Source organism: Juglans microcarpa x Juglans regia, chromosome 7S (genome assembly GCF_004785595.1).
Source record: "Juglans microcarpa x Juglans regia isolate MS1-56 chromosome 7S, Jm3101_v1.0, whole genome shotgun sequence".
NCBI classification, from domain to species: Eukaryota; Viridiplantae; Streptophyta; class Magnoliopsida; order Fagales; family Juglandaceae; genus Juglans; species Juglans microcarpa x Juglans regia.
Window position 1 is genome coordinate 19,707,152 of NC_054607.1, and position 64,198 is coordinate 19,771,349.

General features: G+C 36.4%; 3 protein-coding genes and 1 long non-coding RNA gene across 4 annotated transcripts; 3 read left to right on the forward strand and 1 right to left on the reverse strand.

Moving 5' to 3' along the window:
• Positions 1–954: 954 nt before the first annotated feature.
• Positions 955–16,218, forward strand: LOC121240259 (DDT domain-containing protein PTM-like). Its single transcript, XM_041137653.1, has 11 exons — positions 955–3,046; positions 3,141–3,755; positions 4,602–5,766; positions 6,850–7,138; positions 7,236–7,360; positions 8,150–8,610; positions 11,588–11,616; positions 12,453–13,061; positions 13,282–13,493; positions 14,140–14,468; positions 15,882–16,218. The coding sequence occupies exons 1-10, from the start codon at positions 1,347–1,349 to the stop codon at positions 14,152–14,154; spliced, it is 5,220 nt and encodes a 1,739-aa protein (XP_040993587.1). The 5' UTR covers positions 955–1,346; the 3' UTR covers positions 14,155–14,468; positions 15,882–16,218.
• Positions 16,219–27,163: 10,945 nt separating this feature from the next.
• LOC121240260 lies at positions 27,164–37,809 on the reverse strand. Its single transcript, XR_005935501.1, has 2 exons — positions 37,765–37,809; positions 27,164–27,203 (listed from the first exon to the last, which is right to left on the reverse strand). It is a non-coding gene; the product is annotated as an uncharacterized LOC121240260 (long non-coding RNA).
• A 1,811-nt stretch (positions 37,810–39,620) lies between these two features.
• Positions 39,621–43,323, forward strand: LOC121241013 (putative disease resistance RPP13-like protein 1). The gene has a single exon (XM_041138582.1). It carries the CDS (start codon positions 40,181–40,183, stop codon positions 42,194–42,196), a length of 2,016 nt encoding a protein of 671 aa, XP_040994516.1. The 5' UTR covers positions 39,621–40,180; the 3' UTR covers positions 42,197–43,323.
• Positions 43,324–45,003: 1,680 nt separating this feature from the next.
• LOC121240908 (DDT domain-containing protein PTM-like) lies at positions 45,004–47,879 on the forward strand. The gene is made up of 3 exons (XM_041138430.1): positions 45,004–46,059; positions 47,384–47,675; positions 47,794–47,879. The coding sequence occupies exons 1-3, from the start codon at positions 45,004–45,006 to the stop codon at positions 47,877–47,879; spliced, it is 1,434 nt and encodes a 477-aa protein (XP_040994364.1).
• Positions 47,880–64,198: the final 16,319 nt, after the last annotated feature.

Genomic DNA, 64,198 nt, shown 5'->3' on the forward strand with positions numbered 1-64,198 from the left:
TTAAGTAAATAAGTAAACATTCTAAAATCTAGGGTTAACCTAATGGGGTAAAGAAGTGGGGTGTAACAACTAATATGTTATCGATTCTTGAAAATGCAAAACCGGTGTATATAGGTTCGGTTCCAAAATTTGTCCAAAACCGGACCAAACCAGACCGGTTATACCCCTAATAGCAAGTCAGCTACATATGGCAAGCCATTTGGCAATCACTTCGACATATATTGTGTCGGAATTGGCATGGCACTTACGGCAAGGTCAGTACATCAAGAGACAATAAAGACATCATCCCTTGATCTTCGAATCATCAAGACATAGAAGGAAGTTAAACCGTTGATAATTAAGAAAAGATACTGCAAACGGTTAATCAGGAAAAGATATTGCAAGCGGTTAATCAGAAAAAGATATTCTTAGCTATGTGCATTCCCTTACAAGTTTATAGTCCAAAACTTTTACACAACCTCTTTTCTTTCATTACAAAGTATATCTGAGAAATTAAGGGAAAGGATACACCTTAAATGGGCAAGTCCCAAGCATAATCTGAAAGAAAATAATTTGATTTTCATAATAATTCAAGCCATTATATCCCATAATCTACCCTCACTTCATAAGGGCTTAAAGAATGTTTATGAGAGGGAGAGTATGATATGTAAGGGTTGGTCTTAAATCTATAACAAAAGGAGTACTCCAACTTCTCACTTTTAATAACGAATTCAAACCAATAGTTTGTACTTTGGAAAATGGAATTAACGTAAGGTGGTTGAGATCACTCAGAAAGTGCCACAGATTGGTCCATACAGAGGGCTTTTTGTTTTTGTTTATTTTCATGTTCCGGGGTGGATGAGAGTTGCCACGGATTGGTCCATACAGGGAAATGGTGGTAAATTAAAATGTATATATATGTAATAAAGATTAAAAATAAATAAATTTAAATAAATAAGGATCGTGATCTTCCGTTTCCCGAATTCCCACCCACCTACCGAAACACTTTTTACAGTTTGATACTTTGATTCCTTTCTCCCTGATTTCCCTTCCAAATGACAATCTAATTGCGTCCCGCCGTCCTGATATTTCTCCGACCTCTCTCTCTCTCTCTCTCCCCCCTGGTATTAGATCATTTTACCAACTTGTACTTGTACAGAAGAGAAAGTCGCATTCATCCTGTATTGCCCAAGGCCGTTGCCACCCACCTTTTCTCTCTCTCTCTCTGCACGTCAAAAGCGTTTCTAGAGAGAGAGAGAGACACGCTCTGTGCCTAAAAGGCAATTCTTGAGAGAGGGAAGCGAGAAACATCTTTAATTGGGTTGTTGCTTTCCCACAGATAAAAAAAAAAGCGACAAACATCTTCAATGGAGTTCGTGGGTAGGGCCGTGAAGAAAGAGTTCGAGGGCTTCGGAGTATTCTCCGGGACCGTGAGATCCTACGACGCTTCCTCTGGGTTCTTCGAGATCCTCTACGAGGACGGAGATTTCGAGGAGCTGGAGTTCTCCGAACTGGCTTCGCTCTTCGAGGGCGGAGAAGAAGCCGCTACCGCCGCCGGTCAATTGGCTCACGAGAAGCCGCTGCTTGGCCGGAAGCCCAAAAAGCGGCTACGTATGGAGCTGAAGCACGAGGTTCGAAACGAGTCAGGTAATTTAGATACTGTTTATTTAAATAATGGGCTTGAAGGGAATTTGAATGAAACTTTGGGGACGAGTGGGAATTTGCACGGAAATGGTAATTCAAATGACGGGTTTGAAGGGATTTTGGAAATGGGACGTAGTTTTGGAGGGAATTTGAGAGAAAGTGTGGAGGTCAACCGGAATTCGATTGTTAACGTCGAAGAAACCCAAGAAAACGAAAGCAGGTTTGGGCAGGATTTGGAAGCGAGTGTTTCTGTTTGTGGAAAAGCAGATAAAAATGATAATTTGAACGACGGGTTTGATTTGAATTCTGGGTTTAATTTAAACGAGGAGGATTTGAATGATGGGTGTGATGCACATGTTAAGTCTCAGGAAAATCTTAGGAAAAGGGATTGTATTGATTTGAATTTAGACGTGAATGGTGATTTTGACGAGAATTTGACTCAGAGTTCTTTGGGTTGTTCGGCTTTGGGAACCCAGAAGAGGAAACGTGATTTCGATTTGAATTTGGACATTTATGAGGAAATTAAGGATACGGATGGTGATGGTGACGGTGTAGTAGGATTTAGGGCTAGTAATACTTCTAAGTTGGTCGAAGAAACCCCAAAGAAAGAGGGTACTGCAGATGTTGAAGAAAAATTCGACGTAGATGGTAGTGTAAATGGGGACTATTTGGATAAACTTAATTTAGATATTAATAATGGTAATTTGTCGCAAGATATCGGTGGGTCCCTTGAGCCTGCAGCCAGAGATGCATCTTTAGTGTTTGCTGAAGGAGTTAAGCAGGAAATTAGTGTTTATAGTGGATATCTGGAAGTCCATCGATCTCTCAGTGGTTTGGGTGATAGCGGCATTAAGGATTGTAGTTCTATGGAAGTCCAGTTGGAGGATGGTCTTTCTGAGGCTGGTGCCACAGTTTGTCATCAGGGCCCTCCATGCATAAAAGGAAGTAGCCGTAGAAAAAGAAGAAGACTATCAGATAATTTGAGATCAACCACAGATCCAGTTTTGAGAAGGAGTACTCGCAGGGGGTCTTCTCAGAATCCTGTTGCATGTACTGTCCATGACCCATTGTTGTCCCCTGCAATTAGTGCCGTAACAGAGGAAATTACAGCAATTTCAAGTTTTGAAGCATCTGAAAAGTCCAGTGTTCTTCCTCCAAAGCCGCAGCTGCCCCCTTCTTCGCAAAATTTGAATTTAGATGACATTCCCATTATTGACTTTTTTTCTGTCTATGCGTGTTTAAGATCGTTTAGTACTTTGCTATTCCTGAGTCCCTTTGAGTTGGAGGATTTTGTAGAGGCACTGAAGTGCGATTCTCCTAGTACATTGTTTGATTGCATTCATGTTTCTATTTTGCAAACTCTGAGGAAGCATTTGGAGTACCTTTCAAATGAAGGTTCCGAGTCTGCTTCTAATTGCTTAAGGTATCCTTTTCTCTCTCCTTTATGCTATTTCCTTCTAAATTAATTTTTTTAATTATGTTAGTGCTTAAAATTTTCTATGCAAATTCTGGTGTAGGAGTCTTGACTGGGATTTGCTAGACTTAATTACATGGCCCATTTTTATGGCCGAGTATCTACTGATTCATGGTTCAGAATTGAAACCTGGTTTTGATATTAGTCGCGTAAAGCTATTCAGATGTGACTACTACAAACAACCTGTTTCTTTAAAGGTTGAGGTACTTCGGTGTCTGTCTGATGATATGATTGAAGTGGAAGCTATAAGGTCCGAGCTTAATAGGAGATCTTTGGCAGCTGAGCCTGATATGGTTTTCGATCGGAGTATGAACCTTGATGTTTGCAAGAAAAGGAAGGTTACCATAGATGTTTCTGGTGGCTCTTGCTTGACAGAGGATATTGTGGAGGACACCACTGACTGGAATAGTGATGATTGCTGCCTTTGTAAGATGGATGGAAGCTTAATATGCTGTGATGGTTGTCCTGCTGCATACCATTCCAGGTGTGTAGGAATTCAAAGTGATATTTTGCCAGAGGGTGACTGGTACTGCCCTGAATGTGCAATCGAAAGACATAAGCCTTGGATGAAACCACGGAAGTCACTGCGGGGAGCAGAGTTAATAGGAATTGATCCTCATGGTCGGCTATATTTTAGCAGCTGTGGCTACTTGTTGGTGTAAGTTGGTTATTATGTGAATATGATTGCAACGTGTGTACTGCTATTACTAATAATCATTCTAATTCATATGATGAGTCACTTACCTTGATATTGAATTCTGTAATCATCTGCTATTAAATCCTTCTCATAAAAAGCTAACACCTATAGGGGTTACAGAAATTATTAAGGATAGTTTATGCCAATGGCAAAAGGAATGGTGTTTGTAGTGAGACTGGAAATGTAAACATGTGGTGATATTATACATGTGAATCTTGCAATTATGAGACGTATGCAAAGAAAATAATCCATGTATCTGCAATTACTTAGGATTAGGGCTACAAGAAATTGGTTAGTTATCAAGAACTAGTTGATTCCAAGGAACAAAACTAAAAGAATTTCTACAAGGTTATCAGTTTACATTTTTCAGCTGTAAGGTTTCCATTGATCTTCAGAGGCCACGATAATGTGGGCCACTAGTTTTTTATTTTTTGCCCTTTTTCGTTGTTTGGATTTAAACACACAGAGTGGCTGCCTAATTTAGTTTTAGATTTCAATTGAACTGATTGCTTTGGTCCTTAGGTCGGTGGTGTTGACCATGCTATTTTTAGAAGAAAAAGAAAATTAAATGAAGAATGGTACTTTTTGTCTGAAAATCAAAATATAATAATTATGTTGGACAAGGAATTTTATTTTATTTTTCTTTAAGCAAGTATACTTCATTTTCTTCTTTGTCAAGCATTACTCTAATGCAGTGCATCTTCTTCTCCTCCTGATCATTAATATATGTTTCATGATGAAGAATTTCTTACCCTTGTTTGAATCGGAATATGTTCCTCTGTTAAAGTATGGATTTTAAACTTGCAGGTCAGAGTCATGTGACACTGAGTCCACTTTCAGTTACTACCACAGGAATGATCTGAACGTTGTTATTGAGGTTTTAAAGGCTTCAGATGTTTTCTATAGTGATATTTTAATGGCTATCTACAAGCACTGGGAAATCCCTTTGAACTTGAATGAAGCTAGTAATTTCGACTCGCTGAACCATTCTGTATGCTCAAACATTCTTACTAAGAAGCAAAACCTGGCTTTTTTAATGCCCTCGGCACCACTGACATCTTCAGAAACAAATACAGTTAATAATAAGACTGATGATGTAAGAAAAGTGGATGAAACCTCTATTAATGGATGCTCTGGTCATCTTGGCAGTGAGCTTTCAAAGCCTGTGAGCTTCGTAGGTTCTGTGATTGCCACAGAAAGTCCATATATAACTTCAGAAGGATCAGCTGGAGCCACACAATCGAATGCAGACATTCCGAATTTTCAAAATTTTGGGCCCCATGACTCAAATAGATCTGCTGAATTCTTAGCTCTGTCCCAAGTACCGATAAAGCGCCCACTTTTGGGGGACAGTTCTCTGACGTCTGCCAGCATGGATGTCAGACTAGAAAATGCTATGGAATCTGCAGATCCTCGGCATTACACGTTTTCTATAATCACTAGAAAAGGGGACCCATCACAAGCAAATTGTGGGATTGGCTATATGAACTACTACAGCTTTGCACAAACTGCCTCATTAGTTGCAGAGGACTTGATGCATAAATCATCAGAGAAAGTCAATGAAAACTCAATATTGTCTGAGGATGATATAATTTCAGCACAAATGAAGGCCATTTTGAAAAAGTATAACAAGTTTTGTTGGCCAAATATGCAGAGACTAAGTGTAGATGCAAGGAAAGAGAAGTGTGGATGGTGTTTTTCGTGTAAAAATCCAACTGATGAAAGAGATTGCTTGTTTAAAATGTATTTGGGGCCTGTTCAGGAAGGTGTTAAAAATGATGTCTTTGGTCTTCAATCAAAAAAGAACAGGAGAGGCCATCTTGTAGATGTCATGTGTCATATTCTCTCCATTGAAGGTCGTCTGCAAGGGCTTTTGTTGGGTCCATGGCTGAACCAACATCATATCAAGTACTGGCATAAAAGTATTCTGAAGGCTTCTGATCTAGTGTCCACTAAAAACTTATTGCTCACAGTGAGTATCTTTTTCATTTTCTCTCTGTATTAGACAATCAAACATGGGTTGTCAATCTGAATATTTGCCATGCAACTCATACTTGGGCTGTGCCTTGCCAGTTTTGAATGAAATATTCAATTAATTATGAAACAAATATCTGTGGTGCAACTTCATTATAAATTTGCTTGGCCTGACGTTCTCTTTACTGAATATATGCATCTTCAAATTTCAAATGTAGTCTTAGACTTTTGAACCCTATTTTCAAAATTTCTTCTAGCTTCTGTCCCTTTAGGCTGAAGCTATCTCATTTGCGTGTATCTTTTTCACGTGGGCCATATTTTCCTTTGGGGATTGGAGAGGTGTATTTGCCTTCCTTTTATTGGGTCCTTGGTTCTTGCCCTAGGTCTCAGGTGGGCCGGTGGCAATGGAAAAGGGTGGAATCTAGAATGTTCAGTTTTGAACGTTCTAGATTCCACTAAGCAACTAAGCAAGTTTAATTCGGGTTTTCATTGTCTGTTACTGTAATGTTCCAATGAAAGGCCTAAACCACATGGCCTATGCTCCAAAAGGACTAGTCGATGATACAATTAGAGTCCCATTGGAATCTTATAAAGAGCAAGAACTTTTTCTTCCCAAGCAGTGTGGGATCCCATATACCCTTATCATATGGGGTATCACAATCTCCCCTCCTTAAATTCCCGACGTCCTTGTTGGGTCAATCCATCATAGGTGGCATGGCTCAAGTTCCACATTTCTGGTTGAGATAGGCTTTGATACCATTTGTAATGCCCCAATGGAAGTCCCAAACAACATGGGCTATACTTCAAAAGGACTAGTCAATGATACAATTGGAGCCCCATTGGAACCTTATAAGGAGCAAGAACTTCTCCTTCCAAAGTAATGTAGGATCTTATACACCACTTACCCTTATCTTTATCACATGAGGTATCACAGTTACTTGGTTGGGTTAATCTGTCCTTGGTTTGAATTTGGCCCAAATTGTAACCTAAAAGTATCTTCTGACTCTGATAATTCAAAAGCTATTTGGTTTCATTGTATGATACTGTTGGGGTAATTTATGTTGTCATGGAATGTCTGCAGTTGGAATCAAATTTGCGTCCTCTTGCACTCTCAACTGAGTGGTCAAGACAGGTGGATTCTGCTGTTACCATGGGTTCAGCTTCTCATGTTGTAATAAGTTCAATGCGTGCATCCTCAAAACAAGGGATTAGCCGAAAGAGGGTTAGGCCTTCAGAACCTGAGTCCCATCCTTCTTCGAATGCTGCTAGTGGATTGGGTATATTCTGGTGGAGGGGTGGTAGGCTTTCTCGTCAGGTGTTTAATTGGAAGGTTCTGCCTTGCTCCTTGGCTTCCAAGGCTGCCAGACAAGGTCTGCATATTGTCTTCTCTTTCTAGTATGTAATTGGAGTTAGATTGTTTAAACTGAATGATTATTCTGAATTTGTTTGAAGTTTAATATTCTGCAGCTGGGTGCACAAAGATACCAGGCATATTATATCCTGAGAATTCAGAATATGCAAAGAGAAGCAGATTTGTTGCTTGGCGAGCTGCTGTTGAGACGGCATCTAGTGTAGAGCAGCTTGCTTACCAGGTATATTTCCCAGTAGTTCAATTTTATTTAGTATCAGATGTTTATGAGTTGCAATGGCCTTTGTTTTTTGATTTGATGTACCTGCATTTCTACACTTCTATTATCTTTAGAGGCGAAATCAGAGTGGGATTTACATACTTAGTTCGATTGAAGAATATATCAGTCTAATCTAGCGATACCCTTTCTGGACCATTATTACCTAAATCTTCTCTTTATGCAACTAAGTTGTATGACTTGACATGTGAAAGACATTTGTTTTAGATCTCTCAATTTGGCTACTTTTGAAATTTTGTTTGTATTTTTTGTACTGATCTATTTTGCAAGAAATATTAAATGTATCAAAATGAAAGTAATAGTCATGTAGTTTTGGATTTGGATGGAATGGGCACCGGCCATATGACATAAGAGTATAGATTCGACCCAAGGAAAAACCAAGCTACATCTGGGTTTATACTCTAAAATGTATGATCAATGTTACGGCTGGAGCACTTCAAAATCATTATAAACCGCAAGAACTTTTCCCTCTCAGGCAATGTTGTATCCCATTTATTACCATTTCATACTGAATCTGGGGTTTTGGGCCATTCAATACCATCATACTGAATTTGGGATATTACAGTATATCTGCAGTGTTACATGATATCTGGTATGCTCTTAGAAATAAGAGCATGAGTGCAAATAATATTAAATGCCAAGCCTAATTTTTTTGGATCTAGCTTATATCTGATCATGAATCTGCTACCTTATGAAATGGAAATTTTCAGTCCACTAATTATGTCATGTTTACAGGTTAGAGAGCTTGATTTGAACATTAAGTGGGATGACATTGAAAACACACATCCTCTCCTTGCATTGGACAAGGAATCTAGAAAATCAATCAGGCTTTTTAAGAAAGTTATTGTTAGAAGGAAATGCACTGAAGGGGAAGTGGTGAAGTACCTTCTTGATTTTGGCAAGAGAAGAGCTATCCCTGACATTGTTAAAAGACATGGGTCTGTGGTGGAAGAATCCTCTAGTGAAAAGAAGAAATATTGGTTGGCCGAATGTTTTATTCCATTGCATCTTTTGAAAAATTTCGAGGAGAAAAGAATTGCCCGCAAATCTAATGAGATGAAATCTGCAAAGCTTCTTGAGATTAGTAGAGTAAAAAAGATATCCCCCCAGAAAAGGGGATTTTCATATTTGTTTTCAAAAGCGCAAAGATCTGAGTATTATCAGTGTCGGCACTGCAATAAAGATGTGCCGATCAGGTATTAAATATTCATTGTATTGCACACACACACATACATATATATATATATATATATGTTTTGCTGCTTATGAATTTCTTTCTCTTTTTTTGATAAGTATTATGAATTTCTTTCTCTGCACTCGATTCTGCTGCTTTGGAACCTTGATGTTAGGATATTATTTTAAAGTCTTTAGTGGAAATCACATATTGCGGCAGTGTGGAAGATGGTCCCTAGTACCTCATACTGTGTATTTGGAGGGAGAAAAATGATAGAAATTTTGAGGATTGAGAACAAACATTAGAGGAGCTCAGGACTTTTTTTTCGATACTTTCTTCCTTTTGATAGCTACAATTGATATCAATGGGCTTAGCCTTCATGATTTTCTTTTATCCTTTTCTACTTCTAGATAGGTGTTCCTCTTGTATACATCTTGTGTACCTTAGTTGCGCCTTTTGGACTTTTTAGTCAATGCACATATTGATGCATATAGGAAGATAAGAAATAAGAAATAAGAAATAATGCCGAAAGAAATTGATTACTAAGGCCTCGTTTGTTTTCACAATCCATCTCAACTCATCTCATCTAATCATTACAACTTTGCCAAATTTGCATACAAAATAAAATAAACAATTCAACTTTTTCAAATCTCAAAACAAAAATAATATTAAAAAAATATATTCTAACAATATTTTATTTAATTTTTAACTTTTATCTCATCTCATCTCATCTTATCTGTGAAAACAAACGAGGAAAAATTAGAAGAAAGCGCACACACAGATTTGTAGCATGTGACACTTGCCATGCTTGTAAGGGTGGGTATGGGATTTGTGGGACAAAGGGTTCTTTCATATGTTAAGAAAGAAAAAAAATGAAGAACATCCATAAAATTAGTCATCCTTATAACCAGTGGCAAGTTTAGTAGTAGAAAAGTTGCAATAAGTTAAAATGCTAAGGTGCTACGCTGATGGAATGATAATAAGTTAGGAGAATTCTGGTTGGGTGTTCCACTTAGGGGTGTAAGTTATTCGGTCTGGAATGGGAAACCCGACTAGACTGGACCGATAAGTATATTGGTCTGGTCTGGTCTATATTTAGAATTTCGGTTTTCAGTCCGGTCCAGGGGTGTGGTTTTTTGGACTGGACTAGACCGACCGAAGTAGATATATAGTTTTTTAAAATATTTCATATGTACTTTTTTTTATAGGTAAATACTTCCTATGTACTTGGGCTATGCCTTTTTGTAATTTAAAAAAAAAATTATTACTTATCAAAAGACTAATTTAGTTGAAGTATTTCAGTTAAAACAATTTTAAAAAGTGAATAGATTTCACTATTGCTCGAAAACACTTCCAGTGAAAAAGCAAATATATCCAGAGGTTTCTTTGCAGAAACATAATATTTAAAATTTATTACATATTTTGTGGAGAGAAATGCTTTGGATCCAGATAATGGGTCCCGAGCATTTCTCCTGATAGTTTTTTTTTTCAATTTTTTTTTTTACTTAGTGATTAAGTATGTGTTTTTTTTATTGATGTTATGATTTTTTTAAAAAAAGTTTTAAAATTGTAAAAAAAATGTATGAAAGAAAAAGGCACTTTGCCTTGTCGGGAGAATCCCTCGGTGGGGATTCTCGGTGGCTGTAGTGCCACCCTTTTGTGAATGTCCCCCACCCTCTTGCCCTGCACCCTTGGCACTAAGTATGATTAGGTTTTTAGTTAGAAACTTATCTCTTCGAAGGTTTTAAATGTGAAAATTCCTTGATGGCCTGTGTTTTTGTTTTGTAGTACATGTGGTCACTTCAGGGTTTTATGTTGGTTGTTCAATCCACCTCATCGCTATGTTGGGGTAAAACAAGTAGAAATAAGTGAAAAGGATGATTTCTTAGGAAAAAACACATAGCAAAAGCAGTGGGATTGAACAACTTTGGCCAGGTTTTAGTTGCTGCCGAGTCTTTCTGAAGGATGCCTTGACATGGCTAATCACTCATTCCCATGCTTGGAATCTTTGAAACCTTTGTAGGGCTACATATAATGGTTTGACTATGTGACCTCTTGGGTGAGATCTGGGGCCAAATCCCCACTTCCCATTAAGACTGACCTCAATAACTTGTTCTACTTGTGTTTGTGAGCTTGAGGACCTTGTGTCGGTATATTTTTATCCACTGCTATTATCCTCGAAATCTTCTTTCCTGGTAAAATCTTTTCTTCATTTCCTATGGTGTGAAAGCTATGATTTTTAAAATCAATTTCCATCTCAGTAGGCTGTTCTGAGTAGTTACTGAACTTTAGTTTCTCTGATCCCCAGATGTCAATCACACTTTTGACCTTCATTTTAAATGTCCATGTGTCCTGCAATTCTGAATGTCTCATGCAGGTTTGTTGGTTGGCATTAGGTAATATGGGATAGTGAGATAAAAAGAACAAAGTAGGTTATAGGTTGTGCTGTCAGTCAAGATTTTGAGGTTCCTATTGAACAAAAATTGGGTGACTAATAATTTTGAATTGAGTTATTTTATTAGAGTAGCCACTCAAGTGTTGCAATGGCAAGTATCATTTTTAAGGGCTAATGATGAGCTTGAGCTCAGCTCAGCTCATGTTCGAATAGAAATTGAACGAATAAAGCTTGAACGTTCAATATTTTCCTAGACTCGGCTCGACTATAGCTCCACCTGTGCTAAATTGGCTTACAATGTTCATTGATTATTTCTTTTCTGATAAGGTAAATTATTTTAATGATATAAGGGTGCTGTATACAAGAGATTCATCTAAATATTTGTTCATGCATACTGTCATCTTATTAAACATTTTATCACTTCCAGGCTTCAAGCATAATTTGTCATTTTTTTTTTTTTTTCGTTATTGACTTCATTTTTTCTTGTTTTGTTTTATTCATCCATTTTTTGTTTTTAATATTGTTTTTTTTTTTTTTTCCGTTATTGACTTCATTTTTTCTTGTTTCATTTTATTCATCCATTTTTTGTTTTTAATATTGGCAGGGAGGCTGTGAGCTGCCAGTACTGCAAAGGTGAGTTTGCGACTTCTCATAAGCCCTTTTCTTTTTGTACTTAATTCATTTGTCATGCAGTTTATAAACAATTTATTGTAAATATTAGTTTTTTTTTTTTCATTTTATTTTTTGGCAGTTGCTGCTTATATATGTTTGAATTTGTAGTTATTGATGTGTTTGTGCATACTGTCTTTCTTATCAAACTATATGTTGCTCTGATATTCTTTGTTCTGTATTGTATACTTTTATTTCTTCCAATTTTATACTTGTCTCGTGTAATGTACTAACAGAAATCACCCTTTTCCATCCTTTTTTCTGTAGTTGTTGATGTATATGTGACCATGCTTAGCAATGTGCTACTTCGTATACCACTTGATTGTTATAGTTCTGGAGTTGGCCTAGGAGGACATTGGCTATCTCAAACTGTAAACAAGAATTCATGGGGATATTTATTTTGTAGCTCCCTAGTAAACATTCAATGTTAACAACACAGTCTGTGTTAGTTCTTCTGTGCCCTGAGATTCTTTGAATAATTATGCTGAGTTTTGGAGAAAATTACTGTTGATACTGGAGTTTTGTGGAATTCTTGCTATTGAAACCCCATCCTCCCCAGGCACCAAAAAAAAAATTATTTGCAAGCTTTTTTTACACACTCAGCACACCATTGAAGTCGGCCCCACAATGATGAAAAAATACTGGTATTAAAACTCTAGAAAAAATGAGGAAAAAGGAAGGGAGATATATTCTGAGGTTATATGGTGATTGATTGTTAATTAGTTGCTTGAAGGTTGGTGTTTGTCACGTAGTTCCTTTATACATTTTGAGTTTGGTACCTGATTATCATCCTATTTCAGAATACTTTCATAAAAGGCATGCCAGGAAGTCTGCTGGGGCCATCACTGCTGAGTGTACATTTACATGCCACCGATGCCAGGATGGGATGCGTGCCAAGATTGATGCAAAAAGAGGGAAAACTGGCACAGGAGGGAAACTAATGTCACAGAAAAATAAAAAAGCCTCAAAAGATCGCAGGTCAGTGAGACTGAAATGCAGTAAAAAAGCCTCAACGGTTGGACACAAACACTCACAAAACAGTAAAAAAACTCCAGCTGTCGTGCCTCTACGTCGTTCACCTAGGAAAGCTAAATGCTTGTCACTGCCAAATAAAAAGCGTGGACGCAGGAAAGTGAAGCAGATCAAATCCAAGAAAACAGCATATAAGAAACCAAAGAGAGTTACTTCTTGGCAGAAGAAGAGAACAGATGTTTACCACAGTTACTGGCTCAATGGTCTTCTGTTGTCTAGGAAGCCAAATGATGAACGAGTAATGCGTTTTAGGGAGAAAAATATTCTTGCCTCTTCTGAAAGACTGTCGGTAATTCTTGATCAGCCCAAATGCCGTCTTTGTTGTGAACCAGTTTGTGCATCTACATTAAATTATATTGGTTGCGAAATATGTGGAGGTACTTCTTTTTTAGTTTTCTTCCCCATCTTTCTTGGTTAACTCTGTGATATTTTGATTTTTATATTTAATAATTTGAATGCTGATGAGGAACAGAATGCATGTTAATAATGATATTGTTTTTAGCTTTTTACTAATATCATTTTGACTGACTTGTCTAATTCCTTTTTTCATACATTTTGCTACCTGATATATTTTTTCATCTCCTGTTTATCATGCAGAGTGGTTTCATGGAGATGCTTTTGGACTCGATCCAGAGAACATCGATAAGCTTATTGGATTTAGGTGCCATGTATGTCGCAAAAGGGACCCTCCTTTCTGCCCCGGTGTGCAGGCTGTGAAGAGTGATGTGTCACTGTTGGTTGAGGCACAAAGTAATGCTGTGGTTGATTGTAATGAAGAAGTTTCTAATGCTGTTCCACCATTGAGTGAGGTATACTTTTGGAATAATTTGGCTCCAATGCCTGCACCTTGTATATAATATATATATATATATATATATATATTGTTTTCGTGGAGGACCAGCTATTAATTCATGGATTTTTTATTTTTCTGGAGCATCTGTACTACTTTTTTGTTGTTTTTTTTTTGGCCTTTGCACAAACAGTTATATCCAAAACCTAAGGTATTTATCGTCCTGGCACCCACGTCCACAACTATGCGCCCCCATATATGCACCACCATTATGTTTCTGTATACTCTGCATGCATTAAAAATCGCTTGAAGTAGTCTACCAGTTCTTCCCATGCCATTTTGTTGATAACTTTGAATTAAATGATATTTTGTTTAACTGGCTTCGGGTAGTAGAAATTATCTCTTTAGTATGTTCTTTAGATGGTATGCCTTTATATTATCTATTCATTTGGTTTTATGTATTTGGTGATTTGGAATTAAAAAAAAGAAATATGTATTCAATGATTTATAGATTCTACTAAACACTGACAAGACAACCTCTCTTGGAAGTGCCTTTTGATCTATTATCTTGGAAAAATATGTTTGGAAGCAACGAGGTTTATTTTTTACTTTATGGGAAATTAGTGTTGCTATTTTCTTACGTGTGATTTGATTACTTGTTGCAGATTGCATGTAATTGACTCTCTTGGCATTTGAGGGTGAATACTTCAGCATATGTGGATTCTTATCTTTTCTGATAAAGAGGGATGCCTGTTATTTGTTAAGAAACACATCGGGTAAAAAAGTGAAGGAATGGATAATTACGAGTGGGTTTGGAAAGTTACAACTACTAGATAACTGGAGATCTTCGACTAAGAACTCTTTGGTTCAGAAAAGAAATATCGAATATGCTAGTGGGCAAAGCCAGAATGACCAAGTAGAAGGTTGCGGCAGCAAAGCAGTGTATTGAGACATTCCTAGGAAGAACTGGATCTGCATTAGGAAGGAAGGACAGGTATGGCTCATACCTTGAAAAAGTTATTAGTCTTCACAAAAAGCATTGAAATATATTTTGTTTTTAACTCTCTCATTTGAGGCTCAAGCATTTGTCTCCATCCATCTCACCAAAAGCGGGGAAGAGAAAGAGAAAGAAAGTTTGAGAACCATTTATGTTTGATCCTATGACAAATAGTGATGCCTCGTGTTCTCTCCACATTTACTTGTTAAAGAAACCCATTCTCTCCATAGTTTTTAACTGAATAAATGGTGACAGAAAAAACCTCTGTGAATTTTTTTCATCTCCACCCCAATGGAATAGGGTGGCAGATAAGATCATAGGATCAAGTACTGTGCACTGTTGAGTTGCGTTTTATAGATACAAACCCAGAAACACCTAGGTCATTTGTCGATATCTTCCCTAAGCTCTGGTGTCATTTGCAGTGTCTATTCCAACACCCAAATCAGTGTCAAAATTTAGTAAAGCAGTGTATAATTGGGGCTCTTTAATATATCAAAATTTACATATTAGGGCATATTAATTTGCATTGTCCATCCCATTCCATTAATTTGCTAATTTTTTTCATTGATTATGAGTTGAGTGGACAATTTAAATTAATATTCGCATCAGGGTGTCGATTGCAAAATTTTTTAGCTGAGGGAGGACATGGCAAATGATCCCATGCAGCTGTATGAAGGGAAAAAAAAGTCAGTTTTAGCTCATTTATGTAATACTTGAAGAGGTAGTTCGCCACTTCACTAATTCATTTCAGAAAATAATAATACTTTGGACTAGACAAAAAAGTAGAATTAATTCATTTCAGGGGATGTTATGGACAGTGTAGATCTGTGAATTATATCATCATGCGAGGTTCAAAATCTACACAAACCAATCATCCCTGGAGTATCGTGCCATCATAAGCTCTCCATACTTGTATATATAGTTAGGATGTTTTCATTTTGCTCCACAGGAGTTGTAGTTTTGTAATCTTCTATGTTTATCGACTATTGACTTGTTATGTCATATTCAGCCACATAATTCTCCCAGAATTCCTTGTGGCTCTGGAAATATATATAAATGTTATATTTATACATATAGGAAGATTACATTCCTTGGTTTTATCCTTTTCGTTTGGTCTCAAGGTGTCCATTGTTCAGTTTGGGGGCCTTTTCTTTTCTTTATCGATTGAGGTAGGGCTATGGTGGTTTTCGGGATCATTTAATATTGGATTATTATCTTTGTGCTAGTGTTTCTAAATTTTTTTTCGATGTCATATTGTAGAGGATCAAGAATGAGATCTGTTAAAGCATTTTCTTTTTTATCATTTGGATGCAAGCTATTTTTCCTTGGATTTGAAAATATATTGATTTTCTTATTTTCTGGTCACCGAGACCATCTATAATGTATTCTGATATCTTCGACTTGTTGCAGGTTTTCATTGATCTTCAGAAAAGGATAATTTATGCTCATTCAGGCGAAAATGCCAGGGTGTCCTCTTGGGTTCTAAGTTCTTCCTGATGGAGATTGCCCATCAGTGCTATGTTTAATCGTGGAACCTTTTTAATATTCTTTTTCAGGTGGGACGGGTTGTGGTAACATACTGGCTTGGTCTGGGTTTTGTTCCACAATTGGGACTGACAATTGATGCAATTGAAAGGCAAAGGACTTGACAAAAAAGTAGAATTAATTCATTTCAGGGGATGTTAGAAAGTGTAGATCAAATACTCGATATTCTTGCAACATCAATCATAAAGGTATATTTAGATCATTCTCTCCTCTTTTTAACTGATTCTTCTTAAATAGAATGAGACTCGTCTTCCAACTTGTAGGCAGGACTGCCTTGTTCTTGTGAAACCTTATCCTCAAAGAGGGTGGGGGAATAGGATCCTTTTCTTTTAGATAAATGTAGATGCTCAAAAAAGAAATCAATGAAGAGGTTGAGTTGAACGGCCGTGGAATTTTTTGTTTAGATTCAAATGCTGAGGTTCAATTGAGCAGCTGTGGCTGTTAAATCGAAGTCAAGGAATGATTTATCAGGAAAGGAAAAAAAAAAAAAAAAATCCCACAATATTTATTGTTCTTATGGTGAATCTTTATTTCAGTGTTAAATGCTTCAGTAAGTATTGTGAGATTCACTGTATGTCTATTTTTCTCTTGCTCTGAATCTTTAAGAGTTTGCTATGAATCTTGCTCTAGGAGGTCTTGGTCTCAATTATAAAGTAAATATTATAGATTTTTCTCACTTTTTTATGATTTTTTCCTTGTAGAAAAATGTTTTGTTGCCTTGTGAAATGATGTTTTCATAAATTTGTTTGAGTAATACTCGATACAGTCTTGAGTTATGCTAGAATCATGTATTCTTTTTTAAAAAAGAGGGGTCAACTGTTAAAACGTTAATTTTTTTAATAATTTTTTCATGAGTTTTTTATGTAGTCACATTTTTAAAAAAGAGTGCAGTATTTGCGTATTCTATGACAATAAATATCATTTATCTGTTATTTTATGGTGAACTTTTTCTACTCGTTTTTCTACTCACGTCTAGTGCTGCTCCATTCAACACTGGTCGTGGATTCAATCTGATCCACCCCCATCTTTCTTGCTACTCTGGCCTTGATCCATGCTTGTTGAGACAACCTCACGGCACAGGCCAATATTGTTGACCACTTGTAACTTGGAATCGTGTCTCTTGATTAATCAATCCAGAGCAAAATATGACGACATTTCTTAGGCCAGTTTGGTTGCAAGTCTTAGTTGATATCAATTCAGTATAATTTAATTTTAAGTTGAGTCTAACATCTAAATATTTAATTATCAAATTATTAAATTCATCTTAACTCAACCTTCTTATACGTGGGAATCATAATTTTTTCAACTCAACACATCTTTATACGTGAGATTAATAATTTTTTTCAATTTTTCATAAATAGTACTAAACTCATCCTAACATCTAAATACATCTAAACTCATTTTAGATGGGTTTCACATAACTCTCTCCACCTACTTAACTCACTACTATTCCTAAAGAATTCAGTTCAGCTCAGTTTAATATCCAAACTCAGCCTTAATATATCGTGATGTCACGGTCCACAAATCGAACTAGAAAATATTGTAGAAAATGTTATTACAAATGAAAGAGAAAAGCTTGGGACTAGATGGATTTAAAACAACTTTTCGCACCAATTAATGGTAATGTGCCACGTAGGCATTCCAGGAAAACACCACAAGAAGCTGCATTCACCCGATCGCCTCTTTTCCTTTGAATTGCTCTCCCTCATCAGAAAAATAGAACACAGAACAACAGAAAAAAGGAGAAGACCACACGGCACCAAAAAATGAAACTCCATTCCCATTGCCATTGCCCTCATCATTAGCCAATATCATCCCCACGGCACCTGCGGCAAGAGCATGATACCCCTTTTCAACTCTTCCAATTTCGCCACGGAGACATACCAAAATCTTGTCTTTCACTTTCTTGGGATCAAGAGTTCCAGCCTAACAGAGAAGACTACATGGGAATTTTGATTTTAAAATAAAATAATTTAACAGTTGATGATAGAAAAATGGAATAAATTCATTCGTATTATTTGAGCGATAGGAGCATTTGTGCTTACGCTTCTGGAGATGTTGCTACTAATGCATCAGCATCTCCAGCACTGGTCAGTGGATATCATTGCGCTATTTCTTTTGTTTTGTTCGTCGTCGTGGGAGAGGATTTTTTCTCTGAGAAAAGCTTGAGTGCATGATGGAGGGATATAGATTCAGAGGGAGGAAGAGAGATTCGGAAGAAAAGAGGGGATCAGGTAGACGCAGGTTCTTGCGGTGTTTTCTTAGAGTGCCTACGTGGCAATTACTGTTGGCTGGTGTGAAAAGTTGTTTTAAACCCATTCGGCATCAAGCTTTTCTCAAAAGGAAAGAGATATATGTGGCCAGCTTTGCCCTTCATTTTGACCGTTCATATATTTAATTTTTTTTTTTACTTAATGGTTAAGGAAGTGGCTTTTGGTAGATTGATATATTTTTTTATTTTTTAAAAATATTTAAAAATGTGAAAAGGAATGGAACAAAAAAATAAAATATAGAATTTTTACTAGCGAGAATGCCCATCTGTCAAAACTGGGCGACATACTAGCATCACTTTATTAAAAACAGTTCTCTCTTTTTTCCTAGAATTATGAAATGCATAATGGCTTTTACATTTTTGTGGAAGTGTTACGGTTATATAGAGATTTTATAAAAATAAATTTATAAATTTATATGATTTCATATGATAGGTTCAATTTAATTTATAATAAAAATAGTTTAACAATCTAACATACCACATCGTCACTAATTTATAAATTTATTTTTATAAAATATTTTCGTGACTAAAGCATCTTATAGAGAATGTATTTTGGTAAGCATACACTCCCTTATTCGAGAATGAGGCCGCTTCTAAAACATTCCCTCAACCTTGCACCACAACAAGTACTCTTCACCATCTCCGGTAAATGTAAAGCGAAAAAATGGGATAAGAGTTTAGTACGTGGCATTTTTCTGTATTATAGAGTTATGCTATATTCTACATACATGTATCTAAATGTAATTTCAATTGATCTGAAAAAAACAGAAAGCCTTTTATCACATTTCTTATGTATTGTTGTCACAGGGATTAGGCTTAGCAATGCAAATTAATGTTTTGGAGTCTTTATTAATATACTAGCAAACCTGAAAACTTGAACAGGTATACCTCATAAAAGCTGTTTGACAGTGTCTAACCAAGCCTCTAAAATAATGACAACAATAGTACAATAATAATAATTAGAAAAGGAGAATTATTAAATATATAAACATTTTCACAATTTATTACACAATTATGTTTTAATTGAAAAATATTCTTGTAAAATAACTTATAAAAGTAATACAATTGTATAGAAATAGGGTCAATATTTTCAAAATATTGTTGTAAATGTGGTTATATGTGTATTATTCATTTGTCAAAAAAATATAATATATATTCTTCATACATGCTACAATCTATGTCTTCAATTGATATCACATTTCTTTTAATATATAGATGAGTATCTACAAGAAATAACAGTTTTTGTCAACAAACTATTACTGACCAAATAATAGTCTTTCTCAATAATAATAATAATAAAAAATACATAGTAAAAAAGTAGAGAAAAATAGTAGCCTATGATGCATATTACTTTTTTTACAATTATTTTCCCAATTATATTTTAAATGAAGTCTTTTTATCAAACAACTTATAAAAATAGAAAAAAATCTATTCATAATTTATTTTCTCATATGAACCTATCATCTAATGCCACATCATGGAATGATAAGAGAATGATGAAAATTGAGATGATGAGTAGAATTACTCATAAAAATATCACTATTTTACAAAAATACTCTCAACTTGAAATATTCTTATAAAAAAGAATTATATACATATATATTTATTTTTCTCATTACAAATTTGTAAATTTATTTTTATACAGAAGAAAATCCATTGCAAACAAACATTTTTTCAGTGATCAGAGTAATTTATACGATCAAATTTCTAAAATTTCGTTTAAATGTTAAAACTTGGGAAACCATTTAATAGATCCCGTTAAATCAAACTTTTTCTGTGTCTAGAGTTAGGAAAAAAAATTGTGAACTAGCCGTTGCCAACAGAAAAAAGGATATTCTTAACGTATTCTCGTCGTCGTTGTAATGTTCGAAAAAACTTTCGAATTCTCCAACCCAATGTCGTCGGTCTCCTTTCTCCCACACACCTTTTTAAACCCAAATCTTCAAGCCGCTACACTCCCCCATCTTTGTAACTGGAGAGGACATTCTGATCGGTTAAGTCCCACAAGGGCCTGAGCCCTTACTCAAGCCCAAAAGCCTACCTCACTACTTAAAGCCCAACTCAGTATCAAGAGGATTCAGCCCACAGTCAACACCAACTGGATAACTATCCAACGGTGGCATGGGATCCAAACGGTTATCATTCAAATTTACTAAGAGATGAACCCGCATCTCCAGGTTTAAATTTGAATAACAGATATGTCTGTTATCATTCAACAACATAACGATTCAAAGGCTCTATATAAGAGAAGAACCCAGGTATGTAATATTTATATGATTCATTGGTATTAAAGAGTTATCTCAATCACTGACTTAGGCATTAGATGTGTTCCCTCAAACCCCTAAACTGTCTTACTCTTTGTTTGCAGGTGATCGTGAGGCGGTGGAGGTGAAACATGTCCAAAATAGTTGGCGCCATCTGTGGGATCCCTTCTCACAATCAACGTGCTTTTCACATGCTCACCACCACTCAATCTTAGGCAACTAGAGATCAGGAAGAAACTCCGCAAAACATGGAGGGAAGACTTAAAGAAATGGAAGAGATAATAAAGAAGCTCACAACGGAGGTGGACTTGCTGAGAAAGGAGAACGAGGTCCTCAAGGCAAAAACGGATCATCAGGAGAGGATGCAACACCCAATCAGGTTGATAGGGTGGAGATGGAAGCGAATAGTGCGGGCGTCAATAAAGGTCACTAGAAGGATGAGGAAAAGAAGAAGCTGTGCCACGACCTGCGCAGCTTGATGGACAAATACGAGGAGATGACCAAGAAGATAGGGACATCTTCTTTGGTCGACCAACTACTATCCAGCACAAATTTGCCATTCTCTGCCGAAATCATGGCAATGCCTTTACCTCCAAAGTTTAAGGTTCCTTCAGTAGATCTATATGACGGCTCCAAAGTTCCTGTAGAGCATCTTGAGAATTTCAAAACCCATATGATGCTTCACCGATTCTCAAGAGAAATTATTTGTAGGGCTTTCCCTTTGACTTTAAAGGGGTTGGCAAGAGGTTGGTTTGGAGCATTACAATCGGGTTCCATAGATAGTTTCGATGAACTGGGCCGGCAATTCTTGACCCAGTTCATGGAGAGTAGAAGGCGCAAGAGGCCAGCCGCATATTTGTTAGCTGTCAAACAAAGAGAGGATGAAAGTTTGAAAGCATATTTGACACGTTTCAATAAAGAGAAGATGACAACCAATGATCAAGACGAAAAGATTATGCTGGCAGCATTGCTCGGAGGTATTTGGCTGAGCCCTTTCATGGCATAACTGGCCAGGAAAACCCCTTCCACGTTACTGGACAGAGCTGACGACTTTGTTAACGCTAAGGACACACTTATCGCCCTAACTGCCCGATCTGAAGGAAGGAGCGAACGAGAACCAAGAGGAAGTCAAAGGAAAGACCAAGATGGGAGTCAGAAGGCAAGGAGAGACCAACAGAACCTAAGGTGCAATGATAATCTAAGGAGACATAATGGCAGTTATGTGCACTACTCTAGTGCGCACAATCGGGACAAAGCAAAAGAGGAAGCACAAGATAACGATAGTAGGCGAGATAAATATTGTACTTATCATAAAACAATGGGGCATAGAATCGAGGATTGCCACAACTTGAAGCGAAAAATAGAAGAAATGAGAGGCAGTGGCGAGTTGGAACGCCTGGTCGCCCAGAACGCTACCCCTCCACGGCGTGCAAATGACCAAAAGCCCGAGCACAAAAAAGGGAGAAGTGAGAGCCCCAGGCAACAGGAATCACCAAAAAGAGGAAGGAGGTCACAGGAACCTCGTGATTAGAGGCCGAGAGTGGACATGGATCGTGATTAGGTGTGAAGATCATCGAACAAAAATTAAGCATAGACCCGAAGGCGCGTCCAGTAAAACAAAAGAAAACAAACTTCAGCACTGAGAAGTACGAAGCAATCACAGAGGAGGTGGACAGGTTGTTGGCAGCTAGGTTCATCAAAGAAGCGCAATATCTGGAATGGCTGTCAAATGTAGTGTTGGTGAAGAAATCCAATGAGAAATGGTGAATGTGCGTGGATTTCAAGGATCTCAACAAGGCTTGCCCAAAAGACAGTTTTCCAATCCTACAGATAGATCTGATAGTAGATGCAACAGCAGGGCATAAAATGCTAAGTTTTATGGACGCTTATTCAGGGTACAACCAAATCAGAATGAGTAAGGCTGACCAAGAGAAGACCGCTTTCATAACTAACCAAGGCTTATATTGCTATAAGGTGATGCGCATTGGCTTGAAGAATGCGGGGGCAACGTATCAATAGTTAGTAAACAAAATGTTTAAAAGCCAGATCGGGAGAAACATGGAAGTATATGTCGATAACCTGTTGGTAAAAAGCACGGAGCTTGCCAAGCATGTAGAAGACCTCAGGGAAACCTTCTAAGTTTTGCGGCAACATCAGATGAAGCTTAATCCAACCAAATATGCCTTTGGAGTACAATCGGGGAAATTCCTCTGATTTATGGTGTTAGAAAGAGGAATCGAAGCCAACCCAGAAAAACTCAAAACAATTATAGAGATGAAGTCGCCCGTGAATTTAAACGAAGTACAGAAACTGGCAAGAAAGATAGCAGCCCCTAACAAGTTCGTATCCTGATAAACAGATAAGTGTCTCCCTTTTGTTCAGGTGCTTAAGGAAGCTCAGCATTGGGATGCCAAATGCAAAGAGGCATTTACACAACTGAAGGAGTATTTGGCTAACCCACCACTGGTCAGCGGTGGTAAGCAGGGATGGTGGTATAGTCTTACCTGTGATTCCCGCCTACGGTGCACGCGGTAGGGATGATGGTATAGTCCCGCCTGTGATTCCCGCCTTTGGTGCATGTGGTAGGGATGGTGGTAGAGTCCCGCCTGTGATTTCTGCCTACAGTGTCCAATAAATGATTATGTTGTCGGTTATGATTTAATAGTTACGAGTACCATTTTCTGGAAAAATGGTTGGTTTATGTTTGGGTCATTTTCTAGGAAAATGACGGATATTATTCATGGCGTGTTTTTGGCGTGTGTTGAAAAATAATCATTTTCGGAGAAAATGAGGTTTTTGGGTCTGTTTGTTGGTTGCATTAATGTATTTTTATCTCATAGGTTGTTTGGATTATTACTTACATACGGTACCGTTTTATGGTATCGCAGATTTTGATGCAGATGAGGACGACGAGCCTTAGGCTTTGGCTCCGCTAGAGGAGTGATCTGGGGTTGCTCTTGTGTATCGAGATTTATTTTCCCACTTGTTATGTATTTTCCCTTTGTAATATATTTTGGGATAACTGTATAATTCTTTTTTGTACTACTTTTATTTTGGTAAGTCTGTATTTAAAATTATGGTACTCAGTTGACTAGCTTTTAATTTAACCGCTGCGACTTTTGTTATGCACTTTTTGCATGTTGCACACACTTGAGCACTTTTCGTTGGGATACGTGACCCGTGTTGTTATCATCCCGACGTCACGATTCTTGAGTTTCTATATGTGGGAGTCGGGGCGTCTCACCCTAGCTTGTCTGCTCGCCAGTTACTTTTCTGAGGAATTCGTTGAATTTTGAAGTATTGGAAGCAGCCTCACCATCCCTATGCCCACTATAAGTACGATCTCAATTTCTCCCCTTTGGTTTCATATCGCCCCGATACTTGGTTCACAATTACCTGTGAGTCCTCATGTACTTCTACTTCCTTTGATCCCATCCTCTCCACCACAGCCTGTCCTGTCAACAACACCTCATATTCTGGCTCATTGTTGGTAACTTTGAATACTAGTTTCACGACGTAATAGATCTCCTCCCCTTTGTCCATGTTTATGTAGAGGCCAATTACCCCACCACTGAGACAGGACGAACAATCTACATATACTTGCCAAGGACTTCCTTTTAGGGTTTCTTGCGCCTTTTATGGAAAGATGATAAATTCAGCAACGAACACCATTAATACTTGCCCCTTTGTTGTGTTTCTGGGAACGTAGTCAGTGTCGAATTCATTGCGCTCAATCGATGAATTTACTAGTTGACTGAAAGTATTGGGTTTGTGTAAGACTTCTTTCAAGGGGGCCTCAGTCAAGCGAGCTGCCACCACCAATGCTAGTGCAAGCAACTCTACATGAGGGTAACGCGTCTCGGCCCCCTTCAAGGCGTGGCTCATGTATAGGTACTGGCCTCTGTTTTCTACCTTCCTCTTGGATCAACACAGTGGAAGTTGTGTCAGGTATGATTGACAGGTATAGGTAGAGGGTCTCACCTGGCTTAGTCTGGCTTGAGATGGGGTTAGGTAGGTACGCCTCTAGTTGTTTGCTTCGTCGCACTTGTTCCAATTGTGCGCTTTTCACTGCACCTTGAAGAACTATAGGCATTTGTCTGTCAATTTGACACTAATCAACTTAGCACTCGTTCTAAACCTCGTCTAGATTCTCCAGATGTTTCATTTCCAATATTGCCTTAATCTTTTCTTGATTGGATTTGTCAGTGCACACTTGGCTTGATTGAGCTTCATCTTATGTCGGTGCAGGTTCTCTTGAGCCATACTCTATTGGAGCAGGGTCACGTTGCCCCGTAGAGTCTTCACTGATGGGCTGCTCGTGGTTTATGAATGGGCCTTTGGGTTTGTTAGGTGTTACATATTTTCCCTAACATTCGTCATCATTTTTGGGTCCTCCAGTGAAACCGAATATTGGTTTGGGTACTTTAGGGGCTCTCTGTCCCCAACCAAAACTACTCCATTATCGAAGGAGGCATCCACATCGTTGGGTTACCTATAGTCAGTTCTTCTATATACAACTGCCGGTGCGGAATCGGCGCGAAACCAGCTAATATTTTATTATTAAAAAAAAAAGCGGCAAATGAAATATGCAAAGGAGAGAAATTGAAATGGGTCTGTCTTTCTCATTGTGGCCGTCGTTCCTTAAGCAAAACCAAAGAGTTCCTGTGAAGCTGAAGGAAGTGGTGCTAGAGATCACTGGGCGGTGGATGCTTGATCTCCGGTGTCGTCTGTTGCTGCTGACGGTGGAGTCGGTGCCCAACTGTGGCAAGGAATGACTCTCGGTTTGGACGACAATACTCTGCCTTCAAGGCCTCAAAATAGAGCAGCTCTGGTTTTTGCTCTCGATGGACATTGGTGATGGTGTCATTTCTCTGCTGAACGGCTGAGGAGTATGGGTCAACGGGCAGGGTTGGGGGCTTGTGGTGGCGTTGCCCGTGTGAGTAGGGCTGATTCCCGTTTGATGACACGGAGAGGCTAGGCCGAGGGGGCAACTAGGAGCGGCTAGTTGCTTCCGTCGTGTGTCCTGCATGTTTGGAGGTGGAAGGTGGTTCGCGGAGGAGTAGACGTGCAGCGGCTTGCTCTTAAGTTTGGGGTGATGTTGCTCTGTTTCGGTGTAGAAAAACAGAGGAGGATGAGGCTTGCATGCGGCGGTATGTGCGCTGGAAGATTGTCTGTAGGAGGTGTGAGGTGGTGGTCCTCCGCTTGGATGTTGGTGGCAAAGATACGGCTTGACAGCGGCGTGCGGTTGCGAAAATGGGCCGTTAGTTGTCATCGTGTGCATGGTGCAGTAATGCCGTGGGTGTGGAAGTCGTGTAACGGTGGAGGTTTTCTCTTGTGGTTTTATGTGGGTCCTGATGCTGGCTATGGAAGAGCACGCAGCGGTTCTTACGTACGATGGTGTGTCCGTTATGGATGTTTGAAGTAGGCTGTATATCGTGGTGTTACAAGGTGGCTACTTGCAACCGGCTGGGTGCACGTTCGAAACGTTTGGTTTGGCTCGAAAGGTGGTGGTGTTTGGGTCCGTTACGGATGCCTGGTGCAGCGGTGGAAGGGGACTAGAAGCAGAGATGCCCGCAAGGGTTGGAGTGACGCCGCGAAGCTATTGGGTGCTACAGAACCGTGGGTTGTGAGCCTCGTTTGCCGTGAGAAGGGCTTTCGTGGGTTGGCCGAGAGAAGGGCTTTCTTGGGTTGTGGTTTTTGGATTGTTTACGGCGAGATGAGTCCTGAGAGAGAGAGGTTAAACAGCGAAGGTGATTTCCAAGTGAGCTCGAGAGAGAAATCGACTAAGGAAGAGAGAAAGAGAGAACGAAATGAGAAGGTGAAAAATAAATAAATTTTTTATGCAACCAGTTACGTAAGGATTTCCCAACCGATTGTAAGTAGAGTTTTTCTTTTTCTTATTAGGCCGATAATGAAAAAATATCATCATTGAAGGTCTTATCATCTTACTAATTTGTTATCAATAAAGCACTTGATGTCGGACCTTGATTCTCATCTTTCATCTTTTCCAAGACAACGTCCATGAAATTAGTCCTACTGCGCGCTTTCCTTGGCATGCATTTCTTTTATGGTAGGCCCTATCATGCCATGTGAACTTAGATTCTCATATCTCTAGTTTTACTATATAACCTCTATTATACTCTATATTTTTTTAATTTTTTTAATTTTTTAATATTTTTTTTTAAATTTTTTTGAGTTTATTTTTTTATATAATTTTAAATTTTCTATTCATTATTCATATAATAAATATTTAATAAAAAAAATAATAAAAATTAAAAAAAAAATATAGAGTGTAGAGTATTAAGAGATTGTGAAGATTATTTGCTTTTCCAAAGGCAACGTCCATTAAATTAGCGAGTTTTGTTACACAATTTTCACCACACTTCACATTTTACACTTTTTTAATTTTTTAATTTTTTTTTTAAATTCTTTTTTTGAGTTTATTTTTTTAAAATTATTTTAAATTTTCTATTCATTATTTATATAATAAATATTTAATAAAGAAATAATAAAAATTAAAAATATGTGAAGTATAAAGTATTAAGATGTTGTAAAGATTTATTGTAAATTAGCAGCAGTGGCAGCTTTAATTTCTTGTCATTTTCTTTCTGGGTAGGCCCTATTGTACCATGTGAACATAGATTTCCATGTCTCTTTTCCGAAGACAACGTCCATTAAATTAGCAGCAGTGGCAGCTTTAATATCTTGTCCTTTTCTCTTTTAGCAGGCCTATTGTACATGTGAACTCGAATTTAGTACCACTGCTTTTTCCTTGTCATTTCTTTTTCCACCAAACCCACTACTATGATTCATTTCTCCGAACTGAAAAATAATTGCAGTCATAAAGAGACACTGTTTTTCAAAACAAAAATAAAAGGTATTTTATAAAATAACAATATTGTTTTATAATCTTATTTTCTTAAAAGAGGAATATAAAAATTTTATATAATAAATTTTATAAATTGACATCAATTCATGTAATTATCAGATATAGTTTATAATAAAAAAATAATTACAATTTACCATATCATAAATTATCAGATATAGTTTATAATAAAAAAATAATTACAATTTACCATATCATATTAAATTACGTTAAATATATAAATTTATATTTATATATAAGAGCTCGCAGTTCTCTTAAGTAAATTTGGTAAGAAAAATGAGTGTTTTTTTATATTTATTTATATATGATTAATAAAATGATCCTTCGATGATTAGTAAACTATATATGATTTAAACTAAGTCGGAAAAAACAAAATGGTAGACTTCATGAATCCTTGATAAGTCATATTAATATATATATATATAGTTAGATTTTTTTAATTAAATAAAATAAATTATTCTGAGTATTTTAAATAATAATGTGATGCGAACACTCACTTAAATAGAACTATGAAAAATATTATTCATCTTCCTAATTCTTATTATCTCATGATGTGATATTAGATAATTTAATATTATTTATTATATTTCATTTGTGAACCTAGGAATGTTACCCGCCCCTACATGGCGGGGTGGGATGGGCAGGGGGCCCAAATTTCTGGGCCATTTTAGGCCCATAAAAATAGAAATTTTATTTTTTCAAAAAAAAAAAAAGAAAGAGTTTAAAAAAGAAAAAAAATTACATGAATAAAAATAATATATACATACACAATTTTATATAATTAAGACTCTAATGAAGTATTACTATTACTATAGAATACAAGTCTACTACCTAATAAACTAATAAATAATAATAATAACTAAGTTATTACAAAAATAAAATGTAAAGTCTAAACAATTACAAAATTACAAAGAAAAAAGTGTCCAAGGGACATTATATCAACATTACAAAATTACAAAGCAAATACATAATACATACATCTGATTCAAATTTTAATATTCTAATAAATTAATAATCTAAAAAAAGAGGCGAGCTGTTTGGATATTTGACTGTGACATTTGGGGCAGCCGGATGGGTAGTTTTTTACTCTTTTGAGACTTGAGCACATATTCATATTGCAGTGGAGGTAGACATCATCTGAATCGTCTCATGTGTTGCTACAACAATTAATACTAAGATTAATACTGATAAAATTGAAATGAATATAAATAAATCAAAATAATAAAATAAAAACAATAATTACAAGATGGTCCAGATCTAGACTGATCACCACCCTCTTCATTGGTCTCTTTAAAATCTAAAACATCCGGAACATAAATATAATTTCCCATCGTCCAACTATGGAGGCATTGAACTCTGATCAATGCCTCCACAGTTGTAGGAGACAATGAACTACGGAAAGAATCTAATATGCGCCCTTCGGTACTAAAGGCAGACTCCGAGGCAACAGTGCTAATAGGGATGACCAACATACAACGGGCAATCTCAGAAATGATAGGATATTTCTTTGATGCTGCTTTCCACCATCCTAATATGTCAAAATCATCATCTTCTTGAATAAGATCCGTTGACAAATAATTGTCTAACTCTGAAACCACCTCCGTAGATTGATGAACTAGTGTGGGATTATGTGTGAGGGTCTTAGTCTATGCCAATCTACGCTTCTTTATTGCCTTGGTGTCTAGAGGAGGTGTTAGGGTAGGTGTAGGTGTAGTAGATGCAGTACCACCCTTAATTGCATTAAACTCATCATAAAATCTATAAAGGGTATCTCAGGCCATCTCACCAATAAGATCAGTCCATGCCTGATCATACGCAAGTCTCAAACCATATAACATGCCTAAAATTTTTAGACGGGAATCAAGAATAGTAACCACATATAACAAAATATTTAGTCTAGTCAAATCTCCCCAATACTTGTCATATTTGACCCTCATGATCAATGTCATCCCCCTCATCCTTAGATTGGACCCCTACACATGTCGTCTAATTCTTCTTTCATCCTACATATTTATTGACAAAATTCATAAGATGTAGGGAGCAAAGAAGCAGATAACTTCAACGTGACATCGTAAAAAAGCCCAAGAAAATCAACAAATATAGCAACTACCTCTCAATCATCATCATTAGGTATTCCTAAACCCCCATGCTCATCAAAGTATTTGACATATTGAATGTCTTCATCACCCAATAATTGAAAGGCTGTCTTATATTCTTGGGCCGCCTGCAACATCAAGAAGGTTGAGTTCCATCTTATAGGAACATCAGTACAAAGACCCTTCTTTGATGTTATGTCCACAATCTTCGAGGTAATCTTGAATTTCTCCAATCTAGAAGGAGAATACCTCACAAATTTCACAGCCAGTCTAACTCGTGCAACTGAGTTATCAACATTTTTTAACCCCTCAGTCACAATTAGATTCAAGATATGTGCAGAATATCTAACATGCAAATATTCACCACTCAAGAATATCTTATTTGCCTCTCTAAGACAAGCCTTCAGATACCCCAAGGCAACATTATTAGACGAGGCATTGTCAACCGAAACTGTCAAAACCCGTGTCAACCGCCACTCTTTTATTGAGGCCTCTAAGGCCTTCCCAATCGTCTCATCCTTGTGATCAGTTATTTGACAAAACTTAATAATCTTTTTATGAAGAATCCAATTAGAATCAATGAAATGGAGAGTCAAATACATAGAATTAAAATTTTGGATAGAAGTTCAAGTATCGGTAGTGAGGCAAACTACCAAACATGCCAATTGGCCCCTCAAAACATCTTTATCTTTCCAATATATCTTTTTAATATCCTTTGCCACAGTGTGGCGAGAAGGAAGCGTAAATCTAAGTTCGAATTTTTGGACAAATTCTTGGAACCCTCTCCCATCCACAAACTGAAAAGGTAGCTCGTCCATGATAACCATACGAGCTAACTTCCTTCTACACTCATCAGTATTATACTTTGTAAACCCCTTCATCGTTGGACTCCCACTACTCCCATCCGCCATTTTTTTCAGTCCAATTTCTAGTCTAGATTGACTCTTTTCCAGTAAGGATCTTAATATTGGACTCTTCTAGCATTATTCTTCTAAATAGACATTTAACTGGGACGTACCATGTTTCCTATAGTGACATCCATATATTTTCCCACAATAATTACATTTAGCTTGAGGGTTATTGAGGTCACCACCCTCTAGTTTGGTAAAGTGAGACCAAACTACGGAAACAGTTTTCTTGTTTTATGTGGGTTTGGAGGGGGGTAAGGTGTATTCCCACTCCCAGGGGTTGGAGTAGGGTTAGGTTCTGGGGCAGGGGTACTAGTAGGGGCAGGGGTACTGGTAGGGGTAGGAGAGCTATCAGTGAAATCCCTTTGAGAAGACATTCCTAATTCCACAACATAATAAAAAATTATAAAATCATTCAACACACGACATAAGAAAATCATAATAATACACTACATGAAAAAACAAGGCAAAGTGCAAAGCCAACACAATTTAGGGGTTTCAATTGAAACCTCTAACTCAACATTTATTAATATAACATTAAAATATTAAATGATAGGCTTATAAGTGAAACATTATAAATAGTTTCTAATCATTTAATACAACATGAGAGGATGATGAGAGGATGATATTAAAATGGATGATGAGTAGTATTACTTTATTATTAAATAAATAATCCCACTTATCATTCATTTATCCTCACACACTACACCTATTTTTTTTTTCATTTTTCGTATAACAAGTAATCAAGTATGAAAACAACTCAATTAGTTTAAAAATAATAAAACTAAAAAAACCTACAACTAGTTTACAACTATTTTGTAATTCTATTTAAAATAAAGAGTAATTATGTAAGATTGAATAAATTGAAAATTGAGGGGTTTCAACTGAAACCCCTAACTCAATTTAGGGTTTAAGGGGTTTCAATTGAAACCCCTAACTCAATTTAGGGTTTCAGATTGAACCCCTGAATTGATTTAGGGGTTCAATCCGAAACCCTAAAATTTAAGGGGTTTCAATTATTCAATTTGAAACCCCTAAATTGAAAGAATGGGTTTTGGATTATACAAAAAAAATAAAAACAAAAACAAGCAAACAAACAAACACACGAATCAAACACATGCACAAATTTCTCCACAGCACACAAATTCACAATTATTCCCATCCTCCATCTCCGATTCAACCCAACATTCCTCTAATCTCCAATCCAAAACTAAAAAAAAAAAAAAAAATCTAGGGTTTCGGATTTCTTACCTTTGAGTAGCGGCGAATTTGAAGTGAAAAATAACTTTAAGTTTGCATGAGTAAACGACGGACTGACGGTGGAGTGACTGGAAAGTGGAAATTAGAAATCTCGTACTTGTGCTGCTCGTGCAGTCGTGAGGGACAGAGAGAGAGAATAGTTCGAATGAGAGAGACTGAGAGAGCGCGAGAGACACAGAGAGATTGAGATTCGAGATAGAGAGAGTGAGAGAGGAGAGTGCAGAGTGAGAGAAGAGAGTTCGAGAATGGCTAAGGGAGAAAGTCGCGGGGAGGGGGGGAACCTTAACTAAAAGTGAAACGGCGCCATTTCACTTTTAGTGCAGCCTACCTAAATTCTAAAAGTGAAACGGCATCGTTTTGTCCATGACAAAACTGTGTCGTTTCACTTTATTTATGGAGTTTTTATATATATATATATAATTTTAATTATATATATATAGCGGGGCGGGGGAAAAGCGGAGCGGGGCTTCGCCCCCTCCGTCCCCCGCCTCCGCAACTGTCCTGGGGTGCGGGCGGGGGGCCCCGCACCCAGCTTGAGCGGGCCAAAACCCCCGCCCCGCATGGGGGGGCGAATGGGGAGGGTCAGCAGAGTACGGGACCCTGCTGCCTACCCCCATGTGAACCTATCATCTAATGTCATATCATGAGATGATAAATATAATTTTTTTGTATAAAATATTAAAAATTCTGTTGATTATTTACGCAAAAAGCTCTCATTTTGACACTCATTTGGTTAGTTTTTGTTTTTTATGATTTTGTTGTGAATTAATCTGTAATAATTATATTTGTTTATAAATGAAAACCAAGCTTTCAAAAGATTAAATGAAGGATTCCAGTAGGAGAGAGACAGAGCTGGGACAAAACACACTACTTTGATTCCTTTCTCGGTACTGAAAAATTATAGCAGCCATAGAGAGACAATGTCTTTTACAACATAAATAAAAGGTATTTTGTAAAATAACAATATTGTTATAATCTTATTTTATTAAAAGAGGAATCTTTAGTCTACTTAAAAATTTTATACAATAAATTTTATAAATTGACATCAATTTATTATGTGATCTGTTATATATATTTTATAATAAAAATATATTTATAATCTAACGGATCAGATTAAAATATATATTTTGAATCACATTAATTTACAATAAAAATTATTATTTTTTATATAATTACTATCTATGATTAGCTAGTGATGCCATAAGATATTTTGTAGTTAATGTTTAAAGGAGCTAAACTTATTAATTATTTTAAATTTTATTAAATAATATATCATTGATTTATGCTGAGATGACGAGGTCGGTCCAATAGCTCATAAAAATGCCAAGGAAAAGAGAGATTAGATTACACCATGTGAACTTTGATTCTCATATCTCTTTTCCTTGGCATTTTTATTGTAAGGCCGATGATGAAAAAATATAATCCTTGAAGGTTTTATCATCTTACTAATTTATTATCAATAAAGCACATGATGTCGGAACTTGATTCTCATCTCTCATCGTTTCCTTGGCATGCATTTCTTTTATGGTAGGCCCTATTGTATATATACCATGTGAAGTTGATTAATTCTCATCTTTTCCAATGGCACGCAATTAGTACAGGTACTATTGCTTTGCTTTCCTTGGCAATAAATTCTTTTTTGGTAGGCCCTATTATTATATATAAAGCTAATTTTAAAGGAATTAGGGACACATAAATCAATCATGCATATCTATTCATTCGAGTATATATCAATCCTTTTCCTCAAAAAAAAAAAAAAAAAAAAAAAGTATATAATCAATCTTATATATATTTGTAGGTATATTTTCAAAGAGTGCGGCTATACATCAGCCGCACTTTTCGCACACTACACATATGATTTTTTTTTTTAATTTAACAGATAGATGTGCTGCAACTTTCAGGCTGATGTGAATAATTTTTCATTTCCAAAACTATTCACATTCCATTTTCTAAGGCCTGTTTGTATGTTTCAGTTTTTTGCAAAGACACGGGAGGAAATATATAACACCATGTTTTGTTAGCGAGGTTTTGTTAATTTTTTTGAACAAATTTGAAATGCTCTTTTATTTTTTTTATGAAAAATAGACTTTATTTATTTATAAAAATAAAATTACAACTGTGACCTGATTAATACAGGTATGAAAATATTCTTTTATTGAGTTTTGTAAAGGTGTATATGAAAATTTGATTTTTTTTAATATATAAATTTTTTAAAATTGTTTAAAAATAATATTTAAAAAAAAAAATTAGAAATGCTAGAGACCAGATGTCGCGCCAAGAGAAAATTTACACCATTCAGTGATATTATGCCACATGCTTTCTCGCAGTCAAAAAATAGAACCGACTGCAACTAACCTCTCCCATACATCTCCTCCAGTCCTCTGTCTCTCTCTTTCTTCCCTCTCTCTCTCATAATAATATAAAATTAAAAAAAATAGTAATTGTTTAGTTCCTTAAATAATATGTTCAGTAAATTCGGATAACGAACCTATGAAAGAACTTTTGTGCTTATGGAACTTCTGTCTGATTGGTCATTGTGGTTAATTACTTTTGTTGTTAAACTACCTTAATATATAATTTTACATATATAAGATTTCCATATAAGTGCTCCCAGTTCTCTTCGTACAGAAGTAAACTTAAGTCCTATTTAGATGTAGAAATAATTTCATTTCAGCTCATCTCATTTTATTATTATAATTTTTATAAATTCTCATATAAAATATAATAAATAGTTCAATTTTTTTAAATATCAAAATAATAATAATATTAAAAAAATAATATTCTAATAATATTTTATTCAATTTTCATATAAAATCATCTCATCTCATTTTAATATTTAAACGGTTACTTAGTAAGAAAAATGAGTGCTTTTTATATTTCTTATTTGTTTGGTGATCAAGGCTCAAAAATTAGTGGTCATTGAATTAACCGGGTGTAATCGGGTGGTGTTGGACCGTTGGTACAGGAAAGGTTTTAATTTAATTTTATATAGATAAATATTTTTTTCTTGAAAAAGGTATTATTAGAGAGAATACCTTCAAATCGATCGGACTGCCTAATCCCAAATAACAACTCCCAAATAATAGCCCTCCACGTAAGTAGTCCAATTTATATATCCTACACCCATCCTACAGAAGATCAAAAACCCTACAAAAAGCTTCCAAGTCCTCATCACGTCTCCCAAGTCCTCATCGTGTTCCAAATTGACCAGACCCAGAGACAAACCCCTTCGTCTTCCACCCTTCGTCATGTCGCCCTTCGTCTTCCACTCTAACCAAACCCAGCGAATACCTTGTCGCGACAGACTAATTTCCTGCCGAGCCACGACGGGCTAAAAACCAAGGGTCATGAAGTCTTGAATGACGGACTGATTTCGAAAATACCTTGCCGAGCTACAACGGGCTGTTTCTTGGCAAGCCACGACGGATGGAGATCGACCCACTCAGCCACGATGGACTAATTTTGCAGCCCCCAATCACCCATCCCAAACCTAGGGTCTTGAACGACGAACTAATTTTGCGGGCCCTTATCGTCGTTCACCCTCACACTGCATGATTTTTGGTTATGACTTTTAAGAGTTTTACGATTTTTGGGGTTTTTTTGCCATTAACTTCATCCTGATTATGGCACCAAGTGTCGTTCTTTATGGTCTTGTCAGTGCCTTGTTTTTTTGCCATTAACTTCATCCTGATTTTCTCCCCTTGTTCACCCTTGACATAGAGACCCCATAACCCTTCTCTCTGTTCATCCATCGTTGCTCGACGCCGCAAAGCTATAGAAATCCACCCATCATTGTTATGTTGGTGCTCATCTGGGGTCTTGTGCTCAAACCATGGATGCAGGTCTCCTCGAACCACAACTAGGATGTTAAAGGGACCCCACGTACTAAGCAATATTAGACTGTGGAGAAGAAAAAGTATTAGTTCCGACTCGTGATTCAAATTCGTAATTTCTGTAAAATAGCCTACCTGAGAAACTAAAATATTATGTTTTTTAATTTTAAGAGTTTTGTTTCAAGTTTATAGCAATTGGTGATTTCTGTAAAATAGAATACACGGACTGACTGGGTAGGACGACGAACTGGCTATGTCGAACTGCTAGTGATGGTCTAGTAGTGGTGGCAACGGCTGGTGGAAGCAACAAGCCCAACTCGTCTAGTAGAAAATGGAAGGGGAAACAATTCATTCGTAGGGCTTTTAATTCTAGCTAGCAATCTCATGCAGTGCTCCTCATGGCTTTAACTTATGCAATGCTGAGATGGAACCTTATTATTGGAGTTTGTTAAAGGGCTAAAAACAGTCTGACCGTTCCAAAGCATTTCTCATTATTAGATCATGAATAATGATAGTTGTCTATCTCTATCGACAATAGATTCCAATACAATTTTTTTTTTTTATTTGATAATTAAGGAAGTATTTTTTTATGATTTTTTTAAATGTTTAAGGGTATAAAGAAATAAATGACAAAAAAAACCAATGACCTTATCGAGAGAAACCCTAATTCTTAGGGTGTAGCCTGACTCTTAGATCATATATATATATATATATATATATGTATGACAATGCAAAGGTGCCTACCAAATGTTTCCACTAAATCTGCAGACTAGTACAAATAATTTTTTTATTTTTATTTTTGTTAATGTAAAAATGAGTGTATTGACATATTCTTGTGAAAATCAAAATTGTATTGTAACAAGTGTTGACAAAGTGAAAAAGGGGGGTCAACTAAATCAGAGAGTTCGCTCGACTTCGCTGGACAATTCGCTCGAGCGAACTTCAAGTTAGAGAGTTCGTTCGACATGGTTGACACTTCGCTTGAGCTACATTCAAGCTAGAGAGTTCGCTTCACAATTCGCTCGAGCCACATTCAAGTCAGAGAGTTCGCTTGACTCGGCTTGACACTTCGCTCGAGCAAACTTTAAGTCAGAGAGTTCGCTCGACTACGCTCAACACTTCGCTCGAGCTACATTCAAGTCAGAGAGTTTGCTTGACTCGACTCGACACTTCGCTCGAGCGAAATTCAAGTCAGAGAGTCTGCTTGACTACGCTCGACACTTCGCTCTAGCCAATGTTCTAAAAACCTAATTTCCTTAGGTTTGAGTGCCTCTTTCTTGGGAAGTATAAAAGGAAACTTTTTGTTCATTCTTGGTGTGGCAAATTAGAGCTAAAATAGAGCCCCATTTCCAAGAGCATTTGGGAGAAACTTTTCCCCTATTAAAAGTTGAATCTCTTAAAAAATATGTCACAACCAAATCACACTCAAGATATAAACACAGTTGAGTCCATTGGAGTGGACGTGTTCATTGGCTGGAAGGTTTTCGGAACTGTTGTTGCTGCAGAGATTGAGAGGTTCTCATGGAATATTATAGAAAAATCAGAGTTCCGGCACTACATGTGTGTAGAGATCGAGTGGGTCACTCGTGGTGTTGCAATCTAAGTTTAGGAACTTCAAAAGTTTTGTGAGTATCTCTAAATTGGTTGTAACAATTAAGGTTTCTATAGTGGATTTGAGTTGGTGTCTGACACTCGGAGTGATTTTAGATTTTGAAGAGGTTCTTCAAATGAATTTCTACTTCGTGACCAAATCTCTGTGTTGATTAATTGTGTGATTTGTTTTATTGTTTAATTGCTTACTTGTCAATATTTTTTATTAGACCAAAAAAATCGAACTATACCTATTCACCCCCTCTAAGTGTTGCGTTAGCCCTATGCACTGATACAATACCGGGTGACACATCTTAACGCATAATTTTTTATTTTGAAAAAAAGTTGAGTCTCTCGTTAAGAAAATAATTTTTACGTGATCTCAAATAATTATGTCGTTCTGACTCTAGGCATCGGATTATGTTTCCGCTTTCCCGTAAAGAGGACATGGAGGCAATGGCCGTGACATGGCTCCTTGCTGGACGACATCAAACAGTTTAAAGCGGTCACCTCCTTGGTCTTGCCAAAGAACAATGGTCCATGTGAAGTTTGATTCCATTTCTTTCTATTATGGTAGGCCCTATTATACCATGTGAAGTTGATTAGTTCTCATCTCACTTTTCCAAAGGCAACGTCCACGAAATGAGTACCACTGCTTTTTCCTTGGCATTTCTTTCCCCACCAAACCCATGCACTGCTTTGATTCCTTTCTCAGTACTGAAAAATAATTGCAGTCATAAAGAGACAATGTTTTTCAAAACATAAATAAAAGGTATTTTGTAAAAGAGTAGTGCAGAGAGATGTAGCCCGAAAGTCCACCGAACAGGTAAAAATATTTTTTTTAATTTTATTTTATGTATTTTTTTAATCATCATAAATATTTATAAAAAAGATAAAAAATTCACAGTATCATTAAAAAATACTTCCTTAATCACTAAGTAAAAAAATAAAAAAAAATTCCGAGACACATTTTCAGACTACATTTTCGAGACATTTAACATTTCTGTTTGTGAAATAACAATATTGTTATAAGCATACAATGATGAATGTTCAGGATATCAGTTATTTTCGAACCAATTGAATATTCACTGTATTATCGTGATTAGTGTTTTTTTAACAATAATTATTCATGAGGAATTAGAAAAAGGAAAAGAAAAATTATCATCAACTCCTGCTCCTCTCTACTACTCCTACAATATATATTTGGTTTATTTTTGTCTAATTTCTATCCAAAATTTCCTTCCAGATTGAAAATATCAAATTATATATCGTTTTATGGCTGAGAAATGATTTTAATACTTCAAATATCATCTCTCAAATGATAATTTTGGAAGCACAACTCCTTATACCAAGTGGCTATGTACTTCCTTTGCTATAAAGCTATTTTAAAAGGAATGGACAGCTGAAATTGCAATAAGAAATTGAAGACAAAGTTGTAGTATTGATAGATGGAGACATTGAATACATTTTCTCAAAAGGAGTCCTTGACTCCTTGGCATTAGATGATGATGATCAACAAGGATCTGTTGGCGTATTGCTCTCAAGCTGGATTATAATTGAGTGAGTAATACTACGTATCATCGTAGAGTGAATAAGTGCCGTACAAATATTTTAAAAAATAGTAAGATTTATTATTAAAAAATTAATTATTTTTTCACATAGATCTCATATTTATTTAATTTTTTAAAAATAATAACATGACACTTATATACCGACTATATCTATTATTTCTCTAATTAAATTATCTAAATAAATAAATAAACGGAGAGGGGACGTCAATGCATTAATTCTTGTATTCCTTCCACCACATGCGAGCTTGGCCCACTGAAAAGGAAGGCCATTCCCAACTTGAATTTCCAGTCTTTTTTCATTTTAAAGTCTATTTTTTTTTTTTATTTAGAGAAATATCATTGATATTAATGTTGGGATATTTTCTTCGGAGACTCAGAATTTGGAGCTAAGGATTGTGACGTAATTTTAGCTAATTAAAATTTACAATAATTTGTTACATTAAGCATCGGTATATAAATTTGTTAAGTTACAATAATTAAGTTAAAGGAATTTTATATTATTTCTCATTCCTTTGTGAATATATTATGTGTATATTTTAATATTTTGTATTTCAAAATGAATTTAATTTAGGTTGATAGATGGATTTTATGTATTTTAATATATAGATGGTTGGAAATTAGGAAAATAAAAAATAAAATGTATTTAAAAAATAAATATTGCATTAACTAAGTAGATTAAAAAAATATTATTTTATCATTTTAGAAAATGAGATGACTAATCCAATAATTCAAGTTTTATAAAAAAAATAAAAAATATTTTCCAGTTGAACAATGATATAATGACAATTATTTCAGAATTTTATACCAATTTTTTTCATTAATAATGAGATATAACATGGACCAAATTAGGCCTTGCTTTATTTGTGCAGAGATGAGGGTCCAATAATAATACTCATTGACTTGACTTGGTGCAATCAGATGGTGTCGGATCAATGCAGTAGGCTGTTTCCTCCACATATACTCATTGCCAAATATTTCAGCTTGCAACCACATTTTACTCTTTGCTCTTTGCAATCTCACCTTTCTTCATTTGCTTTTTCCCCTTTCAAAGATTAAAACATGGCCGAATTAGTGGGAGGAACACTTCTCTCTGCCTTCCTTCAAGTATTATTTGATAGGATGGCATCTCAGGAGTTTGTTGATTTTCTAAGGGGAAGAAAACTCGATGATGGGCTCTTGGACAAGTTGAAAACGATATTGTTGTCCGTTGAAGTTGTACTTGAAGATGCCGAGGACAAACAAGTTACGAATCCTAGCGTGAAAAAGTGGCTTGATGAGCTTAAGGATGATGTCTATCATGCAGAGGACGTCTTGGATGAGATTGCTACAAAAGCCTTACAATTCAAATTAAATGCGAAACTTGGAATCAATATTGCAAGTAAGGTACGAAACTCCATCCATACTTTTTTTTTTTTAAGAAGATAGAAGTCCGGATAAAAGGGGTACTTGGGAGATTAGAAAATCTAGCAAGTCAACAGAATGTCATGGGTCTAGTCCAAGCTAGTACCGTCAGAAGGAAACCATCTGAAAGATTGCCCACTACTTCTTTGGTAGAAGATTCAGATATTTGTGGTAGAAATGATGATAAGGATGAAATAATTAATAAGTTACTTCTTGATGATGCTAGTGACAATAAGATAGGTGTGATTGCCATAGTCGGCATGGGGGGAATGGGCAAGACCACCCTTGCTCAGCTTGTATACAATGACAACAGGGTCCAAAAGCATTTTGACCTTGTAGCATGGGTTTGTGTTTCAGAGGAATTTGATGTGTTTAAAGTAATGAAAACAATCCTGGAAGCAATAACTTCTTCGACCAGTGATATTCAAGGTCCAAATCGGCTTCAACTTCAAGTAAATGAGAGATTGATGGGAAAGAAATTCCTATTGGTCTTGGATGATGTTTGGAATAGGAATTATACTGATTGGGAGATATTAAGCAACTCCTTTAAATCTGGGGCACAAGGAAGTAGGATCATCGTAACAACGCGCGATCTTGGTGTTGCATCAGTCATGCGTGCATTTGCAACCCATCATCTAAAGGAGTTACAAGAGGAGGATTGTCAGAAACTATTTGCAAGACATGCATTTCATGATGCTAACTCTATGAATTCAGGGTTTAAAGAGTTAGGTCGACAAATTGTAGAAAAATGTAAACGTCTACCTTTAGCAATAAAGCTAATTGGGGCTCTCTTGCGAGACAAAGTTGATGTTAGTGAATGGGATATGGTTTTGAATAGTGAGATATGGAGTTTGTCAAATGAAATTCTTCCTGCTCTAAGATTAAGCTATAAACACCTACCCTCATATATAAAACGGTGTTTTGCTTACTGTTCAATATTTCCAAAAGACTATGCCTTCAAGAAAGATCAAGTTGTTTTATTATGGATGGCAGAAGGTTTTCTCCATGAAACTGAAAACAGAACAATGGAACAAATTGGTGATGATTATTTTGTCACTCTTGTATCAAGATCATTATTTCAAAAGTCGAGTGAGGATGAGTTTAGCTTCGTGATGCATGATCTCATCAATGACTTGGCAAAATTTGTGTCTGGTGACTTTACATTTAGGTTGGAGGTTGATAGCCGTTCTCATCGTAATCTTAACAAGACTCGTCATGTGTCGTATGCTAGACAAAGTTATGAAAACTTTGAGAAGTTCGAGGCTCTTCAAGAAGCTACGCAATTGCGTACATTTTTGGCATTGCAATGGTATAAACTTTGTTACTACACAAGTAAAAAGTTGTTGCGTGATTTATTGCCAATGTTAAGTTGTTTACGGGTGCTCTCCCTATCTGACTACTGGTATAAGTTGGAGTTGCCAGAATCAATTGGAAAAATGACACAATTACGTTATTTGAACATTCATCATACGAAAATTATAAGGTTGCCTGATTCTGTGTGTAAGTTGTACAATTTGCAAACATTAAAGTTATCACGTTGTTTATATCTGGAACAATTGCCAAGAGACATGCAAAAACTCGTAAATTTACGCCATCTTGATTTGACTGAAACTGACTGCATAATGAAGATGCCAATACATATGGGCAAACTAAAATGTCTCCAGACATTAACCAAATTTGTCGTTAGCAAACGCACTGGGTGTAGCATTAGAGAATTGGGAGAGCTTGCAAATCTTCGAGGAGCACTTTCTATCTTGTATCTTGAAAATGTTGAATCTTTCAAAGATGCAGAAGGTGCATGCTTGAGGAATAAAATGGACCTTAAAGAGTTGGCATTAAACTGGAATAAAGGTTCAAATACTGAGATTTCAGAAAGTCAAAGAGATGTACTCAACGGTCTGCAACCACATATAAACCTGAAAAGTCTCACTATAAATGACTACATGGGTGGAAGTTTTCCAAATTGGGTAGGGGATCATTCCTTCCCTTATGTAACGTCTATTCATTTGGAAAACTGTAAATATTGTTGCAGCTTACCAGCACTTGGCAGCTACCCTCTTTACAAAACCTCTCTATTGTCGGTTTTGATGGAATTGTAGCAGTGGGTGAAGAGTTTTACGGAAGTACTACTGATTCTTCTTCTATTAAGCCGTTTGGGGCATTGAAAGTCTTAAAATTTAAGCAGATGTTGAATTGGGAGAAATGGTCTTCGTTTGGTGATGAAAATGAAGGAGGAGCTTTCCATCGTCTTGAGCAGCTTTATATTCGGAAATGCTCAAAGCTAACGAGAGATTTGCCCATTCACCTTCCTTCTTTGGGTATCCTTGAGATTACAGACTGTCCGAAGATGTTGACTTCACTCCCAAGGGCTCCAGCTATACGTCAATTGATGCTGTGCAATGATGAAGTGGATATGGGTGGTCTACCCTCTACATTAGAAACTCTTAAAATAAGCAATTGTAAGAAGTTGGGGCTCCCAACGAACTTGTACTACTGTTCATGCCTTGAATATTTGGTCTTTTTCAATTGTGATTCTCTCCTGTCCTTTCCAATGGATTTATTCCCAAATCTTAGGCATCTGGAATTTCGGCACTGTAGGAATCTAGAATCTCTTACAGTTGCAGAACAAGATCAACATGATTTAGTGGCCTTGTCGTCTCTAACTATCAACGAGTGTCCTAATTTTGTGTCATTTCCTGACAAGATGCACATGCTCCTTCCATCTCTTACTCAATTATGGATAGAACTGTGTACAAATATTGAGACGCTTCCAGAAGGGGGCTTGCCTTCCAGTCTGCATGAACTTTATATTTGGAATTGTGAGAAACTCGTTGAGAGTCGGATGGGGTGGAGTTTGCAAAATCTTGCCTCTCTTAGAAATTTGACAATTAGAGGCGGATCGAAATTAGATGTGGTGTCTTTTCCGGAGAAGGGGTTGCTTCCCACAAATCTGATCAGTCTGCAGATTGGGGAATTCCTAACTTTGACGTCGTTCGACAAGAATGGGTTTGAGAACCTCACCTCTCTTAAAAGTTTGTATATCTGTAACTGCCCAAAGCTGGAGAGCATGCCAGAAGAGTGGTTTCAATGCCTCACCTCACTTAAAAATCTGACAATCAGGAATTGTCCAAAGCTGGAGTACCGCATGTTAGAAGAGGGGCTTCAACACCTCACTTCCCTTTCTCTTCTAGAGATCGAGAATTGTCCTTTATTAACGAAGAGAAGGTGGTGGGAAAGAAGAAGAGGAAAAGAATGGCGGCGCAAGCTTGCTCACATCCCCAACAAAATAGTTGACGATGAATTGATTGAGTGAGCCAACCAAAAGTCTATGGGTACGTGAGGTATTTACTCTTTGATAGATGTTATACCATTATGATTTCGTTTAGCTTAATTTGCTTAGAGGCAGTTTTTTATGAATCACACACTACACCCTAATTTTGTGAAATTTTTTGAAAAATAAATATACCCTAATTTTTAATCATAATTTTATAAATATAGAAAATGACCACCCAAAAAAATTTATAATCCCCGTCATATGCTTTGCAAAATTTTATAAAATTCTAATATATTTAGAAATATCTCTCCAATTTTTTTCCTATAGTCCAAGAATTTTGCATAATTCCTATATATTATTTATTTTTAAGAGTGTAGTCTCACCAAAATTAAATCAAAATTAAGTTTAGGAAAAATAATAAATTTATTAATATAGATCCCAAAGTTTTTTGTTATACAATATTAGGCTTCTTAATGGCTGTTCATATGCACTGAAGTTTTTGCCTTGTGAAATTGTAACATGTTGGAAGCTGAGAAGAGTTGAGATGAGAAGCTGAGACATTAGCAGATAACAAGTGGAACTGGAATGCTAGACAACTTTCAGGATTTTGGAATGCTAGATAACGACGTTTGGCTTTATGTTGAAACTGTTCTTTATTTTTTATTTTTCATGATCTGTTGGATTTAAGTCGTTTGCTTGTTCGGATTGGATTTTGGAATGCTAGATACGACGTTTGGCTTTATGTTGCATTTTGCATATAAATAAGTTAAGAGTTTAAGGGGTTTGGATTCCCTCACTTGATTCAGAAATTCAATTATTGTGCTTTCAATCCCCCTCAAATTCTCCTCCGAATTGTAATGTTTCAAGTGATATAGACATATGAAGAAAATTGTCTCTATGAAGTGAATTCTATAATTCCTATCGAACAATTCTATCATAATAAATGAAGATTATAAGACCCACTTCCCGTGTCTTATAATCAAAGACTCTGGATGGAAGATCTTTTTCACATTGCCAACATCAATATATCAATGGATGGAAATTTCAGAATAAACAAAAAATACATTGTCCTTTGAATATGTGGCGGCAAGGAGATCTGCTCCAATGCCTGGTCCATCTTCGATTACCTTAAGAATGATATGTGGAGCAATGTCTTCCCCCAATATTTCCCACAAAGCTTCATTCAAGTATTCCCTAAACATTGTATAGCTTGTATACAAACTCCATTCAATAGCAACCACTGTTCTTCTCATTTTAACATCACTTCTAGTCCTTCAACCTGTGATGCCGCCACTTCCATCCCGGCCTATCTTTTTCAAGATTCCCACGATACCAGCAGCTGCCAATCTAGCAGCTCTACGGGTCACCGCATTGCATAACTTTACAATGAGCTTTCTAAACTTTAAAGGGACATCAGGAATCTGAAATGAAAAAGCCTACCGAGTAAACAAATCATCAAAGCACCAAGTGATCTATTTGGGCTATCATTCTTCCAAGGAAACAGAAACAATAAATGGATTAGTGGCGGTTCTACACCACTTCACTAATTCAGGTGAAATTTGTAACTGGCCCGTTTACATTTTCTATATATTTGTTTTAAAGGCTTCAGATGTTTTCTATAGTGAAATATTAATGGCTATCTACAAGCACTGGGAAATCCCTCTGAACTTGAATGAAGCTAGTAATTTCGACTCGCTGAACCATTCTGTATGCTCAAACATTCTTACTAAGAAGCAAAACCTGGCTTGTTTAATGCCCTCGGCACCACTGACATCTTCAGAAACAAATACAGTTAATAATGAGACTGATGATGTAAGAAAAGTGGATGAAACCTCTATTAGTGGATGCTCTGGTCATCTTGGCAGCGAGCTTTCAAAGCCTGTGAGCTTCGTAGGTTCTGTAATTGCCACAGAAAGTCCATATATAACTTCAGAAGGATCAGCTGGAGCCACACAATCAAATGCAGACATTCCGAATTTTCAAAATTTTGGGCCCCATGACTCAAATAGATCTGCTGAATTCTTAGCTCTGTCACAAGTACCGATAAAGCGCCCACGTTTGGGAGACAGTCCTCTGACGTCTGCCAGCATTGATGTCAGACTAGAAAATGCTATGGAATCTGCAGATCCTCGGCATTACACGTTTTCTATAACCACTAGAAAAGGGGACCCATCACAAGCAAATTGTCGGATTGGCTATTTGAACTACTACAGTTTTGCACAAACTGCCTCATTAGTTGCAGAGGACTTGATGCATAAATCATCAGAGAAAGTCAATGAAAACTCAATATTGTCTGAGGATGATATAATTTCAGCACAAATGAAGGCCATTTTGAAAAAGTATAACAAGTTTTGTTGGCCAAATATTCAGAGACTAAATGTAGATGCAAGAAAAGAGAAGTGTGGATGGTGTTTTTGGTGTAAAAATCCAACTGATGAAAGAGATTGCTTGTTTAAAATGTATTTGGGGCCTGTTCAGGAAGGTGTTAAAAATGATGTCTTTGGTCTTCAATCAAAAAAGAACAGGAGAGGCCATCTTGTAGATGTCATGTGTCATATTCTCTCCATTGAAGGTCGTCTGCAAGGGCTTTTGTTGGGTCCATGGCTGAACCAACATCATATCAAGTACTGGCATAAAAGTATTCTGAAGGCTTCTGATCTAGTGTCCATTAAAAATTTATTGCTCACAGTGAGTATCTTTTTCATTTTCTCTCTGTATTAGAAAATCAAACATGGGTTGTCAATCTGAATATTTGCCATGTAACTCAGACTTGGGCTGTGCCCTTGCCAGTTTTGAATGAAATATTCAATTGGTTATGAAACAAATATCCGTGGTGCAACTTCATTATAAATTTGCTGGGCCTTATGTTCAGTTTGACTGAATATATGCATCTTCAACTTTCAAATGTAGTCTTAGACTTGAACCCTACTTTCAAAATTTCTTCTAGCTTCTGTCCCTTTAGGCTGATGCTATCTCATTTGCGTGTTTCTTTTTCACGTGGGCCATATTTTTGTTTGGGGATTGGAGAGGTGTATTTGCCTTCCTTTTATTGGGTCCTTGGTTCTTGCCCCAGGTCTCAGGTGGCAATGGAAAAGGGTGGAATATTCCACAATGCAACTAAGCAAGTGGTAATCCGGATTTTCATTGACTGATACTGTAATGCTCCAATGGAAGGTCTAAATCACATGACTTATACTCTAAAAGTACTAGTCAATGATACAATTAGAATCTCATTGTAACTCTATAAAGAGCAAAAACTTCTTATTCCCAAGCAATGCGAGTTCCCATACATCACCTACCATTATTCTTATCATATAAGGTATAACAATCTCTCCTCATTAAATTTCCAACATCCTCGTCGGGCCAGTCCATCATAGGTGGCATGGCTAAAGTCCCATATTTCTAGTTGAGATAGGCTCTGATACCATTTGTAATGCCCTAATTGAAGTCTCAAACAACATGGCCTATACTCTAGAAGGACTAGTCAATGATACAATTAGAGCCTCATTGGAACCCTATAAAGAGCAAGAACTTCTCATTCCAAAACAATGCGGGATCTCATACACCACCTACCATTTTCCTTATTATATGGGGTATAACAATCTCTCCCTATTAAATTCTCGACATTCACGTCGGGCCAGTCCATCATAGGTGGCATGGCTGAAGTCCCATATTTTTTATTAGGATAGACTCTGATATCATTTGTAATGCCCCAATTGAAGTCCCAAACAACATGATCTATACTCCAAAATGACTAGTCAATGATACAATTGGAGCCCTATAAAGAGCAAAAACTTCTCATTCCAAAATAATGTGAGATCCCATACATTACCTACCCTTATCTTTATCGCATGGGGTATCACAGTTACTTGGTTGGGTTATTCTGTCCTTGGTTTGAATTTGGCACAAATTGTAACCTAAAAGTATCTTCTGACTGTGATAATTCAAAAGCTATTTGGTTTCATTCTATGATACTGTTGGGGTAATTTATGTTGTCATGGAATGTCTGCAGTTGGAATCAAATTTGCGTCCTCTTGCACTCTCAATTGAGTGGTCAAGACAGATGGATTTTGCTGTTACCATGGGTACTTCAGCTTCTCATGTTGTAATAAGTTCAATGCGTGCATCCTCAAAACAAGGGATTAGCCGAAAGAGGGTTAGGCCTTCAGAACCTGAGTCCAATCCTTCTTCAAATGCTGCTAGTGGATTGGGTATATTCTGGTGGAGGGGTGGTAGGCTTTCTCATCATGTGTTTAATTGGAAGGTTCTGCCTTGCTCCTTGGCTTCCAAGGCTGCCAGACAAGGTCTGCATATTTTCTTCTCTTTCTAGTATGTAATTGCAGTTAGATTGTTTAAACTGAATGATTATTCTGAATTTGTTTGAAGTTTAATATTCTGCTGCTGGGTTCACAAAGATACCAGGCATATTATATCCTGAGAGTTCAGAATATGTAAAGAGAAGCAGATTTATTGCTTGGCGAGCTGCTGTTGAGACGGCACTAGTGTAGGGCAGCTTGCTTACCAGGTATATTTCCCAGTAGTTCAATTTTATTTAGTATCAGATGTTTATGAGTTGCAATGGCCTTTGTTTTTTGATTTGATGTACCTGCATTTATGCACTTCTATTATCTTTAGAGGCGAAATCAGGGTGGGATTTACATACTTAGTTCGATTGAAGAACATATCAGTCTAATCTAGCAATACCCTTTCTGGACCATTATTACCTACATCTTCTCTTTATGCAACTAAAGTTGTATGACTTGACATGTGAAAGACATTTGTTTTAGATCTCTCAGTTTGGCTACTTTAGAAATTTTGTTTGTATTTTTTGTACTGATCTATTTTGCAAGAAATATTAAATGTATCAAAATGAAAGTAATAGTAATGTAGTTTTGGATTTGGATGGAATGGGCACCGGCCAGATGACATAAGAGTATAGATAAGACCCAAGGAAAAACCAAGCTACATCTGAGTTTATACTCTAAAATGTATGACCAATGTTACGGCTGGAGCACTTCAAAATCATTATAAACCGCAAGAACTTCTCCCTCTCAGGCAATGTTGTATCCCATTTATTTCCATTTCATACTGAATCTGGGGTATTGGGCCATTCAATACCATCATACTGAATTTGGGATATTACAGTATATCTGCAGTGTTACATGATATCTGGTATGCTCTTAGAAATAAGAACATGAAAGCAAATAATATTAAATGCCAAGCCTAATTTTTTTAGATCTAGCTTATGTCTGTTCATGAATCTGCTACCTTATCAAATGGAAATTTTCAGTCCACTAATTATGTCATGTTTACAGGTTAGAGAGTTTGATTTGAACATTAAGTGGGATGACATTGAAAACACACATCCTCTCCTTGCATTGGAAATTTTCAGTCCACTAATTATGTCATCTTTTGAAAAATTTCGAGGAGAAAAGAATTGCCCGCAAATCTAATGAGATGAAATTTGCAAAGCTTCTTGAGATTGGTAGAGTAAAAAAGATATCCCCCCAGAAAAGGGGATTTTCGTATTTGTTTTCAAAAGCGCAAAGATCTGAGTATTATCAGTGTCGGCACTGCAATAAAGATGTGCCGATCAGGTATTAAATATTCATTGTATTGCACGGACACACATATATAGAATATATATATATATATATATATATATATATATATGTATGCATGTTTTGCTGCTTATGAATTTCTTTCTCTGCACTCGATTCTTCTCCTTTGGAACTAGCTTGATGTTAGGATATTATATATATCATTCAATTTTGAGATAGAATTATTTTAAAGGCTTTAGTGGAAATCACATATTGCGGCAGTGTGGAAGATGGTCCCTACTACCTCATACTGTGTATTTGGAGGGAGAAAAATGATAGAAATTTTGAGGATTGAGATTAACGGACATTAGAGGAGCTCAGGACTTTCTTTTCGATACTTTCTTCCTGTTGATAGCTACAATTGATATCAATGGGCTTAGCCTTCATGATTTTCTTTTATCCTTTTCTACTTCTAGATAGGTGTTCCTCTTGTATACATCTTGTGTACCTTAGTTGTGCCTTTTGGACTTTTTAGTCAATGCACATATAGATACATATAGCAAGATAAGAAATAATGCCGAAAGAAATCAAATACTACGAATAGAAAAATTAGAAGAAAGCGCGCACACAGATTTGTAGCATGGGACACTTTCCATGCTTGTAAGGGTGGGTATGGGATTTGTGGGACAAAGGGCTCTTTCATAGGTTAAGAAAGAAAAAAAACGAAGAACATCCATAAAATTAGTTATCCTTTTAACCAGCGGCAAGTTAAGTAGTAGAAAAGTTGCAATAAGTTGAAATGTTTAGGTGCTACATTGATGGAATGATAATAACTTAGGAGAATTCTGGTTGGGTGTTCCACTTAGGGGTGTAAGTTATTTGGTCTGGAACGGAAAATCTGACTAGACTAGACTAGACCAAACCAAATCGATAAGTTTATTGGTCCGGTCTGGTCTATATAAACCTTCGAATTTTGGTTTTCGGTCCAGTCCAGGGGTGTGGTTTTCAGACCGGACTTCATATCCAGAGGTTTCTTTGCAGAAACATAATATTTAAAATTTATTACATATTTTGTGAAGAGAAATGCTTTGGTTCCAGATAATGGGTCCCGAGCATTTCACTTGATAGTTTTTTTTTTTTTTCGTTTTTGTTTACTTAGTGTTTTTTTGTTTTTTGTTTTCCATGTGTTTTTTTATTGATGTTATGATTATTATTTTTTTTTAAATTTTAAGAATGTAAAAAAAATGTATGAAAAAAAAGGCTGTTTGCCTTGCTGGGAGAATCCCTCGGTGGCTGTAGAGCCACCCTTTTGTGAATGTCCCCCACCCTCTTGCCCTGCACCCTTGGCACTAGGTATGATTAGGTTTTTAGTTAGAAACTTATCTCTTCGGAGGTTTTAAATGTGAAATTCCTTGATGGCCTGTGTTTTTGTTTTGTAGTACATGTGGTCACTTCCGGGTTTTATGTTGGTTGTTCAATCCACCCCATTGCTATGTTGGGGTAAACAAATAGAAATCAGTGAAAAGGATGATTTCTAAGGAAAAAGCACATAGCAAAAGAAGTGGGATTGAACAACTTTGGCCTGGTTTTAGTTGCTGCTGTAACACCTCGTATTTTTAGTGTATTTTTAATTGAAGGATTATTTGTTACTAATTTAAAAATTGATTCTCTTGTTTTAAATTTTCAGATTTTAGTGGGTTTATTTTTATGATTTTTAATTTGTAAAAATTAAATTTGACATATTTCTTTAATATTAATTATTGTTATGCATTTAAATTTCTTTTCATATTAAATTAACTTGTTGCTGGATTTAATTATTTATTTTCATTTTAATCACTACGTTTGAATTATTTTATTTTACTTACTGTTTTGAAATCGTTTCCGTTTGATCATTTTTATAACCCAAGATGTAAAAATTAGACCTCATTTCTTTCCCTTACTTTTTCTTTTCCTCTTTTTCTTTTCTTCCTCTTTTTTTTTTTCTCCTCATTTTTTTCTTCTCCCCTACTTTCCCGCGTGACACCAGCCTCCCTCTCTCTGCCGTGCGTTGCTTCTCCTCCACCCAGCCTGCCGCCGTGCGCCACCTTCCAGTGACACCGCCCAACCCACAACCTTCCACACCCACCGGCGACCTCCCCCTCTGGTCTTCAGCTCCTCACTTGCTGCCATTCTCCTCCATGCACGGCTTAAAGCCGTGGCGTTCTCTTCGCTCCAGTGCCTCTGTCGCGCCACCTCCGGCCACCATTTCTTCACCACTTCATCCTCGACCTCCTAGCAACCCAATGCACCCAACCCGAGCTCCGATCTGCCACCGGTAAAGCACATCCAACTCCATTTCCGTTTTGGGTATTTTTGCACTTCAACCACCCTCTACGCCAACACCCACGGCCAACCACCACCACCACTAGCTTCACCGACATTCCTAAGCCCTACTCTATTAATCTCGGGTCCTCGTTTGTCCCTGTTCAAAAGTGGATTTTTGAGACCCACAGCCACAGTGCATTTGGCACTGTTTTGTTGCTGTGTTGTCGCTTCTTGCAGCTCCGTGATCTTTCAAAAATTATATTATGGCATTGTGAGTATTTTTCCAAAAAACTTTTGAGATTTAAATGTATTTTCGCGCTAACTTATATTTACTGTAAATTGGTTGGTTGTACCGGACTGAGTCCGAGGAGTAAGGGGGTCGGTTGAATTGGATGATGGAGTTGTTGGTGTGATTAGTTTATGCTATGGGATTTGTTGGCTGTTTCGGATTTAAATATTGGTGTTTTGTGTTTGACGTGGGTTATGGTGGATATTGGTGATTTTAGGAAGTGATGATATATTTTGGGATTATGAAGGTTTTAAGTTTTGAGGAATTAAAATAGGTTATTTAAGAAGCTTAGGCTTGAATATCGAAATCCGTGATTGATTAAAAACTTACGAAAATTACGTGGTTATTTTTATAGGTGACGATTTATAGTCGACTCGACATTTTTGAGAAAAATTCTGAAAATGCTAAGTCGTCCAGGTAAGCGGAGTTCCTATGCTAGTTTTGCATAAAAAGAAATGAATTGAGGTTAGTTTGTAAAAATGTGCATGTTGTTTTAAAAAGAAAAAGTGAAAAACAACCTCAGTGTATGTGTTGCATTCACTCATGAGATACGTATGGAAGAGAGAAGAAATATTTTTGACATGAAATGTGTAGACATGAGCAATACTTTGACATGTTTCTGAAATATGCAAAAGAGCGAATATGATATCATTGAGATTTTTATGCATGTGGTATGAAATGATTTGGATCTATTTTTGATCAAATGAAAATGATATGAATATGTTTCGCACGTGTTTTGATATGATATGGATATGATAAAACTTTGGCATACTTATCTGTTCTGAATCTGATTCTGAAAATGGTTCTGATATGATGATACTGGTTCACGTGATATGGTTGGTACCAATATGATATGATATGATATGAGTGCACCCACTTTGGAAACAAAGTGGTCTTTTTACGTGTTCTTTCTTGTGTGCACACTCGGGGCTCCGAAATTGAAAAATGGGAAGTTCACCATATGATACTGCCTGGTTTGGCCACCGGGGATAGCACAATCCTACCACGGGGGTTAAACATGGTATATGATATGATGTGATATGACATGATATGATAAGATGAAGATGTTCAGTTATGTTATGCCAAAGCGATTTTGAATATGAAGATGATATTTAATATGTACAGTTGGTTTTCGAATATAAAAATGGTTTTTGAATGCCAAAAATGTCTTTGATTATGAAACGGATCTTTGAATATGAATCAGTTGGATGTTGAATATGAAAATGGTCTTTGAATATAGAAAGTGTCTTTAAATATTAACAGTTAATTTTTGAGTCTAAAAAGTTTGAAAAGTCACTCTGATTTTCTGATAACATGTTTCTGAGATCTGCATATAAAAATATAATGTTTTGTTTCTGCATACTGAACTTTTTGAAAAGGCTCATGCTTGTACGCTAGTATATACTCTCTGCTTACTGAGTTGTTGATAACTCACCCTCTCTTATCTCCAATATTTTCAGATGATTTGAATATTTCCAGTTGAAGATCAAGAATATAGAGCATAGGTAAGAGGAGTTAAGAATAGTGGTTTAAGCATAAGAGGTTTGCATGAGTATTGAGGATTTTGTTATTCAGTAAGTTTGTTGCGTTCTGATGATATGAATTGTTGGGAGGTTGATGTTTTTATTAAGACTTTGTATTGTCTTGGATTAATTATATTGGAGTATTTGATGTGAATTAATGAGTAGTTTGTGAGATAGAGAAAAATTTGATTATGTACTATGTGGATGGAAAATGATTTTTAGCGACATGAGTTAACTTTCCGGACCCTCGGGACGGGGCGTTACAGCTGCCGAGTCTTTCTGAAGGATGCCTTGACATGGCTAATCACTCATTCTCATGCTTGGAATCTATGAAACCTTTGTAGGGCTACATATAATGGTTTGACTATGTGACCTCTTGGGTGAGATCTGGGGCCAAATCCCCACTTCCCATTAAGACTGACCTCAATAACTTGTTCTACTTGTGTTTGTGAGCTTGAGGACCTTGTGTCGGTATATTTCTATCCACTGCTATTATCCTCGAAATCTTCTTTCCTGGTAAAATCTTTTCTTCATTTCCTGTGGTGTGAAAGCAATTTATGATTTTTAAAATCAATTTCCATCTCAGTAGGCTGCTCTGAATAGTTACTGAACTTTAGTTTCTCTGATCCCCAGATGTCAATCACACTTTTGACCTTCATTTTAAATGTCCATGTGTCCTGCAAAAAAAATAAAGCTTGCTCCGATATTCTTTGTTCTGTATTGTATACTTTTATTTCTTCCAATTTTAGACTTGTCTCGTGTAATGTACTAACAGAAATCACCCTTTTCCATCCTTTTTTCTGTAGTTGTTGATGTATATGTGACCATGCTTAGCAATGTGCTACTTCGTACACCACTTGATTGTTATAAACAAGGACGACATTGGCCATCTCAAAATGTAAACAAGAATTCATGGGGATATTTAATTTGTAGTTCCTCAGTAAACATTCAATGTTAACAACACAGTCTGTGTTAGTTCTTCTGTGCCCTGACATTCTTTGAATAATTATGCTGAGTTTTGGAGAAAATTACTGTTGATACTGGAGTTTTGTTGAATTCTTGCTATTGACACCCCATCCTCCCCTGGCACAACAAACAGCACACCATTGAAATGGGCCCAACAATGATGAAAAAATTTGTGGTACCTGATTATCATCCTATTTCAGAATATTTTCATAAAAGGCATGCCAGGAAGTCTGCTGGGGCCATCACTGCTGAGTGTACATTTACATGCCACCGATGCCCAGGACAGGATGCGATCCAAGATTGATGCAAAAAGAGGGAAAACTGGCACAAAAGGAGGGAAACTAAAGTCACAGAAAAATAAAAAAGCCTCAAAAGATTGCAGGTCAGTAAGACTGAAATGCAGTAAAAAAGCCTCGAAGGGTTGGACACAAACAATCACAAAACAGTAAAAAAACTCCAGCTGCCATGCCTCTACGTCGTTCACCTAGGAAAGCTAAATGCTTGTCACTGCCAAATAAAAAGCGTGAACGCAGGAAAATGAAGCAGATCAAATCCAAGAAAACAGCATATAAGAAACCAAAGAGAGTTACTTCTTGGCAGAAGAAGAGAACAGATGTTTACCACAGTTACTGGCTCAATGGTCTTCTGTTGTCTAGGAAGCCAAATGATGAACGAGTAATGCGTTTTAGGGAGAAAAATATTCTTGCCTCTTCTGAACGACTGTCGGTAATTCTTGATCAGCCCAAATGCCGTCTTTGTTGTGAACAGGGTTGTGCATCTACATTAAATTATATTGGTTGCGAAACATGTGGAGGTACCTTTTTTAGTTTTCTTCCCCATCTTTCTTGGTTAACTCTGTGATATTTTGATTTTTATACTTAATAATTTGAATGCTGATGAGGAACAGAATGCATGTTAATAATCATATTGCTTTTAGCTTTTTACTAATACCCTTTTGACTGACTTGTCCAATTCCTTTTTTCATACATTTTACTACCTGATATATTTTTTCATCCCCTGTTTATTATGCAGAGTGGTTTCATGGAGATGCTTTTGGACTCAATCCAGAGAACATCGATAAGCTTATCGGATTTAGGTGCCATGTATGTAGCAAAAGGGACCCTCCTATCTGCCCCGGTGTTCAGGCTGTGAAGAGTGATGTGTCACAGTGGGTTGAGGCACAAAGTAATGCTGTGGTTGATTGTAATGAAGAAGTATCTAATCCTGTTCCACCATTGAGTGAGGTATACTTTTGGAACAATTTGGCTCCAATGCCTGCACCTTGTAGATAATATATATATATATATATATATATATATTGTTTTCCTGGAGGACCAGCTATTAATTCATGGATTTTTTATTTTTCTGGAGCATCTGTAGTTGTACTACTTTTTTGTTTTTTTTTTAGCCTTTGCACAAACAGTTATATCCAAAAGCTAAGGTATTTATCCTCCTGGCACTCACCTCCACAACTATGCACCACCATCATGTTTGAAGTAGTCCACCAGTTCTTCCCATGCCGTTTTGTTGATAACTTTGAATTAAGTGATATTTTGTTTAACTGGCTTCGGGTAGTAGAAATTATCTCTTTAGTATGTTCTTTAGATGGTATGCCTTTATATTATCTATTCATTTGGTTTTATGTATTCAGTGATTTGGAATTCAAAAAAAAAAAAAATGTATTCAGTGATTTATAGATCATTCTACTAAACACTGACAAAACAACCTCTCTTGGAAGTGCCTTTTGATCTATTATCTTGAAAAAATATGATTGGAAGCAATGAGGTTTATTTTTTACTTTATGGGGAATTAGTGTTTCTATTTTCTTACGTGTGATTTGATTACTTGTTGCAGATCGCATGTAATTGACTCTCTTGGCATTTGAGGGATTCTTATCTTTTCTGATAAAGAGGGATGCTGTTATTTGTTAAGAAACACATCGGGTAAAGAAGTGAAGGAATGGATAATTACGAGTGGGTTTGGAAAGTTACAACTACTAGATAACTGGAGATCTTCGACTAAGAACTCTTTGGTTAGGAAAAGAAATATCGAATATGCTAGTGGGCAAAGCCAGAACGACCAAGGAGAAGGTTGCGGCAGCAAAGCAGTGTATTGAGACATTCCTTGGAAGAACTGGATCGGCATTAGGAAGGAAGGACAGGTATGGCTCATACCTTGAAAAAGTTATTAGTCTTCACAAAAAGCATTGAATATATTTTGTTTTTAACTCTCCTTGGAAGAACTGGATCGGCATTAGGAGTAATGCCTTGTTCTTGTGAAACCTTATCCTCAAAGAGAGTGGGGAAATAGGATCCTTTTCTTTTAGATAAATGTAGATGTTCAGGGAAAAGAAATCAATGAAGAGGTTGAGTTGAACGGCTGTGGAATTTTTGTTTCGATTCAAATGCAGAGGTTCAATTGAGCAGCTGTGGCTGTTAAGATCGAAGTCAAGGAATGATTTATCAGGAAAGGAAAAAAAAAAAAAAAATCACTATTTATGACTTACGTTTACAGTACAGCTATATAGGGTTTAGAGTTTTTTTTTTTTAAATTCTTGGACTGAGAGTATGAGGAAAATACACATACAACGTATCCCACAATATTTATTGTTCTTGTGGTGAATCTTTTTTTCAGTGTTAAATGCTCAATAAGTATTGTGAGATTCACTTTAGGTATATTTTTCTCTTTTTCTGAATCTTAGGGTTTGCTATGTATCTTTGCTCTAGGGGATCTTGGTCTCGATTATAATGTAAATATAATAGGTTTTTTCTCACTTTTTATGTTTTCTTCCTTGAAGAAAAATGTTGTGTTACCTTATGAAATGATGTTTTCATAAATTTATTTGTGAGTAATGCTAGATACAGTCTTAAGTTGTGCAAGCACCACATATTCTTTTTAAAAAAGAGGGGCCAACTATTAAAAAGTTAATTTTTTCTAATAATTTTTTCATGTGAGTTTTTTATTTAGTCACATTTTAAAAATGAGTATGCGGTATTTGCGTATTTTATAACTGCAAATATCATTTCTCTTTATTAAAAATAGCTCTCTTTTATCCAAGAATTATGAAATGCATAATGGATTTTACATTTTTATTGAAGTGTTACAGATTTTATAAAAATAAATTTATAAATTGATATGATTTTATATGATCCGTTCAATTTAATTTACAATAAAAATAGTTAAACAATCTAACATACCACATCGTCACATTAATTTATAAAATTGTTTTTATAGAATTTTTTTGTGATTAAAATATTTATAATTTTATATAGAAAGCGTTTTGGTAAGCATACACTCCCTTATTTGAGAAGGGGTTAGGGTCGCTTTCGAAGCATTCCCACACTCTTGTACCACCACAAGTACTCTTCACCATCTCCAGTAAATGTACAGCAAAAAAATGTGACGAGTGTTTAGTATTGATCTGAAAATACAGAAAGTCTTTTATCACATTTCTTATATATTGTTATCACGGGGATTAGGCTTAGCAATGCACATTAATGTTTCGGAGTCTTTATTAATATACTAACAAACCTGGAAACTTAAACAGGTATACCTCATAAAAGCTGTTTGACAGTGTCTAATCAAGCCTCTAAAATAATGACAACAATAGTACAATAATAATAATTAGAAAAGGAGAATTATATATATATATATATATATATATATATATATATTTAATCATTTTCAAAATCTATTACACAACTATATTTTAATTGAAGAACATTCTCGTAAAATAACTTATAAAAATAACACTATTTTATAGAAATAACGTCAATTTTTTTTAACTATGGTTGTAAATGTGATTATGTGTATTATTATTCATTTGTCAAAAAAATATAATATATATTCTTCATACATGCTACATCCTATATGTTTTCAATTGATATCACATTTCTCAATATATAGATGAGTATCTACAAGGAATAACAGTTTTTGTCAACAAACTATTCTTGACCAAATAATAGTCTTTCTCAATAATAATAATAATAATAATAATACATAGTAAAAAAGTAGACAAAAATAGTAACCTATATATTATAACCTTTTTTAACAATTATTTTCCTAATTATATTTTAAATGAAGTCCTTTTATCAAATATTTTATAAAAATAGAAAAAAATCTATTCACCATCTATTTTCTCATCATCATCTCATTATCCTATGAAGTGACATTAGATAATAGGTTCATAAGTGAAATATAATAAATAGTCTCGTAAAAATATCACTATTTTACGAAAATACTCTCATCTTAAAATATTCTTATAAAAAAGAATTATGCATATTTTTTTTCTCATTACAAACTTGTAAATTTGTTTTTAAATTGATGAAAATTCGTTGCAAACAAACATTTTTTCAATGATCAGAGTAATTTAAACCCGATCAAATATCTAAAATTTGGCTTCAATTTGAAAACTTGGGAAACCATTCAATAGATCCCGTTAAATCAAACTTTTTAGAGTATCAACCTCCTCATTGTAGCACAACCTCCACACACCGCCTACGTGTAATTTTTTTTAATAAACAAATGTGCATTTTGATCCATTCAATCATTTTTTTTCATTCCCCACCACCCACCACCCCCCCTTGGCGCGCGCGTCCCCCTCCCTGCGTTCCCCCCTCCCCCAGCTTTCTCACCCCAGTTGTAGGTTTTCTTCCGTACGGCTTCGTCCCACATCCTGCAGTGTTGCTTCTCACCATGAATCTTTTGAACGGCACCGACAGTGGTCTATTCCTTTTGGGTTTGTGTTTTTCTATCTTTATCTCCATTTTGTTTCCCTTCTCTATTGTGAAAACTTTGTTGTCAAATGTGGTATGTTGTGAAAGGGTCTATATACTTCGTCGTGAAAATTTTCCAGTTAAACTCAGTGTGCCTAATATCAGTGCCCAAATATTCGTAATATAAGTGGTGGTTTAGATAGTGGTTTAGTCAGTTTGATCAGAGAAAACCACAAAAGTATCCGAAACCTTGACCTTTAGGAGAGGTGCAAAACAACGCTCTTGAAAATGTGTGTGGTGGGTGGGACCAAAATTGGTAAATATCGAGCACACCAGCATGTTCCTCACACAACAATGGCTGAAACTACTCTTTGAGATTGCAACATTTTGTAAACTTCTCAAGTAGCTACAATTTACATTTGACTTGTTGCATTAATGGTCTATTAATCAATAACCAAAGCTGATCTCCTTGTGAACATTGCACATAATTTCAAAGTCAGTCTTACAATTCAAACTTGATCAATTGCTCTGCTTTTATTGGCGAGCATATATGTATAACATTCTGGTGTGGATCAAGCCTGATGTTTTATTTTTATTTTTATTGGATCTGGCTCAACTCATTAGTTATGCTATTAATATAATTGGATATACTTTTAGTGGCAGACACTAGCCGTGAGTGATAGGTATGCTTCATGGATATGCTTTTACTCGGCTTAACCTTCTTTTAGTGGCAGACACTAGCAGTTGTTAATCCATCAATAACTTAAATTCCTTTCTTGTAAGGAAAAACCTTCTCTACAAGCAAAGAGGTAGAGACAATCTTTTTTTTTTTAATTCATGTGTGGAGAAAAGAAAATCACCAAATGCACATAAAAGTATGAATAATTCCATGCATGCTCAAATCCGTTCGCTCCCAGAAAACAGAACAGGTCTAACCCGGAATGTTAACAGCTAATTTCCCAAAATCTAAAGAACCATAGGTTGTAATAAAATATATACATAAATAGTGTCGTGGCATGTGATGATAATGGACCCATCTGCGAACTCCCAAAAAAAAGAAAAAAACTATAAACTATAAAAGAGAACTCAGATACTTGACTACAAAAGAAAAGAAAAGAAAACATGAAAAAGAAAAATAGTTACAGAGAACCTTATTATTAGCCTCCTCCATGGTTCGAGTTGTGAAGAATGACAATGATTAAGAAAATGGGTACAAAAGAGAAGTGTGAAAAGAGGGGGGATAAAGAGGAAGAAAGTGACAATAGGAAGACAGAAAAACTAGTCCACGTATTGTAATATTTATACACATTTTTGTTGGGGGTAGGGAGAACAGATCTTCTAGGGTTTCAGAGGTGAGAGACGTGAAGGGGCTGGGGTGAGGGGCATCGGGGGGGGGGGGGTGATGGGTGAGGGAAGAGTCTGACAATTAGGGAGAGGGAGAAGAGATGTTATTGCTTCGTGTGGTCTGTGGAGCGTTGGGGTGCTGCAACGAGCTGGGGGTGAGGGAGAAGTTATTTGTTTTGAGTCTGAGGGAGGAGAGGAGTCTAAGGGAGAAGAGGGATGGTCGAGGGAAGTGTGATGGGTGATAGAGAAGAACTGTGATGTGGGCTACAGTGTTAGGGACCTCGGTCTAGTCCCTAAACATTAAGAATCCAAGAGCTTGCCTTGCCTTGTGATAATTGAATGTATTTTGCTAACTTGCTTGGCCTTGAACGTATTATGGCAATGAAGGGTCCCTAGGTTGATGAATGTATAGTGTTTAGTGATGGAATTGATGAGGATGATGAGTTCCGGTGATCTAAGTGATGAATTTGTGTGTTTGATGCAATGTGGAACAACTTGATGATGATCCTTGTTGTTGGCACCACTTGGGGGATGGGTTGGTATGGTGAAGTTAGGCTAGGGGTTGGGTGGTGGCTAAGGAGAATTACGAATTTGGAAAGAGTTAGATTAGGGTTGGAGTGTATGATGAGGTGCTAGGGTTTGAAAGGATTTGGATGAGTAAGGCTAGGATTCCTAACTAGTAAGAATTAATTTAGGGATGATAGGATTTCGGATATGGCTTGGAAAAGGAAGGATTTAGTGGTGTTTGAATGAGTTTAGGGTTGTTCATTGAATTTAGGAATTTGGAGATGGAAGATAGGATTTGAATATGGTAAGAGGATGAAGGTCTTTGGTTGACTTGAGTGATTCAAGGAATTGAGTATTTTAGAGATTGAGTGATTTTAGGGATTGTATATAGAAGATGAGATGATGATTCCTAAAATATAGGAATTTCCTTGTGGGATTCTAGGGATTTCGGCTAGGGCTTAGTTGGATGAAGGGAGGCTAACTTTGGAAAGTGGAAATTATGAAAATTACGGCATTGGAAAGATAGAGGTTTACATTAGTTTGTTTGTTAGGTAAGGAAACACAAGAAATTATATGAACAAACTAGAAAATATATGAACAACAATGTATTTTTGGATATTAGGATAGAGAATAGAAAATATGCAAAAGATGGATAAATGAATCAACACCTATTCACGAATTGCAAAGTGATGAAACAAAGATAGATAAATGGAACAACACCTATTCACGAATTGCAATGTGATGATCATTTCCTTGGGATTCACAAATTACACCCAAATAACCCAAGTGCAAAGGCACCGAAAAAATCTCAAGAACACAACTCAAACCGTCCACAACGAAAATATGCCAAGAGATACAAAATGAAATGTCTAAAGGTCATATTTAAAGCAATAACATAAGCGGAAAACTCTAAAAGGCCCTCTTGTAAAATAGGTCTTGGGTGGCCCTATGATGGCCCGTGTCATATGTTGACCCTTGATTGCCTAGGTTGGCCCATGGCATGGGCTATGGGCAAGACTGGCATGGCTGGCATGCGTGTGGCTAACATGGCCCAGGCATGGCTTGGGCGCTGGCATGGGGCTGGCATGGCCCATGCATGGGCTTGGGCGTTGGCCTGTCTGCTGGCTTGCATGCAGTGCTTGGCTGGCATGGCCCAGGCAAGGGGCTTGGGCATGGGGCTGTGTTATTGTTGCTGCTGAGGCATGGCCCAGGTAGGGGGCTTGGGCGTTGGTGTTGCGGATGGCATGGCTGGCATGGCCCAGGTAACGGGCATGGGCATTGGGGCTACCTGCTGGTGGGCATACTGTGCGTGCTTCCGGCATGTTGTGTGCTAGACAGGCTACGCACGCTGGCAGGGCTGTCACTAGCCTCGCTGGGCATCCTGGGCGTGCCATGGCAGGGGGATGCCATGCCTGTGGTGTTGTCCTGGGCATGGCCATGGCATGCTTGTGGGGTTGTCAGGGCATGTCAGCGACAGTGTTAAGGGCTGTCAAGGCCTGGCCCAATGAGCCGCAAAGACCCAGATTTCTTGTAGGTGGGTCCAAATTAAACTGAGAATATTTCTCTAAAGTGCACCAATTTACAAGATTGAGAGTAGCAGATCAATTTGCTCATATTGCAAATATATATGCATTGGCTTAGAGTTGAAGTGGAATGGAAGTGCTTCTGTCTTATTGGATCCTCTAGTACTATTAGATCTGAGACCCGTATATCAAGATAAGTTTTTTTAGTTTCATTGTCACATAATATTTTTGTTACTTATACTAAGTTTAATGTTTTTGTTTTTGTAGAATAAGATGATATTTCTTAAGGAAACTGCTGCGGATCCATCTGATGCATCATCTGTCAACGATGCTCAGATCATTTCTTAAGTTCTTAGATCACGTTCTGGATATTTGAGGGGTTTAGGACGTTGCGTAAAACCATCCTCATCATCATTATCATCCTATTCTAGAGCCAAATCGAATGACGACGACAAGACTAAGGAATTTGAGGAAGCATCACTTGAGATAGAACAATTGAGGTCCAAGGAAAAAGAGTTGCTGACCCGATTAGATCAAACAGCGGATTTGGAGGCGAGATTAGAAGAGATGATGCATTTGAATGACTAAAAAATGTTTGAACAATTCCAATTAATGATGTCCCAAAATTCTATGCCACCACCATAGTCTTCAAATTTATCGTTTCTTTAATTGCTATTATGATGTTCCAAAACATTTGAATAATTGATGTTTGAATTACAAATTGTGTAATATTAATATGATATTTTTAATTAAATTCTGATCTGTATGATTAATACAGTTCGAACGGTAAATTACCATTTGTAATTTCATTCGAACCAAAACAGACCCATTCGAACAAAAACTACCACATTCGAACGACAAAAGAGAAATACGGACGCTCGAACAAATAATTTTCGAACAACAGTTATGTGCAAAACCTCGTTCAAACGGATATAATTTCCGAAAATAAAATTTCTTTTCGAACAGACAATTTTTGTTCGAACACAAGTCGTTTGAGAAATTTATTAGTTCGAACGCATAAAATCTGTTCGAACACTCCGTTTGTTCGAACATGATCAAATATGGACATTAGTTCGAATGAATATTTCATATTGTTCGAATGGACATCTCGGTTTGGACGGAAAAAAATTCCATTCGAACATTATATTGAGACGAAATTGGTTCGTCTAAAAAAAAATTATCCGTTCGAACAGTTTCGACTGGATCCGCCCAATTTCGTCTCTAAAAATTATTTTTTGAGATGAATTTTGATTTTCGTCTCTAAAAACTTTTTGAGACAGTCTTTCCGAGACAAACGAAAATTGTGTTTTTTGAAACAATTTTTTGTCTCCAAAAACACAATCTCTTGTAGTGTAGGCCCTATATATTATACCATGTGAACTTAGATTCTCACATCTCTTTTCCAAAGGCAACGTCCACATTTTCATTTTCGGCATGCCCTATTAATTATACCATGTGAACTTGATTCTCATATTCATGATCTCTCTTTTCCGAGGGCAACGTCAATGAAATGAGTACTAATGCTTTGATTCCTTTCTGATCACTGAAAAATAATTGAGAGAAAATGTCTTTGGATTTCACGATACCTGAAAGAATATATAAATCAAGGTGGGATAAACAATAGGCAACAACTTCAGCCTTTGTAGAAGTCAGAATCCAAAAGCTCTCCGGAACTTATAAGCAAATGATATACATTGATAAAACTAAGATAACATAGAGTCAAGACAAAATAAATGTTATTTACGTTACATATATAGAGTCAAGACAAAATAAATGTTACAAACTTGGTGGGTCTTTTCCGCTATGGAACTTATAAGTAAGGCCTGACTTGGTTACCAAGATGAGAGTCTCATCTCATATAATTATTACAACTTTTTCAAATTTTCACACAAAATATAATAAACAATTCAACTTTTTATTATATTAAAAAATTATATTCTAATAATATTTTATTAAACTTTCAACTTTCATCTCATCTCATCTATACATATTAAGATTTCTATAATTATGATATGAGACCTGAATATCAAGATCTCTATTATTATGATCCGAGACCAAGGTATCAAGATTTTGAAGTGAAATTACGAGGGTTTTTGTGAATCAAAGCCTCACCAGA

Excerpts from the sequence above, each read along its gene's own strand:
- LOC121240908 (XM_041138430.1), top strand. The coding sequence starts at position 45,004 with ATGGCTATCTACAAGCACTGGGAAATCCCTCTGAACTTGAATGAAGCT. Across the intron at positions 46,060-47,383 it reads TTAAAAATTTATTGCTCACA|TTGGAATCAAATTTGCGTCC; the intron begins GTGAGTATCTTT and ends GAATGTCTGCAG. Across the intron at positions 47,676-47,793 it reads TTCCAAGGCTGCCAGACAAG|GCATATTATATCCTGAGAGT; the intron begins GTCTGCATATTT and ends CAAAGATACCAG.
- LOC121240259 (XM_041137653.1), top strand. The coding sequence starts at position 1,347 with ATGGAGTTCGTGGGTAGGGCCGTGAAGAAAGAGTTCGAGGGCTTCGGA. Across the intron at positions 8,611-11,587 it reads AATAAAGATGTGCCGATCAG|GGAGGCTGTGAGCTGCCAGT; the intron begins GTATTAAATATT and ends TAATATTGGCAG. Across the intron at positions 11,617-12,452 it reads GAGCTGCCAGTACTGCAAAG|AATACTTTCATAAAAGGCAT; the intron begins GTGAGTTTGCGA and ends ATCCTATTTCAG.
- LOC121241013 (XM_041138582.1), top strand. The coding sequence starts at position 40,181 with ATGGGTCTAGTCCAAGCTAGTACCGTCAGAAGGAAACCATCTGAAAGA.